Source organism: Plectropomus leopardus, chromosome 10, assembly GCF_008729295.1.
Source record: "Plectropomus leopardus isolate mb chromosome 10, YSFRI_Pleo_2.0, whole genome shotgun sequence".
Lineage (NCBI taxonomy): Eukaryota > Metazoa > Chordata > Actinopteri > Perciformes > Serranidae > Plectropomus > Plectropomus leopardus.
This window is the reverse complement of record NC_056472.1, coordinates 6422774-6494862: the sequence shown is the minus strand read 5'-3', so window position 1 is coordinate 6494862 and position 72089 is coordinate 6422774. Positions and strand designations below refer to the sequence as shown.

General features: G+C 38.7%; 1 protein-coding gene across 6 annotated transcripts; it reads left to right on the top strand.

The window, feature by feature from the left end:
- Positions 1-17566: 17566 nt before the first annotated feature.
- On the top strand, positions 17567-70771 carry LOC121948704 (poly(rC)-binding protein 3). Of its 6 annotated transcripts, XM_042494113.1 has the most exons (13): positions 17567-17643; positions 44726-44890; positions 49741-49764; positions 49848-49880; positions 50130-50246; positions 51782-51913; positions 54492-54620; positions 55869-55943; positions 58117-58158; positions 60802-60880; positions 62779-62831; positions 63414-63583; positions 64593-70771. In XM_042494113.1, the coding sequence occupies exons 2-13, from the start codon at positions 44816-44818 to the stop codon at positions 64645-64647; spliced, it is 984 nt and encodes a 327-aa protein (XP_042350047.1). In that variant the 5' UTR covers positions 17567-17643; positions 44726-44815; the 3' UTR covers positions 64648-70771. The 6 variants fall into 6 exon arrangements, with proteins under 6 accessions (XP_042350047.1, XP_042350044.1, XP_042350042.1 ...); XM_042494110.1 differs by lacking the exon at positions 17567-17643 and having other exon boundaries at positions 44732-44890; positions 60805-60880; positions 66842-70771; XM_042494108.1 differs by lacking the exon at positions 17567-17643 and having other exon boundaries at positions 44732-44890; positions 60805-60880.
- Positions 70772-72089: the final 1318 nt, after the last annotated feature.

Sequence of the window (72089 nt, the reverse complement as noted above, 5' to 3'; positions counted from 1 at the left end):
CACATACACAATAGTGCTGTCTTGTCATCACAGCAAATTATACCACTTTCTTGGCATGGCTATTAAACACTGAAAAATAATCTGTCATCTAAAGGATGTCTTTCACCATTCCCATTCTGTTGTCACTGCACAACAACCACATGCTCTCTGTTGGCATTGTAGTTTCCACTTCACTGTCCTTTTCTATTTACTGCATTCACACGCAAAAGGTTATTCTAATTTATGTCTATTCAAACTGTTTGTGTTTCCATTAAAATGTCATTCTGGGTTAGAGCAATGTTTCTGTAATGTTTACAATGAATTGCCACAGGGATATTTAGTATCTGTTGTGTGTTACAGTGCAGTGTAAGCTGCCGCGGTCTGTATGTGGGCTGTGTGCACTCTCAGCTTGCTGGCGAGGCGGGTGCTACTACCGCCGAGCCACACCTGACCAACAGATTGGCCCCAGCTGGAGGCTGAGGCAGGAACAGACACAGCAGACGCTTACCTAGTGATTCAGCTCACACTGTGGACATGCACAATGGAAGAGTGCATCAGATGTCACATCAGCTGCCTCTCACATATCTTTGGTCAACTGATTTGGTGGTTTGATTGTAGACAAAACACTTCAGAAGGATGAAACTCGTCATATTCTACAAATATATTTTTGTATTGTGGCCAAAACCCATTAAAAGTCCAAAACCAGCAATGCAGTTATCCATCAATCAGGGATGTCAATTCCAGTTAATTTTGCTTTCGATAGGTTAACCCAGAGTCGGCCCTCCCTATACGCCCATTACACAAGCTGCATAGGGCCCCACAAGATGAGCAAGGGCCCCACCTCCCCCTCTGGTGAAAGCCTGTGTCAGTGTTTCCAGCTGACAGATGATAGTATGAAGCATCACTATCCTTCTGATCAAGTGAAGAGATAAAAACAACATGAGAGTGATTTGCTTGAACAGCAGTCAGGTAAGCTTGACTCCGGCCTCCCAACAGGTCAAAACCCTTTTTCCCATTGTTAGCTGTGTTAGCACCAGTAGCCGTGCTGAAACTGCTAACAGTGGTAAGAGAGCTAACAGTGATAACACAGTTAACCATGTTGAAAGGGTTTACAGCTTAAAACTGAGCTGCCTACTCACCGGGGTGCCCATTTGTTACTACAGAGAAAGTACTCTATATTAACAGGCCAAAATCATATATGCCGCTTTTATACAGAGATTGCGCTATAGGGCCACAACAAAATCCCCCCCTTCATACCGCAGCTGCAATTTTATACAGAACCAAATGACAAAGGCATCATTCTGCTCTAGTCTCTGATTATATACTGCATCGCGGCATCTCGCTATCAAGAGAGGCATGGCGGGCTTGACATGTAATACAACAGCATTAACCTCAAGTGTGACATAAAATATATGTGTCAGCAGCCCTTTTTAACAATAACAATGCCATAATATGTCAGTGACAATCATTTCCTGTCTCTCTTACATGGCAGCTGATCTCGCCCGCTGCTTGGAGGGTAAGGAGCTCCTGAATCTCACTGTTTTCACAGTTTGTGGCCATTTACGACCGTTGTTCTGCTTCTTTGCATTAGCAGCTAATTGCCAACAGCTGCTGTTAGTCGTAGTGCAAGCTATTGCATAACTTGCACTACTTTTATTTCAAATGTAATGTTAACAGCTTTTTTTCTTCATTGCAGCTTTATTTATTGATTTTTATTTTGTTGTCTTTTAGGTCATTGCCATTATGTATAGTGTTTTACCTACAAATTGCCCCTCAGGGACGACTCAAGTGTTTTTGAATTGAACTGAATTGAATTGCTCTTAAATCTCTTATGGTGTAGTCGCCAACACAGTCAAAACATCACAGCTCCCCATCCATGGTCATTTGTTTCTGGCTTTACATTTTACACAGGCCTTTCCCAGCTCAGATGTGACACCACTCTGTCCTCCCTTTCCACAATCGGACGTTATATCCAGATTGGCGAGGGGGCATAACGGCGTCATCTTCCCACCTTGAACAGGCAGTGTAAATGTGGCTTTAGTGTCTCATTTTTTAAATGCTTAAAAAAAATCCCCAAACAGCTGCGCTTTTTTTGGCAAACACCATTCAAACAGAAATAAAGCAGTGTGTCTGTGGGGAACTATTTTCAGCCATGGATTTGTTTTGCTCGTCCCAGGTATTTAAGGCAGCAGGACAGTGAATGTGGGATTGACTCAAAATAAACTACATGTTCATGTTCGCAATTAAGTGATGCAATGATGTGGCACACTGATGTGTTTTTACACTCTGGACAAACATGGTGCTACTAAGGCACAAAGGAACAAAGCCATCGGGCTTTGACGACACAGATGAAACCTGTTGATCTATTCAGAGTTTGGTTTGCCACTGTGAAATCAGTCAAAGAAAAATACACAGTATCGACAGATGAAGCCTCTACTCTGTGAATTTGTTAAGAAAGTACTCTCTTTGTCTTGATTTAATGTTATTTAATTTTGGACTGAATCAAATCAGATCATAGTTGCATTACAAAGTGCCTTACAGGCAATAAAACAATATGAAAGTATCGATAAGATGAGACATGACGACATCAACATCAATGCAACCAATTTCAGGGGAGTATTACAGGCAAAAGCTAAACAAAGCAGAAAAATATTTAAGCAATTTCAGCAGGAAAGCAATGGAAAGGATTCACCAGATTACTAAATTAGGTTATAGATTTCATTTTTCCTGTTTATAGGTTATTAGGCTGAGGATTCACCACATGGGCAACAAGTCAGTTAACCCTGCAGTGAACTCCTAAGCAGCTATATTTCTCCATGTTCAATCTCTCTCATCTGTCTCCTCTCTCTAATTTCATCCAGCTATCTCAAAGGAAGACTGGCGTAGCTGTGCTTTCTGTTTCCATGACACACTTTTCCTCAACACTGTCTCTATTTTTTTTATTTTTTTATTTTTATACTTCTCTGTGCAGCTCCTGAAGCATCCGCAGAAGAGGCTGCTAAGTCAGCGAGAACTCAGCCGAGTGTGCTTAAGCAGATGTAGAAAAGGAGGCGAGCGCTTCAGGAGCTTGAGAAAACATTTCCCTGGGTTGCTGCCGCCGGCGTGTGCTCAGCGTCTTAGGTAGTGACGAGGAGGGGGAGCAGCCGTAATGAAATGGGGCAGGTCTGAAAAAGGAGAGCTTAAAATCCCATTAGCCCGAGCCGCGCTTTTCCACCTCCCCATATGTACAACCTAATTCATTAATCACTAAAAATTTCAGAGACCCCCCGAGGGGACATATTTAAGAATTCCATCATGTACTATTAGGAGTAACATTTGGATTGCACCAAAATAATGCTGAAAGTGTGTATTAACTTGTGTTCAACTAACTGTCAGGAGAGCGTCACCTTACAGCTCGCCTTGTTGTGTGCTCCTTTCTCTCCGTCTTTCTTTTCTTTCCACATTAGGAAAGAGGAAATGCTCTTAACCCTCCCTTCTTCCTCTATTATTCATTTAATGGAATACTGAAACTGTGTCAGTGCAACTGCTCAGATATTGTAGCAGACCTGGTGTGGAACATTGGCTCTCCCTCTCTCCTGCCTTGTAGTCTCTGCTTTCTTGTTTGCACGACATTACCCCGTCCTCTTATCTCCCCTCTGTTGTGTATTATCACCTGATGACATTACAGACATGACATTTTGCGGGCCTATTTGAGACACGCCATCTGTTTCAGATCAAACAATGGCGACAATATTTCCAATAGCTAAAACTGAGCATTGTCCTCTCCCTGAAAGCTGGAATCAGGTGTTATGAATTTAATTAGCAGACACAAAACTTTGACAATAATGCACAAACATGTTACCTCTCTGTACTGAAACTGTAACGCCACTGGAGGGCACTGACTTTAAGAACATCCTCTTGATTTTTTTGACATTTTGCAGAGCTCGTCGGAGCTGAGCCACAATCTGTTTCCCTGCAGGCGAATCAAAAGTGGGAGCAGATTATTTAACCAGCATGGTGTGATCTCCACGCACCGAGATTTGATGGAATTTGATCCATCGGCTAATTCGCTTTTGTCGTTCTGCGAGAGGGAGAGCCGTATGACATCATGATTACCCCCCGCGATTTCACCACACACAAGCATATTGCTGTCGTCATGTGCAAACCTTGTAACTAGGACTGTTGGGGAAATTTCCGTGTGTTTACTTGAAGAGTTAAAGTGATCTCTGCTGGCTGAGGGGAACTCTTTAAAATATGCACGAGATCATTCACAAATGCATGCATTTTAAGCTACAAATACACTATATATGTCTCTTTACGTGTCAAAAATATGTGTGTGCGTGTGTGCAGAGTAGAAAACTAAAAGAAACGACATTCAGATGTAGGAGGTTCTTAATTTTCCCCCTCTTTGGGATTAAGTGGTTAAAGACTCTGGAACATCAAAGAGTTTCAGTGTCGTCTCCGTGTTAAGGAAAGGCTCTGTGATGAAGGTGTGGAGATGTCAAATGCTGCTTAGCGATGCCGGATATTAGGCTTCCCCTGAAACACACACACACACACACATATACATATAAGATACAAACACATATTTTCAGCATGTACATTAAGCCAATACATGGCATATGATTGGCTCTTTTAGCTAACTGATTCACTCGTAGTTGTTATGACAATCACACAAACATTAACACACTGAAGTCTGCAGTATTTGTACATTTTCACATTAACCTTTCAATGTCTGTTCATTGGTGCAACGAGCAGCATGAAGGTTACGGGGATTTGGACAATTTTACCTTTGATGTGTAGCTCTATTCATTTGCATGTACATCAGAGCGCCAGCGCTGTTAAAAGGTCTTCTTAGCCGCTGACCTCATTAATGTGGTTAGATCAAACAGGCTTTTATCAACCTCTATCTACCATTTAGCAATGGGCTTTTATACTGTGGGGTCAGAACGCCACAGGGGGCTGCAAGGCTATTTTGCGGGCTGTGCCTTTATTTATGTTTCAGCAAGCGGGCTTTGAAATTTTGGGGTGAAATTAAGACAATGGAAAAATCTTTTTTTTTGAATAGATAAATAACACCACTATGAGCTTATCCCAGATGTACAGTTAAACATTATGGGTCGAGGGGGATCAATACAGCGTATTATCACAATATTTTTTTGAGTGGTAATATTGTATCCATTTTTTTCAAGTTATAAATATTACAAATACAAATAAAAGCTAATTATGGTCGAGAATAAATCAGCCAATTGCGTTTTCAATCCATTACTCACATTTTGCGACAATGAAAGTGACAGAAGTCAGAAAAATAGACATGCTTAAAATCACAGTAATACTATAATGTGACTTAAGTGTTATTATAGTATCATATTTTTAGGCCTCTGGTGATTTGCCATTTTTTAGTTGGAGAAGCAAAACATTTCTCATTGTGTTGACAGTGGAGGGCTGCATTCACATTGTGATCCTGCGGGACCCAACACAAATCTTGCTGGAACGGGTAGTTTTATCTTTTCCGCAAGTGGAAGCGGGCGGTTAAAAACAAAAAAAAACAACCCAATGTGCATGTCCAAGACAGTAATTATCAGGAAAGGGGCTGAAAAATGAAGCCAATGCGCTGGCCAGGAGCAAAAACTGTCCTCTTCTTGACTGTCTTCTTCAATGTCGACTTCTCAGTCAGATCCACCCCTCACTACTCCACAGCCCCACCGCTTTCCCAAACATAGTCAATTTTGGCTCCAATAAGCCAAGATGGAAACGGCCAAAATGCCAAACCAATGGGTGACATCACGATTACTAAGTCCATGATCTCTGCAGTCTATGATGAGGACGTACACAAGCATCACCAGTCCTATTTGTGGTTTTACACCAAAATACTGCTGAAGCTGCCAACATGGCAAGAAATGGAGGATTTTAAATATTTCTTAAAAAGGAAAAAAAGAACAACTTTGTTTGTTAACCCTCAAGGCTACATGTGGCGTATTTTGATGAGAAACATCTATAATTAACTTTTGTTTGTTTACAAAAAAAAAAAAAAAAAAAGATCTTCACATATATGTCAAAGATTTGAGATAGTTTAGAAATAGTGTTTCTGTTGCAAAGTTTGTCCAGCAGAGAGCACCAACAAGCCCTGTGCAAAACAGGCCTGGTCACATATCTTTAAAAACCTGATTTAAGGGCTGCTAATCAATGCTTTGTTATTGTTTCATGCTAATTTAAAAATTCTGCCCATAATTTCATCACATCCTTTAACTTTCAAATACCTGCAGTGGCCCTTGAAATTTCACTATACTGGGGAGGTGATTTTTTAATGGATCAAAAAATACATCACAGCCTGAACACAAGGCTGTTTTTCATAGTTTATAAAAATGTTACATTTCAGAATTTTTTTTTTTTAAATGGACGCAATGATACTGTATGCATCTCATGATGAGGGATCACATTGGTTTGTTTAAAGAGATGACAAGCCCCAGAAGATAACTTACTATGTAGAAATGTGTGCATTAACATGTCAGTCATTCTGTAACTGTAAGTCAAGCAAGTCCATGAACATGCAATTATTGCTTTTAATAAGACTGTTTTACAAATAACGGCTCCTCTGTGTGCACCTGTTTATGTGTGTGAGATTCAGAGAGGAAGTGAACGGAGCAAGCAGCTGTCTTCAAGTGAAAAAATTCACCAGAGAAACAAGAAAGCTGAGTTAGTTCAACATCATTAAATCTGTAACTCACCACCTTGGGGAGCAATCAAGCTCCATTTGCAATATGTCTTGATAAAAAAAAAAAAAAGTGGGGGAAAAAAATCAGGTAATACAGCCCGTCAGAAAAATTGACTGGTCAACAGTTTGCCACTGGTAATTTATCAGATGTATTAAAGCTGGCACTTTTTATCTGCAGAAAAATTGTACTAGTAAGGGGAAAAACAGCTGTGCAATTTCCATGCACATAAGGAGCGGCATGTCTTATGATGCATGAAACTCATTTGGCTGACTGTGTACATAGAACTGGGATATGTTAGACAAGGCATATTATAGAATTCTACTTCTCTTCAATCAAAAGATATGAAACCGATATATGAATTCTCGGGCTGGCCTCTTTCCTTCTGGAGATGTATGCTGGATTAATAAGGCTCATATCCTCTAATGCAGCCATTACATTAATGTTACTCATCTGGCAATGAAGAATAAGCTAAACTATAATTAGAGTGATATAATGGGGAAATAACATTGATAATGTCTTTTTAAGGATTAACATTAATATGTGCCTTCATCTTTATAGAGGACAAGAAAAACTCTTGGGCCTTACATATTCACATTAAACAGTTGGATTAGCATTATCTATTTGTTCTTGGATCAGAATTCATAAATGGATGCTAGTTGATTAATAACCACCACAAATGATAGAAATAGAACAAATTTAAGAACACATGTCAATAAGGAATCTGTCTACAAACGAAGCATCAGTTTGACTTGTTGTGACTGCAAAAGAAAAATGCTCATAAAACTGATTTGCAGGTCGTGTTTGGCTGCAATCTTGGAATAAATTGTACGTATTGAACGAGTTGTTTGTCACAGCTGATAGCAACAAATGCCTCTATGCAGCTTGCAGACAACAATAAGCTGTGGGTGACCCCCAACTGTTGGCGAGGGATACTGCACTCACAGCATTTAGCAGAGATGGGAAATATTAAGGTGTGATGATGAACTCAAAGCTAGCATTTCTGGCTCTTCAAGTGCTTTGATTAGAAATATTATTCATTTATATTACTTATGTACTCTCAGACAAAACACTCATGCGGTGTTGACATATTGAAAAACAAAGGCGTACTACAACAACATGTGGGTAATTGTCTTTGCGCTGACTGAGAAAAGTGATGAGAGGTGTCGGGAGAATACAAACAAAACAATATTCATCGTTTCTGAGAAATGTGCGATTTGTATTCAAGGCTCTGTGTCTCGATGTTCATTCACACAGATGTCACAAAGGATGAACTGATTTGAATAACCAGTGTGAAATGTAATTTATCACACAAAGCAACGTAACGGCCCAGAAAATCATCCTGACGGGCCTCAGTTTGCTCATATGTTTATCTCTGAATTTGTCCTTTTTTGTAGTTTGATTTGGGACTTTGTTTAGTGGACATTCAAGTCTCATTTGCACATCTCTCTTGGTTGAGCATCAACAGTGTCGGTTTTACTTAAGTAATAATATCTAATAGTTGCAATTGAATCCTGAAAAAGGAGCTCAACACCCTGATTTAGCTTGAACATGCCCCCAAACACATTTAAAATAGATTTACTGCCCTGCAGTTGCATGCCTCCACGCACCGTCGAAGCTGCACTCACAGTTTCCATCCATGTCTGTGAAAACATGAATGCTTCACACATAAAGGATCTAAACACTCCATACAGTTACAACGTGGACACCCACACAGTTAAAGCCAAAAACACAATGCATGATATCACTGTGACCTTGACCTTTGACCTTAAACCACCAGATTCAAATCAATTCATTCTCGAGTCCAAGTGGAAGTTTGTGCCAAAATTGAGGAAACTCCCTCAAGGCCATCTTCAGATATTCTGCTCACAAGAATGAGACAAACGCAAGGTCACAGTGACCTTGAACTTTAAACACTAAATTCTAATAGCCTCATCCCTGAGTCCAAATTAAGGTTTGTATTAAATTTAAAGAGGATTCCTCAAGGTGTTCTTGAGATAAAGCTTTTTACAAGAATGAGATGAATGTAAAGTCAGCATGACAGACTACATTTTTAAAAGAAGAGAAGAAAGAAGGTTTTTACAGTGTTGAGGGTTTGTGTGGTTTTCCTCATGCTGTTTACTGTAGCAATGTATGTGGGTTTTTTTTAAGTAAAAGGCAAGATAGCCAAAAACTATTTGGTGAATGAAGCATGGTGTAATGGAGAAAAGTTGCAAAATGCTGATTTCTCTGAAATGATTTCTTTGCATCTGTGAGTCGCAATGGCCAGGTTGTACTAACTCAGTCTATAAAGTCTTTCTCAGTTTATGGTTATTCACAGTGATCATCTACCACTTGTTTTGTCTGTTTGGGGTAAAAGGGCATTGAAATTTACTTTGTTGATGATGTCCAGTGATATTTTTATTCTTTGTGTCTGTGGACTAAATTGGATGGTGCACACTATCTGAGGGCAGTGCTGACTGAGAGAGGAGCTAAGAATCAGGATCAGCTGGCTGAGCACACTTTTCTCCATCTTCTTCTCCTGGCAGGTTAAGTATGGTGGGCAGACCAATAAAAAATGTTATGCCAGATAATTTCCTCCTTCCCTTGTAGTGTGTATCATAGTGCGCAAACCGTTTGCATCATTTACACCCTGCATTGGTGTACTGTAAACATGGTATGGCAATAAGATAGGATAAGATAAGATGATACTTTATAGTCTACTTTCACGGAAATTTATCTTGCATCCACAAGCTCTCAACAATCAATAGAATAGCATAAAAGACAATAAAAAAACATCTGGAGGGTTGCCCTCCAGCACTCCATACAATAAGCCACTAAATGCCCCTTTCAGAAAAACACTCACATCACAAACATCATACATCAATACTAGTTGTTGTCAAAATTATGCCAACAAAGCAAATTAGAATTTGTATGAAGTGTGCACTCTTTCTTAGTGACACACACATATAATACAACATGCAAAATGTAAGTGACGTGCACTACACACAGTGTGCACATGCACATGGTCTCGTATTATCGATACATGCATACAGCACAAACAAAGCCTGCACACACACACAGTTCACCAGCCAACAGTGGCTGTGATGAGCAGGCAGAAAGGAGAGCCTCTCCGAGCATAAATATGTCCACCGTCAAGATATACAACTGGCAATTCCATCTCCAGTTGAAGCCTCGCCGATTGCTTTTTGCCCCTTCCCCTGCAACTCATGCAGGCGTGTAATACACACAGACAAAAACATGGCCCTGCACCCGTGTATACACAGCACAGACACATAATGCAAACACAATGAGGGGGGGTCAAAGAAGGGATATCTGACAAAATGAAAATGACCTCTCAGTTTAATTGAAGATTATCCAAACACATCCATCAGTCATAAATTGATGCTAGTGCAGCACAGCAGCAACCTACAACCAAGGAAGCTATCCTCCTCATACCACGCAATGTGTCAGGACATTCACATCAAAACCAAGGTACCCTGGATAGACATTAATTATAAAATGCCTTAATTAAATGCTTTTTTCATTCATAAATGTGCCTCTGTAAATCTGATCTAATAGATTTTAATGTTGCCTAATATTTTTACAGTACAGCTTATAACAGCTTTATCACCAACTGCACAGTTTTTCTACATTTAAACTTTATGTAACCAAGTAGCCCTGCTGAGATACTAAATCACCTTTCCACATAAGTGCACTGGATGGCATGATGGATGTATGAATCATGCAATACTCGATTAAATAAAAAGGTCAGATACACACTTTGCAAATACCTGTATGTAGGTACCTTTACACTGAGTATCATAAAAATACTTTTTGTGTGCTCTATCAACACATGAAACCACAGCAAGCTGTTAACTGTAGTAAACCATAGGCATGTAAGATACACATTAATCTACAATAACTAATGTTATTTGTAAAGGATTTAAAATATAGTTTCAAAATTACAGAATTTTAGAGTATTATATTCTAAAATTGACAATTCACTAGTGAAACACTATTGTGTTGTTGTGTTTCTGTGTGTGTTGTGTTTCTATTTTTTCTGTGTGATGTGCTTTTTGTGTAGTTTTATGCTGCACTGTCTGAGTCTTCTTTGCATCAATTTATGTCAAGTGCTGTTATGCGTATTACTTGTCTTCTGTGGATTTTGTTTTCTTTTTTCTCTTTTTTGCACAGCTTAAATAAATAAAATAAATTAATTAATTAAATGGCAACATGTAGAGCTGAAGTGCAGGTGCATGGTTTAAAATGCCTACATGGTAATTACCTATTATATAGATATAGGGATGCATCAATGCCAAAACAGATGTTTGTTATCCAAACACGAGTATCGGCCGATATTTGCCTCTCAAAGACCTAATTACTAAAAAGCAGACTTGCACTCAGCCGGCAGACTGTTGTGATGAATCGGCATTTACTAAAATCTTGATTTTACACTATGCAAAGCTGCTTCTTCCTACAAAATAACTATCTTAAAAAAAAAAAAAAAAACAGCAGTTTTTCAGTCCTGGCCTACAACTGACTAGATCCTGCAGGTTTTCTTTTCTTTTTTCTCTTTTTTCTTTTTTTTTGTTTTTAATTTATCTCTACCAGGTTTATGCCTGGAGGGGATCATGTGTGCAAGCATGTGTGTGTGCGTGCGTGCGTGCGTGCGTGCGTGTGTATGTGTATGTGTATGTGTAAATTTCAGCTCTCCTCAGTCATACCATACCAGGAGCATTTCAGAAGAAGAAGAGTGTTTTGCCTGCTTGATTTTATAGACTCTCTTGTTGAGTCTTTTTTTGTCTTTGATATTTGTGCCTCTGCCATTAGTATGTCCAGTCAGGTAAACTGAGGTAAACTCAGTGTGCTTTAAAGTAAAACATGAGAAAACATACATGAGAAAACATATATAAAAAAACTCCACATAAACAAAAGTGAACGTGAATAGACTACATAGCTGACTGAAATTGTTCTACAAAATTCAAGTGTTATAAGAGAATAACATGGATCAAAGACTTGTGGCTGTGTTTTTGATATTAAAAACACATTACCCTCATAATTACATTGTATCTACATTTCTCATTCAGTGGCCACAGAAAAACGTCGCCTGCAACACGCCATCATTCAAATAAGACGAGGTGTGTATTTTTATTTGTTTCTGGGACACTTCTGAAACGTGCGTCTGCACGTCTGCTGAAATTAATAAAATCGTCCAAAGTGGTTGCCTGTCAGATATTTTCACTTTTGAGTGCACTTTTCTAATTTGCTTTATGATGTCTGGGAAAGCGGAACTGACTTCTTGATGTGACGGCAATTACAGATCAAAGTTTGAGAAACTTTAACTCTAATATACTGCATATTGCAACTTTACTATTGTGTGATAGTTGTAGAGTTTGCTTGATGCGGAAGTTTTTATATGTTATTCTCTCACAGTGTCAGTGTTCAGCAACTCTGACAAAAACACCTCAGAAGCAAAAATCCCTTAAACGCAGCAGTCAAGAAAGCTGATGCACACTCTCCAAAAAAACATAGCATGACTAATCCCTCCTCTCATATGACAAGGCCTAGTCATCTTACACACAATGAATGGTCTCCTTCTAAATGACTTCAAAGCAAAGCATTTGGCACAACACACACTTGAGTGATGGAAGTACATCTCTGTCAGTAGCACACAGGGTTAACTAAACAAGCAATTTCAGCGCGGCAGCATTTGCTAAAAAGCTTGATGGGGCCAGCTAAGCTCCTGTGATTGGCCTTTGTGTGTGAAAGTGACCACTTAAGTGCTGTGCAGCCCCTCCTGAGTGTGTTTGAAGGCATAAGCATTTCCTCTGACTTTTTGCCTGCTCGCACTGTCTGAGTGTGTATGTCCTTGAGGGTGTACTGCTGTGTGTGTACATGCTCACTGGTGCATTTGTGGTTGATTTGCTGTGTATGCATGTGTGCGAGAGAGTACATCTGTGTTTTTAAATGCCCCTGTTTCATTACGGCACCGCACAGTAAATTGTGTTTGTATCATTTCAAATAACATATTAATCCTCCACGTAAAACATTACTGCAGTAATGCAGCTTTGGAAAAAGATGCGCAAAACTTTTACCTGACCCAAATAGTGTCCACAGTGCCAACTCTCAGCTTTACAGGTGTATCAGGGGCTTCACATCCATATTGAGTCAACAGTTTCGGACTGTAGCCCTTTTAATACTTAGGACATGCACAAGGACAATGATCTTAAACATGCAGACAAGGTCTAGGAAGGTCTTCAGTTGTCACAAATATGATCTTAATCATAATCATACACACATATTCAGTGGTCTGCATAACCCAGATGTAAACCAAGCAGTTAGAAACTATTTTTGGTGCATCATCTCTTTGGACTAAATAGGCGCCATCTTGGGGTCTAACATCTAGTTGTTATTATATACATCTACAGTATAGACTTATAGAACTTTAAGTGTGCTTCATCTTGATAATCAGGTCATGACATGCAGTGTTGCACATTATGAGTGAGAAAGATACAAGCTGAATGTGTTATATGTTTGTCAACTGAAGAATTATTTCTTTAAACAGGATTTATAATGTCACACAAATAACTGGCCATTACCACTCATGATGTGACAAGGATAACCCTGGCTAATTACAATTTAGATCTCAATTCCTTGACTATGGCTATTGTTTTCATCAGTTATGATGCAAAGCAAGAGCTGATATCTAGGAAATTAGTCCAGCAGGACAAGAAACAAAAGTGGTCAGGTGATTGGACAGCCAACAGTCTACCTTATAGGGATGAAACCATCAAATACACTGACTGGATGGATGCTGACACTAGGGCTGGTTATCAGTACTCGATACCTTAAAGATATTGACCAAAATAATCCATTACCAAATTGTATTAAAACTTATCAATTCAAAGATACCTGCCTTCTATCCTTTTTGTACCCAGATCGAGAAAAAAACCTATTTGAATGCTTTTGCTTTCAGCCAATCACCTTAAGTCTTCTTTGATTAAATTTGACGTGTGATTTGCTTCACTACCACAACAGCTACATCCCATACAGTCCATGGTGTGATAAGGATGAACGCAGTGTATTTGACAGAGCTAGACTTAGCTGCTATCGTCTGCTTTTTAAATCTTCTGTGGTGGATCCAAACATATCACGTCGTTAAAATGTTGCAGCAGTATTGCTTATGGTCCCACCCTGCAGGCTGTCCTGGTTATACAGACACCATTTCAGCACTGTTATTACCTCCAAAGCCACCTTAAAGTCTGTCCTCTCATTCCAAAATCATACATTTTTAGACAGAAAAGGCGGCACGACGGCGTAAAATTCCCGCCTTGAAGAGGCAGCGTAAAAGGGGCTAGCCTTTGCTTAATGTGTGTGTTGTTCAGTTTTAGGTGTTTTTCCCATATCTGTTATTAATCCATGTGACAAAAAGCCTGTCTGGTTCTCTTACCTGTAGTTACAGTGAAACAGGCCTCATTAAGATCCAAGATGGTGTATGATTTCCTCCTCGCTCACAGACTTGAGCACCCGTTGCTCCCACTGGTGCCTGGGAGTGGAGTCCCACTGGTTGTCCATTATTATTTTATGAATCCGCTTGCTGAAACAAGACACAGCATAATAAACATGTGCATAGACTCAGAGTTATTTTATACATCTGGTATAAACTATAAATCAAATTCGCTGTGTGCACACAAAGTATTATTTTACATATCCATAGTCTGACATATGGTGCTTTGCTGCCTCTCCCCGAACACATCTTAAATGCTACATTAATCTGTTTGTGTGTGTGTGTGTGTGTGTGTGTGTGTGTGTGCGTGCGTGCGTGCGTGAGACAGAGAGAAATAGTAAGTGAAAGAGAGACATGCTCCCCATCAGTGAAGGGCGAGTCCTTCAGCAGACGGGGTCAGTGCTCTAATCTGAGGAGGTGACGATATTGTGAGGATATTTAATGAGAGGATAAAAGCAAAAGGGGGGGGGGTGAGTATTAGCCTTTTTAGATATCATTAAACATTAATACTGTCAGGGGGCTGGAGCACATTGGGGCCCTTTTCATTGACTTTCATGCTGCGTGCTAATAGAGTTTCACCTCTGGGGACCTGCACACCCCCACCCAGCCCACGGTGCAGCGCTGAAGCTAAGAGAAGATCAGATCGCCACCCCAGTCTGAGGATAAGCTTAGTCTGTGTGTGTGTGTGTGTGTGTGTGTGTGTGTGTGTGTGTGTGTGTGTGTGCGTGCGTGCGTGCGTGCGTGCGTGCGTGTGTGTGTGTAGATTATGTGAGGTCATGCACTCTCTCTTGCTCTCTGTCTGTCTTTTGCTCGTGATGTATGATATATTATAACTATTAAAAGGCCCTGATGAGCCTAGCATATATTAACACTTAATCCTGATTTCCAGCGTAATGACTTAAGTATTTAGGAAAATACTTTTCCAAGTTTTAGTTTTAGACTTTGGACTTGTAAGCAGTGTCTATCTCCTGCTCCTAGCGTTTTATTATTTATTGCTACATCATGAGCTAATTTGTCTGTGATTTTGTATGGATTGGCCAGTGTCTGTAAAATGACTTCTTAGTCATTATAGAAGCCTTTTTATGTTCTGTGAATAATGCAGTTCTGTAGGGCTGCAGCAATTATTTTATTATCAATAAGTCTGTTGATTCGTTTCTAAGTTTATCGTTCCATCTTTAAAATGCCACAAAATAGTAAAAAAAAAAGTGCATCTCACAGTCTTGTCATTAAATTATTTGTTTTCCTCAACCAACATGTAAGAGCTTAAAAATATTCAGTTTTCCGAAACTCCACAATAAAGAAGCTGATTGTTGGCATTATTGCTGGAGAAATTACTTAATTCACTGATAATCAAATGAGGTGCCAATTATTTTCTCTGTCCACCACTGAATGGACTAAAATAATATAAAAAATAAACTAATACTAACTAAAATAAACTAATATTTTTTACTCTTTACAGGTTGCTCATTTGCCATTGCACTTTATTGATCCAAGTACTGATTAATATAACAGTATTTGAAGCATTTATCAACCCTTTAATCAAAGCTGAAATGGCTGCCTTTCATGAATGAATTTAAATGTGTATTCATTTCTTACACTGAACTGTATATTTCGTTTTGTTGAACAAAAGTTTTATGACTATGATTAAACTTGAAACCATTTTCAAAAATGAGAGATAAAATAAATAGAGATTCCCTTTTTATTAAATGTTTAAACAAAGGTGATCAATACCATAGATGAGTAAATCTAAGTGGTACAATAACTATCAATTTTGTTATGATATCTCACAACTGGTATCCTGCTGCAACCCTACTTGTATTTATTTTCTATTCTTTAGCTCTTCAGTGATGTTTTTAGTTGTACTTAAATGTCCTTTTATAATGTATTTCTTTTGCACTTTGCTGCTGAAATGTGCAATATAAATAAAGTTGTCTTTCTTTGCATCCTTTCGGCATTCTTAAATCACCTTTTCTAAATGGTGTTGTTCTTATGTTAACTTGTGTAGAAGCAGCCAGTCATTTAATCAGAGTTCCTTTTAACTAAATTGTGAGTCCTACAAAGCACCGACAGAGGGCAGTGGTCCCCTTCTAAAGAGAAGAGGCTTAGCAGCGCACACAAACTCAAACACTGGGAGCATGTGTGTGTTTGTGTGTGTGTGTTTATTGTGGCTCTGGGTGTGGCTGGGAATGAATGAGACTCAGTGGGGTACGGGCAGATGGCGATGGAGGGAGCTGTTACTGTACATCCCTTAAGTCACACTGACAACAAAATTAATAAATGACTCTCATCCACAGGACTTCCTCTCCTCTCCTCCCCTGGAGTGCTGTCCATCAACAACTCAACTGCACAATGTAAGAAACATTAGCACAACCTGGACTGATTAATCATTCAGTAATTTTGCCTACACTCAAAATTCATGCATTTACTTCGCGCACCATGATAATGCAATAATAAATTTTAACAGCAGAGGAGTGCATGGTGTGCTTTCACATATTCATTATTGCCTTTAAAGCAGTATCTTCCTTTCTCCAACAGATACCCTGAATCCACTTCCACAGTTTATTTGATCCTTAATACGCTTCTGCTGGCCAGGCGCAGCAAAGTAAGTGCTTGTGTTGAATTTGATTCAGAGGATTCTGCTTTTTTTTTCTTTTTTTTCCTTTTTTGGAAATATACACAGCCTTGGCCACAGTACACCTGAATCACTTTATGCTCTAACCCTCTAAATGATCCAGCACATCATATAGAGGTTAAGCAAGCCTCAACCACAGATTCCCACAGGCAAATTATAAATCCCTTATTCACTAACAATTAAATTTCACTACATTTGTGAGCTAGTTGAGTGTTACATTCAGTTAAAAACAAGCAAAAAACCCTTTTACACCGAGGCGCAAGATTTTATCTCTTATATCAGTCTGTTTCAGCCGTGAAAAGTGCCTGTCATGCACCATGTTTTTATGTCTTGACCCTGTGATCTGTTTAGGTGCATCAGCCAGACGTCCAGTCTCCCCGTTCTGCTGGAAGGCTGCCAGCCACAGGTCACATGACCTGGAAGAAAAAACCTGGGAGACTTTTGGGATCCCTTTTCGGTCAGACAGACCTTTTTACTGTTATTGCTTACACTATATAAGCAACATGATTGATGGGTTGCTCTGTTCTGATTGAAAGCCGGTGGTCCGAGAGTCTCGGTTGCCTCAAAATGTATCGATCCTGTGCAGAAACACAGGCTTTACCGAGAAAAGTAACCCATCTGCTGATTTGAAGAAAAAATGGTCAAAATATCACAAAGCCTGATGACTTGATGTCTTGTAATCTGCTGCAACTTCTCTTTTCATGTCTGATATTTTTCTGTGGGCTTCAGCATGGGCTGGTTATCAACCTGAAGGGAAGTCCAAAGGCTGATGAACTGATCTGTGTCTGTGTGAGACCACATTGCTCTGGTGCCCTGTATGCCCTGGAAACACAACGCCCAGCGCAAATCTGGTGAGTAACGCCACTCGTTTGATCTTTCATTGGTAAATTGATGGGATTTACTTGCTGCCATTACAGAGAGGTTTAAGCAAACAGGTGCCCCCGCTTTGACGTTAAAGACTGGGTAATGGTTGATGGAGCTGTGCCACTGGTGTTGACATGCAGACGATTTTGGATTTACGATGCCTTACAATCATTTTCTTGGTTGGAAGGCAAGGCGAACTTTCAATACAATATTTGCTTATAAAAAGAAGTAGTGTTTGCTTACGACTACACATCAAGTACACAAATGACAGCTCATCATTTTTAATATAGTGCTTTAACTTCCTCTTTTATGCCCATTCCAGTCAGTCTATAAAGTTTTCTGTGCTGTTTGATCAAATAACTCGACATATACTTCTGTCATTCCAAACTCCATCTCTTTGCTTTCTGCTAACCTCGGTAACACAGTGTTGTTCCACAGAGAGGTTAAACAAAATCTCCCATGAGCTGTAGGGTTTTAGGGTTCTTTGAAACGGTTTCAAAAAACTTTTCTGGCCATTACTTAACATCATATCTCAGAGCAGGGGAGACATTTGGTCAGAAACTGAATTGGTGATGCTAATCTTGGGTGCCCGCCTTGAAACTATGCTGCTTGTACAAATCTTCTGTGCTGCCAGGGGAAAAATGTATGTGAAGCATCCATGTTTACATAGACGTAGATTTAAATATAAAGTGCAACTTGACCAATTCATGGAGGCAGTAATTCTAGTTCTTTAACTTTTCATGTGGGAAAATCATGCTTAATATTACTCATTCCAAGAGTCTTTACGTGGCCATAGTCAGGGTCATCCTGGACAGGATTATCAAGAGTTTCAACAGATCTCTAAGGGAAGAAATTTATCCATTTAATTTATGAGTTTCAAAATGAGTACAGTTTTCAATGTGTTAAAATACCATTTGAGCAGATATTGTTAATGAAAATAATGAAGACCCCAGAACGAGTGGCTACTGTTAAATACAGAAGCTAATTTAATAATAATAAAAAAAGCTTTCACTATTTCAAACTTTCAAGGTCACAGGAACATTTTGAGCAGAAATCCACTGCACTTCCTTGTTGTTATTCCCTTGTTATTCCCTGTTACGCGTCATAAGTACTATTAATACTAAAGGTCGCTGTGCCACAGACGGGCCAAAAACACCCAGTGTTTCTGCTAGTAACGCTCTGCTGATAGTAGTAGTACTTACTGGATAAAACTGTAGTTGTATAAGAACTGCAAGGAGAAGAGGAGAGAGTGAGATAGACACAATGATACAGACATTTCATACAACAGAAGTATATACCACAGACCTGCTGATGATCATTTCACCCATACAAACGGTATTTTAAGCCCGAGCTCCTATGCCCATTCAAAGAAGGTAGAAGGTAGATTTATTAGTCAGTTATTTATTAGTTATTAGTAGTTTTTTTAAACAAAGTTTAAAAGATGAAATTACATTTGTCCTTGATCCTGCTAAAACCTTTTCAGCTCACTCCAACACCAAAATATTCCAACCTCAGAAGGTTGAATTGATTGATTGATGATGATTGAATGCCAGTGGGGACATGCAAAATACTTCATGGACCTTAATTTTCATTACTTTAGGACATTTCGTTGTGACGTCTATAAACAGATTTGTTAAGTAAAAGTCCACTTTTCCATTTGAAAGTGTAAAGTGTGAAGAGACCCCTGGTCTGTGTAACAGCTTCTAAAATCTTACCAGGGTTCAGTGTTGTCCACCAAAGACTGTACTGTCGAGTTTTAAAAAAAGTACATCGATCAAGCCCTACTGGACACAAAGCTGTGAAGTCAAACCAAAGATGCGCATTTGTGCAGTTTCTTTCAAATCTTGCAGTCTGTTTTTTGTGCTGCCAGATAACGTCACTCAAACATCTTAAAAAATATGTATAAAAAATATATAAAATAGATTCACAGTGCTTAACTCCAGCAAGTTCACTGCTACCTTCGTTGGCAGTATGAAATGTGTGTATTACATCAACACATGACAAGCAAAAGTAATGTAAAGAAAACAGTAGGGCTGTCAAACGAAAAAAGTCGTGATTAATCACGTTTTCAATTTGATTATTTTGCATTAAAAAGGGTTATAAGGTCCATATTGACAGGGTAAAGCAATTCTTACTAAGATTGTCTTGATTAAGAATTAAATGACAGCAAAAAAGTGCATGGGACTAGCGTAAAGTGGGCGTGTCTGTAAAGGGTAGATTTACTGGTACCAATAGAACACATTTCCACTGTGAGATCTTGAGGTCAGAGATCAACGTACCCCTGTAAAATGACGATGCCATTTTTCCATCCCCAAAGTTTAGCCTAACTTTTGAACTATTTTTTACCATGCTCTCTGACAAGCTAGCATGACATAGATTCCTCAGGTCCTTCAGTTTCATATGATACCAGGATCATCACTTTAGCTTTAAAACTCAGCCTGGTACAGCCTCTTAAAGACAGAAAAGTTGGCCGACAGTTGATGTGATTTTAAAAAAATTAACGCATTATGTACATACCTTAATCACATCACAATGAACCTGTTAACGCTGACAGTCCTAATAAATAATGGAATTAATTTCCACAGTACTTATCATCTTGTTTTCTCAGTTTATGTAAGTTTATGTCCATTTTATGACTGATGACAAAGACCTCCTCGATATATGTCCACATCATATTTCCGAACTTCCAGGGTTGATTAGAAAGCCTGAGTTCTCAATAAAACAAACAACCAGCAGTAGTACGGATTGATACTGTACCATGAGCTGTCTAAGATACACCTTCATATTTGTGCAAAAGAAGGCAGCATGGAGCCCTTGGGACAGCACAGCCTTGTCGGCTGTAATGACATATTCAGCCTTGATATGTGGACTTTCAAAGAGGCTGCCTCTGAACTGCAACAAAGTTTATTTTTATCATCTCTAAGGGACTTTTCCATGTGACTCAAATGTTAAGTCAATTGAGAAATCAAAGAGCCATCGACAATAACAACAGAGACCTGCTCAGTTACTGCTCTGCACAAATCTGAACCAAAGTCTCACTTAGAAACCATTTTATTGTGCTGTTTTGTTGCCGGGTCAGACATAGAAAGCCTTTCTTACACCTTTGACACATTTATTAAAGGAGGGGAGTTAAGAATATAGTTGGAATGATGCCTGCAAGGGAATGAATTAAGGTACAAATAACCTCACAGAAGAGTCGCCCACTACAGTCAGGTTGGTCGCGTATTTCTATCAGTATTAGCTCATATTGCATTGCTCCCCATGACTTCCCACATCACAGTGGAGTCCATATGTGTAGCTGTGACTGATACCGCCTCGCTTTAAGTTCATACAAGCTTTCTGTTCACCATCATTGCTTCTTATGAGAGCAAAAACATCAAGACTGTGCGGGGGAAGAAAGGAAATAAAAATGCATGTTTCCTTTCAAGTTTCCCTGCGTGGATATGCTGGTCTGCCTGTCTACCTCTTTGTATTTAAATCCTTTGAGCATGTTTGTATGCGCCTGCGCATACACATGTATGTGTGTTCTGACTTTAAAATAGTTGCAGCAAAGCTTTATAGATTGATCCTCAGAAAAAATATCTAAGCTGGCTCTCTGTATAGAGCACTGCTTTGGACTGATAAGAACTATGTCAGCATGTATTGGCTTTTTTTCATAACCCTATAGGGGAAGAACATTGTGCCTCTGCTACCTCTGACCATACTATACAGTCTGCAGCATGCACCATACAGAAAGATTAACAAGGTACAAACACGTTGGAGATTTGATATACTTGCACATATGGTTCAGACAAATTTCTTTTGAAAACTTCCACTGAGGGAACTCTACAAGCCAAATTAAAGAGATGGCAGCACCGCAACACATTATAAGTTTTTGAATGCCTAAATAAAACCTGACACATAATTCATTAGGTTCGATTAGTGTATTCATCAATTCTACATTACATTTTAATAGTTTTTAATGAAGGAAGTTATTTTGCTTTTTCAAACTTAATCAGGTAGGCTGATATGATTTGTTTTTATGGATCCAAGTAAAATTTGGTTTTACCCTAATTACTCAGGCACAGCCGCTGATAGTTAATTATGACTGATTTTATGAGCGTGTTGCTTGTTGCTCTTTCAATTTCCAGACAAGTGAGGATAATAGAAAGACTAAGCACAGTAGCATCTCTGTTAGGGCTGACGGCTCATTGACTTAATTCTGAACAAGATTATATCAGATTAATAATAGGATTAGTATAAACCAATGCCACTAAGTGCAGTACATCAAACTGAAACAACGAGGCAAGATGCTGAGTTGTATAAAAACGACAGCACTGGACCACATTTATTCATGCTTCACTGGGCATATATGCTCTTTCTCAGCAATTTTTGGCCTTCACTTAGATACAGCTGCTCATACTGTGAAGGGATTGTACAGACTTTTTGAGGTGGGGTTGTACGAAGTACTCCTCAGAGATGGAAATCACCAGAGGCCCCACAATACAATATTACCACAATACTTGGGTCATAATACAATACTATAACAATTTTTAAATGTTTTTCAATTTGCTGAGTACTGTGATAATATATACTGCAATTTATTACCCTTTTTAAACTGCAAATTAAGTAAAAACATTGTCAATCTCTGCTTTTGATTAATAAGATAAAGTTTTCATTTTATTTTGATCATTGTTATTGCAGAAACATGTATATAGTGGACTAGAAAGCACTACCAAAAGTTTTATTTGCAGTATTTATATACATATTCAAAATAAAAAAAATCAATACTTTTCATCTCAGCATTGATACAATATTACAATTGATTCAGTTAAATAGTTATTATTTTAATTGTGTGACATTGCTGAATCCAAATGAACCCTTCTAAATGCTGAAGTCACGCAATAAGCAAAACTACTTAACTGACCGAGGCAGCAGCTCCTGTGTTCAGTGATGTTAAATCCCTGTTTTTCTCAATGGAGTTTGGCTTTACAGAGAGCCAATACCATGGCTTCTTTTTCATTTGGAAATTACTGTCTGACAGAAAGATATATATAAATCAGGCACGTGCATCCATTCAGTAAATAAGAAGGATGTACAATTTACCAACCAATGGGAACAATTAAAAAGTATATATACATACACACACGTTAACACACCTCACTGAGACCTGATGAATCTACTCTACAGTACTAGTAACAGTTCTTAAACAACTTTTTAGGCAACAGAATTTCACACAGCAGTTCTTCCTTCATTATGTTGCTATTAATTGGGCCCTCTTCAGCACTATCCGTAAACTCGCCAGGGAAGAGTAATAAAGCAATGCAATGAAGTCAAATATTAATGAGCTGGTTGGAATTTGCTTTCATGACATGATCCCTGAGACTCATTTAACTCTCAAATCTTGCAGGGGGTTTCCCATGCACCAAATACCAACTAAACAGCTTCCTGCTCCTCTCTGTCTTAATGGCTACTTCTGCAAATGAATCTCTCTCTTAAATTTGTTTTATTGCTTTTGGAGACATTAGTCCATGCACCATGAGGTAGTTTACAGCATAAACATGCTTTGTTTCTGCTTTTAAGAATCAACCATGCCACTACAGATGAGCCATGTCATTAAACTAACACTAAATTATTAATTAGAGACATTTAGATGGAATGTATTCACTTCATAAGATATGTAGGAACTCTGTCATTTACTTGAACTAAATCTAATATTGCAACAGCAAATTAACCTGGTGCCCTTTAACTACCATAATTTACAGAAAATTTACAGCAGTCTGACCACTCTATTAAATCGCATCTTGCACATCTGTTTTTTTTTTTTTTTTTTTTTCTTTCTTTCAATTAATTTATCTTGGAAGGGAGGTGAATAGAGAGGTGGGTTCAAAGTGGGAAAAAAACACATGTAATTCTGCACCTCTTCCTATGAATGGAACAAATCAAAATAAAGTTTTTATAGTATAAAAAATATAAAGTATTTTTAAGTTAAAATAAACTAATTTTGACCATCATGTTTATTTTATTCTTTATTTAAATACATATCTTTCTTTATGTCCTCATTTATATTGTGATATTGTTTTGTGTCTGATAATCTAGCAAACTCTAGCAAATATTTTAAAAAATCTAAATTTGATTTGTTTAGATCTACTTTAAGGCCACTTTTGTCTTTGATCAGACGAAAGTCCCACATCAGCCGCTTGACACATGTCAAATGACGCCCGTAACCCAGACTGAATGTGTCACGACGACAGAAGAAGTGGTCATGGTACAGTTGCTGGGATGTGCCAATTCATGCAGGGAATGAGATAAATTCGCTGCCGCTTTTCTGGAAAGCTGACAGATGTCATGAAACCTGACACTTTGATTGACATTGATATGTCAACGGTTTAGACTTCCATGGAAAGTGGTTGTTTTGAGGAAGATCATGCACTGGTATGTTTCCCTTAATTCTTGGCCAAAATATCTAACAAGGAGAGACATCAGGACAGTGATCAATGGTTTTGTGAGGACACAAATCATCTGTCCACACGGTTGCATCTCAGCTGCTTAACTATTTGTCTTTTGTCCTGACAAATTATATATATCAGCTTTGACCAATCAAAGTACAAAATCATCAGTTTGAGATGAACAGACTTCCTTATTTGTGGACAAGCTGCTTTTTGTTTGTTTTTTTTTTATTGTCCCATGCCGCTTTCTTTTTCTTTTTGGCTGTCTTAAACTGTGACATGCGTCATGTGTCATGTACATAACTGGACAAGACGCACTAAAAGGCTGGCCACAGTCTGGTATGCTGCTGACAGGGTGGTTTCAGTCATGTCATAACCACACAATTATCAAAATGAAATTCTGGCACCCATTTACGTACACTGGCGCAAAGTAATGAACTGGATATTTAACAACAAACTGTCGTCTTATCAGTTGCCAGGAAATACCTTCACTTTTTCTCTTCCTTCCTCCCTTAAGTTTTTCTTTCATATGAAGCATCACAGACCGGTTGGACCGGTAAATATGCTTTGACATGCCTGGATTTTGAAGTTAAAATTTTCAAACCTTTACCTTTTGCTGCTATTTGGAACTGCCAACATAGCTTCAAAATGGATGTTGAAAAGGGCAGAGGCTGTCACTTACTTGGTTTATTTGAGTGCTCTATCACCAAACGCAGCATTTTTTTTTCAAAGAAACATTAGAAAGAAAAAATATGAAAGCAGCATCTATAAATGCAAACAACCATTAATGTATTTTCCTGGGAGTATACCAGCCCACAGCCTGTATATTTACTCTTGTTAGGGCTTACTTAGGGAAAATTAATTATGCAATAAATTAAGCTACAGAGTGAGATATTATAATTCAGCATGCCTCTTAATGCCTACATTTGGAGATAATGATGACAGTAATGTGTATATTGTGTTAATGTGTGATGGGGTGGATATATGTGAAAACTGTTTGATTATCATCCTGTATTGTTAGCTGTTGGACACATAATAAGTGATTTTTTGTTATGATACAATCCAAATAGCAGAAAAATGTTTGCACTGTGCGTTTCATTGTACTCTGGGCACAGATGGAGCAGCAGACTGGCAGGGGCAGTGAAAGTGAAACCTAACCGTTCATTGTGCTGGGTCTAAGAGTTTGTTTTCACTTCTTCTGCAGCTGCTGCACCTCACATCTATCGATCTGATAGGCTGTGATCATAATCGACTGATCAGTTATACATCTCGCAACTCTAACTCCACAAACTGCTGCTGAATGAAAAACAGATCTCAGTTTCACCTGTGCTGCGTTCACTGACCCACAAAAACGTCCAAATTTAGAAACAGGACGGGGCACAGAATGAATTTGCTGAAAAGTTAGACAATCTTTTTAACGAATAGTCACATTAATGATTTGATAGCTTAATGGCTAAACTGAAACATGGCAGTTCCGTTTAACCTGAACACATCAGCCGAGTGAGGTAGGTTCTCTAAGTGTTTAAAGGTCCAAAATTTCTAAATTACTTTACAACAACATATTTTGTTCATACAAATATAGCAGAGATCTACAACAAGATCTAAATGTAACACTTAAGGTATTATTCTGAGTTTTATGTTGTTTTCTTGGTGTCACAATATGGTTTAATTTATCATATAAAGTCTCAATTTACAATTTACATGACTTCACCCTACACAAGGCATATGGGCATGGAAAGTATTTGTTTAAGAGCTCTGTCTAGCAGCCTACTATGTAAGGAAACTACTGGAAATGTTTTGAAAGAGAATTTAATACATTAGGTATTTGGCTTGAGGAGGTGGGATGTGATTAGAGTTCAGACAGTGCCGTAGGCACTTAAGCTAAGAAGGATGGTGCTCCTGGGGAAATTATTTTGTTTTGGGCTCAATACCTGCAATGTGTTTGTTCTTCCTGCTGATATTATCTATTATTTGTGAACTCACCATTTAATATCAGTGATTTATCTTTGAAAAAGCAGTTGTGAAAAAATTTATCATTGCGAATGAAATTAGATTCACTGCCTGAAGGCCATTTGTTATCCGCTGAACAAGCCTGTTGAGTGAATTGTCCCACTTAATTGTAAAGCCACATCTTATAAAACAACTCCTGTTCAGTTTGTAAAAGACTTTGATGGTGCTCCGCTCTTGATACAGATATGAACATTGATCCATGTGTGGACTTATTGTGTTTTTATTTGTGATTGGTCAATGTCTACTCAGCCACACTTCAGAAGCCTTAAGTTAAATAAGAATAAGCCTACATGCCCAGGAGAAAGTGATACATTTAAGAAAGAACTGACCTTTCTGCTCTTCCCTTTTTTTACCTGACCCTCTGCACTGGCTTTCAGATGAATACCTTGTTAAGATAGACTTTGTTTTTCTGCGCAGAAAAATCCCTGGACATATCTCAGTGTGATTATTACTGCATTTGACCTTTTCATTCTCTCTGAAAAGGTCAAGGTTCAGGTGGATACTGTATTAGCCCCATCTGAAAAGATAATAACTAACTTGAGAGGCCATTGGAGAGGAGACCATGTAACTTACATTAAGAACTATAGGAACCTGAAGCACAAACACATGGAAGTTGTCTATCGTCTGGTTACAGTAATATTATCCTGCTACAGGAATGTGAAAAACTGTTTTTCCTAACAGCACTGTGACAAAATCATTAATTGTCACTGACACCAAAACCAAGAAACAACAGTGTTAGCATACTCAAGTCATAAGAGCCATTGTAAAAGTAACACAAATACTTTAACTGTGCTACACTAAATACATGATCAGCTGTTGTAGTATCTAATTTCAGTAAATGATTCAGTGTTACATCAGGAGCCCTGACACGCTGTTGGACACTGGTGAATGTTGGGCCATTGGTGAGCGTCTGTTGGCCTAGCTTTTGTGATGTGTCTTGCATCAATGGCACTAATCCGCCCTTGTTGACCCTTGTCGGCTGTTTTTTGGCAGATTCTCAGTCAGCTCAGTGCACGAGAAGAGAAACCTAAGTGAGGAAGGCAAACAAACAACAAAAGTCAAGAGGGCGTGACTTGTTGTATTAGGTAAGATTAATTTTTTAGTCACTGAGCTCTTTGGTAGAAATGGTTTGTAATTGTTTGCGTCATGTTCGCTCAATAAATGTGTTTCTAATGTGCTGACTGGCTTACTAGTAATTGGAACAAATCCTGTCAGTTTGTCTTTTTGAATGACAATTACAGACTATTGCCACCTGCTGGTATGGAGTTGTTTCCTCTTATGCAGGCGCAGAACATACATGCTGGTTATGGCACAGTATAAGGTATAAAAAAACAAACACAACTCAGAAATCGGCAGAGGCTATGTCCTTGCCAAAGCCAGCCAGCTACTGATTAAGACACTGATAAGCTGCGGCTGGTGATTGGCAATCCACTAGATCGGCTTCTAGCTTGGCAAGCAATTAACTTCCAAGGCTATTAACTACCATAGTAAGGTGAAACCAATGATTTTTTTGAATGGAATTTTTAAAATCTGCCTGTGTAGAACTGAATGGGACATTATGATTTTAGCTCATAATCATTGAAAATATTGTATTAAAGAACAAGAAAGTAATGGCAGACATATGGATTTAATTAAAGGAAAAGAAGAAGAAAGAAACATTCCTGTTTTAAACAACCTTTGTGGCCATTCCAGGATAAATATCAGAGTTTATAAGATGCATCTGAATGCACCATTAAGCTCCTATCAGCATTGAGTCGCTAGTTGTTGCTAATGGCCAGCCACCCCAGACGCCATACCAGTGGGTTGCTCTCCTTAGGTTACCAGCCACAGAAGCTAATGATGAGGCTGCTCCAGAAGCCGCTCAGATAGGTTGCTGGCCTTGGCATGCTAGCTACCAGCCTCAGAACCAAAGGACCAACCAAGCGAGTAGCTGATCCAGTGAACTGCTAAGTTAGACACAAGTTACCACCTTTGTCTGATGGACTGCCAGCTTCTCTTTTGCCTCTCAGTCACCAGCACCAGCACCAGCTTATGACTGGCCAGATCAGTTACTGGCTTTGGCAAGAATACAGCCTCTGCCGGCTTTTCAGTCGTCATAAATTTGTCCCTTACACTGTGCCTTAGCTGGTTGCCTGTAAATTCTGTGGCTTGTACTAGTGGCAACAATCCTGCCACCAGTAGTTCTTTGATGTCTGTTTAGTGTGTCTGACCATTAAGATGCTGTTTCCCTAATTAACAGTTGCTGCTATTAATATGGTTATGCCTTTTTAATAAAACACCATTTTATATATATTTTTTCTCTCACTACTATATTTACAAAGAGACTGACAATTCGGTCCTAAAAGCACCAAACATTGCTAAAAATCCCATGAGCAGGAGCATAAAGGTGTAGAAAGACAAGCCACTTTCTGTGTCTGCATGTTATTTTATGACACACCCGCAGCAAATAGTTTTTCTAAGGAGTTGTAGATGATTAATCATGCTAACAAAACACCTAATGAACAATTTTGTGAGCTCAATTCCACATGTGGGATCAGGCACAGTTTCCCATTAGCGTGTTATGATAGACTTTTCTATGGATTTCTGGTTGTACAAGGTTCCAGGGGAAACTTAAAACACAAAGTGACCTCCTTTTCTTTGACAGATCACTTCAGCCCAAAGCATTACAAATTAAGTTTTTCAAACCATGACCCCTATGCTTTGAGATCTTAATAATTTTCTCAGTATTCTCAAACCCTAAAAGCGAATGTACTAATGCTGAAGGCAACTGTAGATAAAGTATATTGGTAATACTTAGGTATATTTAGTGTATAGTATATACATATATTCAACATACAGACACACAGTCACAGACCTTACCAAACACTACTTATTGTGCATGCAGGGTCTCTACCACATAGACAAAACACAAGACAAATCTATGACTTACAGACACTGACAGGAGCGAGCTCTATCAGAATGGATGTAAATTAATAAAACAAACATAAAACTGCCCGGTAAGATAAGAGTAAGGTTTGCAAGAGTCGTTATTGACCTGGAAAGTAATTGCAAATGTGTTATCAGTCAATCACAAAATCCGCTGGAGAGTGTCTGGGACTGGGTCCTTAGGCAGAAAAATGGAATCATTCAATTTCATAGTTCATTAGTAACCATTCTGTTTGCTTGTAGCAACACAGTGGCATAAGAATCACAGCTGCATGGTCATTTGTATGTAGCAAGAAAAGTCAGCATGATTGTTGTTTTCAAGGGTTTTATCAATAAAATATTTCAGTCTGTATAGGAATAACCATTACCTATTATCCAATTGCAAAAAGTTACTCTCTAGCCATTCAATATCGCCTGTAGGTGGCCCCCTGTGACCACTAACTTTTATCAGGTATCTCTTGAGAATGAGACTGGGTGGTTCAATTAGATTGCCTAGATAAAAAGTTACATACATCTAAAAAGTCCCCATACTGCCAGCCCTTGTTTATGTAAAGTTACAGTTTCACAAATATCCCGATTCATTTGCCCATTTTACCTCAACATTCCGAAAAAACAGCAAATAGTACTCGTCACAAGCTAGCCGGGGCTCAAGAATAACGGCATCCTCTCATCCTACTGATAACAGAACATCCTCTCTGGGAAACCTCTTCAACAAAAGCAATTTTTGTATGTTTAACTCTCGCATGGCAGATGACAAATAGGATCAAGCAAATACATGAAGCATGTCTTAATGCTGTTATTACTGAAGGGAGAGCCAGTTAGCAGCCAGTGGGCTGCAGAGTTCTGCTGACAGAGCTAATAGCTAATCGAGCTAAACACAGCAGGACTAAGAATTTCTGTTCAGAGGAACATTAAAGCTACTGTGGCTCAGTTGGTCGTCCTCTAATCAGAAGGCCGGGGGTTTGATCCCCAGCTCCTCCAGTCAACATATCAAAGTATCCCTGGTCAAGATACTGAACTCCTATTGGCTGTTCCATCAGTGTGTGACAGTGTATGAATGGTTAAAAACTGAGGAGCACGTGGCACCTTGTACAGTAGCTTGGCCACCAGTATGTGAATGTTTGTGTGAATGCATGAATGTGGCTCATATCTTTGAAGTGCTCTGAGTGTGCAAACGGCCAAAAAAGTACTGTGTGTTTCTGTTACAGGTCTGTTTCCGATTTAACAGTGGACTGCTGTTTAATATGACAACATGGCAAGTTTACAGTAAATAACTGTAATTTTACTGAAGTACAGTTTGGAGGTGAATTAAAAGTACATCAGTGTTTGAATTGAATTGAATTGAAATTCAATAATAGAAGATTCATTAAAAATTTGGTATGAAATTGTTAGAAAATATAATTTGGAAAGTGAAATTAAACTTCTGGTTTGGCCATCTCATACACCTCGGTTTGGTCCTGGAGTGCTGGACAATGCCTTTGCAAGCTGGACAGTAAAAGGGATGACAGCTATATGTACTCTCTTAGAGGGTAAGAGTTTTAAAACATTTCAACAATTTAAAGAGGAATTTAATTTGGAAAATGGAGACTTTTTTAGATATCTACAGTTAAGACATTTCTATGATACTGAGATTAAAAAAAGACTGTCAGCAGAAGACGCTGGAGTGGTTGAAGTGTTTACAAGTGCATATGAACTAACACCGACTAAGATTGTGACTAAACTGTACAGAGGACTACAGAAACGGAATGGTAGGAATTCTCTTTATGTGAAGTTGAAATGGGATTCAGAGCTGCATTGAGCTAACAGAGAGCGATTGGCGCTCTATCTGCAGAACTCAACAAACCTCCACTAGCTCTAAAAGATGGAGGGAATTCGGGTGGAAAAATTTAATCCGCTATTTCATCACACCTCATATTAAAAGTAAACAACTGGGTTTACCACAACAATGCTGGAGACAATGTGGGCAGATGAGTGCCAATCACTCGCATGTGTTCTGGTCCTGCTCAAACCTGCAACCATTTTGGGACGGAGTTACATTGATCCTGGAAGTGATTTTAAAGTACAAGGTGCCTAGAGACCCTCGAACCCTGTACCTGGGCCTGATGACAGAGGACATTATTCATAACAAGGACACTTATCTTTTTAAAATTCTAATACTGGCCAGTAAAAAGGCCATCATAAGAAACTGGTTGAAAGCTGACCCGCCTACCACAGGGCAGTGGCTGGACATCGTTAAGGAGTTATACTTTATGGAAAAACTGACTTTTTACTTAAGACTGGAAGCAAGGTCTCTGCATCAACGCTGGGAAAAATGGACCAGATTCATTGAAAACTCACAGCCTCAGCTATCATGATGGAGAAAAGTATAGGGCATCATGCCCCTCTCTCCCTTTTTGTTAGTTTATAATCTGTGTTAATGTTCCTTTCTCGTTACATACTCTGCACTTATCACTCTCTGTAATTTGAAGCTGTTTATTCTCATTGTAGAGCGATGGAGTATGTGTCTTACTTATGTTGTTTTCTTCTTTGAAAAAAGACAAATAAAAAGTTAAAAAAAAAAAAAAAAAAGTACATCAGTGTTTACATTTTAACAAACTTCTGCCAGAAATAAAAGCAAATAACCAGATACATTTACACCAGTCATGCAATGAAGCACGTTATATGGCCGAAGTGCTTGTACTTAGATAACAAAATGTATATGTAACTGTTATCACTTACATTACAAAGTGCTTTACATAAACTGAATACAAAACAATAAGAAACAACAGTTAACACAGATATGTTGCTGTTTAAAAATCAAATAAGCTAAGAGAGAGAAAAGAAATGAGAGAAAAATGTATATCTTTACAGAGATGCAGTGCTTAATTTGTAAAGTAGGGCGTTCCAAAACAAGGGGGATGTTCTGGGGGCTCAGAGCAGGAGGTAAAAATCACAAAATGCATCAAAATCCACAGTGTATGCAACATATTGGACTGCATGGGTGCTAGCTTTTGCAACTGTACAAACCTACACAACACTGTCTTCACAAAGAGAGCAATATTTGTTTAGATTCATTTATCAAGACTATTCTGTCCACTCAAAATCAGCAGGACGAGACCTATGGAAACAGCTGTTAACAGTTTGAAGCGCATACTTTCTCTCATAACTTCTTTGTCTTGTTCCTACAGCCAGGAAATTAAAATTAGGGACGATTTTTTATTTTAGAACCACGAAGAACAAGCAGGCTACATTACGTCTGTCTATCTGTACCTCCATCCTATTTCAGTACACTTCACACACCACCTTTAATACAGCCACAGGCGTGCGTCATCATTTCACCAGTGAGGAGCCAAAACGCCAAACATGGGCTTACAGTAATCATACACCAAAAACATGTAGACACCAAAATAACCTTAAGCCAGACAATAGCATATATTGCATTAATTATATTGCTACCCCCCAAATCAATAATCAGCACAGACACAGCAGAGAATATCAAAAAATCTCTTTCAGCCTTCATGCTTATTTGTCCAAAACAGCCCATAAAAGATCCATAGAGTCTTCGGCCTCCTTTCCCCTGTTTGTTTCTTTACTCCCTATGCCTCAGGCAGTTCTATATCCTATCTCTGGATATAGTTCTATATCGATCTGCCAAAATGACTTTGGCCTGCTTAGGGTCCGCCTGGGCGGCTAGTTAAAGGAAATTATATTATTATATTATAATTTTTGCCATTAAGCCAGTTTCCTCCTTGCTGCTATGGGCAGTCCATCTTAAATCAACCTGCAGTTTACCCAAAGTCAAAGTATTTTCTCTCTCGCTCTCCCTCTAACTTCCCCTCTCTCTCTCAAATCTGATTTAAAATTCTCATAAAATAGTCAAACAAGGGATTTTTGTGCAACTTCAATGTAAAATAAAGACTAGCAAGACAGACAACATTAAATATTAGACGAAAATGTATTTACATATTTTCATAGTGACACAGGAGGTGCCAGATCCAATTAAACAGGTTCTGGCCCAAAAGTGGGAGGTGCCAGATTTCGTTCCGACAATAACGGGCACAAATTAAGCCCTGCAGGGATGTTTTCAAGCTATTTATGTCTTTTCATTTATTGAAGTGTCACAGTTAAGCGGTATGAGGTTGCAGTAAACTGCCTCCTTTATGAGCTATTGTTTTTATAGAAGTTCACATTTGGGCTATCAAAAATGTAGTTTGGCCAACAACTTAGGGGCTTGGTAGTCCAGGTGGCCAGTCCTTATTAGTACATATCCCTGCTGTATTCTGCTCCACTGTGAACCAAACCTTTTTGGTACGATTCTGGGTTTACAGTGAGTAAAGCAGAGAAACCAGGTAGAATACAACAAGATGCACACAAAATCAGAGAGGCAGCACAGAAGCCGAATTTAGCAGCAAGCTGACAGCAACATTTAGCTACCATGTTTGATAGCTTTGCTGACATGTCAGTCAGAATATCCAGACACCCATTTCAATTGTTTGCCACCTCCAGCCCTCCCCCCACACACACCCTAAGGGGCATCCTAATCTGGGGCAAATCATGTCCTCTGCCCACCTCGCCGAGACCACTTGCCCATGCATTGGTCAAAGCATGACGAAACGGGTAGAACGGCTGCCGTGTTTGTCCTAAACCTCTTTTTTTCGGGTTACACGCCAAAGGTGACGTCACTAGTTATGATGTATCGCCCACATGATTCCATGTGTCGGCCAATGACTAGCCGGTATTTCATCTTGACTTCGTGATGGGGTGGGGGGTGGGGGGTGGGGGTATAATATTTCAATGCCATTTTGGCCATCTTTTGTTATCAGCTGAAGTGGTGGTCAACTGTTTGGAGCTGCATAAAGGTAAATATTTTCTGAATAATTACAAATTATGTCACAGATGAGCATTAAATATTTCTGTGTTCAAATGGTTTGATTCTAATGGTAAATATCTTATTTCCGGGCCTGTCTGCTTGGCGACTGTTTTTTAAGTCTATGCAGTGTGACACCTTGAGGGGGGAGCTAATCAGAGCGGATAAGAACCCTAAACTTTTCCAGCGAATCGCCCTGATTGGATGAGATGTTATGTCTTGGTGTGTTCATCATCTAATATGGATTCATCTTTTAATAGATTCAAAATCGAGACCTCCCTAGTTTGTTATTGCAGGATAATAACTGAAACTAATAGGGTGCTAATATGAAATCCCTTCAGTTACCATAAAACTACTAAATGACTTGCTTAAATTACTAGTCTCAAACAGGCAGTTATGTGTGTTGAGTTCTTAGGTGTGGGTGTGTGCTGCACAGTGGCAGATTTACTGTGAACAATAATCTTATATTGTCTGGAACATGGATTTTAGTTCATGATGCAACTGAAAAAACAGTTTTCTTTTTATATGGAAACAGGGAGGACAGTTTTACAGTTAGCTGCGCCTTCATTATTATGTTTTTAATCAGTTTTGGATAGATTTATGTTTTCCATCAGTGATTAATGATGGCATGAAAAAAAATATTTTAATTGGATTTTTTGGTGAGAATAAAGAAAAGAGAAGCTGTCAGCTTGCATGGCTTATTAGCAGACACGCACCATTAAACTATGTTAGCCCTCCAAGCTAATGCTAGGTGGCAGAGGGACAATGCAAGGGGCCGTCAGCCTTTTCGTGGAAGGCAGGCTGAGATCTCAACCTGGCTAACTGATCAGAGATGACAGTTTTACAGTCCACTGTTGGGGCAAATGGGTCTGGCAGGATGGCTGCTTGCAGACTGAAGTGCTGTAACAAAAGGCTTCTCTGCATGTGTAGCTGCGGATATATTCAACCTTCTCCTTCCGCTTCTCTACATGTCATTTTCTAACATTCGTCGAGTCTGTTTATGTCTGAGAGACCATTTTAAAATCTTGGACAGTGTTCTGCTATACAGGGAATGTGTTGGGACTCATAGCTAACATTTAATGATTAACCCAAACAAAGATGTTCCTGGTAAGCAATGGCACTCGCTTTGCCGTCTATTATATTTAGAAATGCAGCGGGATCTGATGATTTAAACTACAGGATGCAGGAAAGCCAAGCGATTGCTAAAATACTCAGTGTCAGCTCTTATGTCATTTTTTGCCAAAACCTCTGCTAGGAAAAGCACATTTTTAAGTATTTCCACTTGTAACTACTCATCTGTATTGGTTAAATGAGTAAGAGACAAGCTGCACTCTTGCATTCTGCGCAATATCAATATCACAAATAATTTCGGACAGGAAAAATGTAAAGTTGTTGATGAGAGACCAACATGATCAAAACTGGCGGGTTTAAAATGGACAGTTTTATTCAATATAGATGCTTTTCGACTGCTTTTTGACCTGAATTCAAAGACATCTGTGAATGACAGTGGCAATGCTTCCTTCATATGTGTAGTCATGTGCAGCATTTTAAGGCTCAGCATTTTAACTGTGTGTAAAAGGGAGTTTGACAGCTCGCATTTCATAGCTTTCCATAGTCTGGTTGTGTCTTTTATATCTAAATTTAACATTCATGACAGCTGTGCAGGAGGGATTGAATTTAAATAAAAAATAAAAATAAACCCCTTTACATTTTATTAAGGCCCAAATTTACCAATAATTAAGAGCAGTGAGCGACAGGGTGTCTGTGAGTCAGATCCACCCCTTGCTACTCCACATCTCCAGCCTCTCGCCAAAATATGGTAACTTATGGCTTCAAAAAAACAAGATGGCGACCAAATGCCAAACACAAGGCTTCAAAACAGCAGTCCACAAACCAATGAGTCAGTCAAGGTAGCTAGTACATCATTTATACAGTCCTACAGAGTTTTTTTTTGTTTTTTGTTTTTTTTACAAAACTTAGTCCCTATAAAACAGGCATATTCATTTAGTATAATTCAATTAATAAGAATGTATGCAGCTAATTCAGTTAGACAAAATTGTGTGGCTTTCAGTCATTTGAGTTTATCTTTGTTCCAATTCCTGTTCGACATCCCTGATTATGTTGCTGCTGTTGTAAATACGTTGTATGTCAAAGGCTAATTGCTTCCCTAAAGCACTGATTTTCCTTTAAAAAAACATGAATGGACAATGGGAATAATAATTTAGACATCCAATGCTCAAAAAAGCTTTCCAAAGATATTCAAGGGCACTCATTGAAATTGATTGTGATGGAAACTGCCATGAAAAGTGTAAGGTCGACTTAACATATAACATAAGAAAAAAGTAATATGAAATACAATCAAATAAAGGAACAGAAAATAACATGACCCTCCTCTCCCACCACTGACACAATGGGATTTACCTTGTTGCACATGTAAGATTTGACAAAGCAAAGCAACACTAAATTACAAAGACTAGAAAATCATTGTTGTGATCATTGTGCCCCAATGTGCCTTTGTGTAAACCGTCAGCTGACAAACAAAAACACCTGTTTCACATTACCGATTGGGGTATGGATATATTGATTTAGTAGCAATTTGCTCTTTAGAAGCAACAGTGATTACGCCTCTGTGTTAGTTTGCCATAGCAACTGCAGCAAAATAGGCTGAGAGGAAACAGATTCATTGTAATTGCAATGCCAATGCCTCAATGCACCAGTGCAATTGGTATGCTGTATAACAAAAGATGGTATATCAAACAGATTGATCACTAGATTTAATCAAGAGTAGTTTCACTAATTACTGCTTCACCTCTCAGCCATGGTGTTTATTTAAAGAAACAGTTCTATCTCCGGTCTGACCTCAAGTGCACAGCTGATAGGTTCTTGGTTTGTGTACATGATGCAACAGAATTGCATATTTCACGAGCTCAGTGTCGACAGAGAACAGTCAGACATAAAAGAGACACTGTCTCAGCACATCCCGCGCATTATAACATAGACCCAACTTACCAGTGATAAAATTCGTTGCTCACTATTCTTCAGATTTATTTTAAATAATTTTATCAATTACTTGCTGCCACACTGTAGCCCACCGTATAACATGCTATATCTTAAGCTACAAAAATCAGGGTGTAAACATCACAAGCTGTAGTTACATGCCATTGTAATTCTTGGCCAGGTTATACGGGTTTCAAGGCATACCATAATATCAAAATTAAAGATTATCATATGGTGTATATTGTCTTTTTACCGTATCTACCTGAGGAGATAAGACATGCAGAATCAGTGACATCTTTTAAATCACTGCTTAAAACGCAGACTTGCTTTTATTTGATGTCACCTTTATTTACTTATTTATTCATATTTTTTTATTTTATTGTAAATCTCTTTCTCTTTTCATTTAACTGCTCTCACTCTATTTATTTGTACTCCATCTTTCTTATGGCCTGCTCTTACCATCTTGTCACGTTTAATTTATCTACTTCTCTACTTATCTTTCTCTTCTTCATCGGTTTTTATCATCCTACCTTTATTTTAGCCCCACTGATGTGATGTCATCTCATCTTCTTGTCTTGTTAGATTTCCTCTTTTATTATTTGTTTGGCCTTTATTGCATTTATTTTTATATTTTCAAAAAAATTCTAAAAATGTGCTTTATTCTTTTTGACCTTTGTATATGTATTTTGTTCTGGCCTTTTTGACTATCCTATACCTTTCTCTGTTTGGCTCGATTGTTGATATCTATTTTTATTATTCCCTGAGTTCCTGCCTTTGCTTTGTCTGTCAAAGCACTTTGTAAAAAAAACTGTTTTTAAAGGTGCTACAAAAATAAAGTTACTATCATTAATATCATTATTATATTGAGAAAAAAATGCAATCAGGCAGAGATTGTGCATCGCATCTCCTTCTCCCCCACAGCCTGTCAGACTTTTTTTTTAAAAAATCCCAATAAAAAATGGTTTAAATCAATATAAAGCATTTTTTTTTAACAACTACTACTGGCAAACCCTGCCACTGCACTTCTTAATTTCAACACTAGATGTCTTTATTTCACCTACAATAATTGATTTCTAAGAAAAAAAAGTGCCTTAGTAAATACAGGGGAGGACCTGTAAAGATGGAGGATAGACAAATACTTCTTTTAATATGAGATTACACTTATACTGCGATGTCAACCATTAAAGTTTTTCGTAGATTTGTGTAGTATTTTTTTTATATATGAATTTTCTATGGCAGATGGGCTTTTCTGGTCAGGTGACACTGATTTTCTTGCCGAGGAACTGGTTGAAATCTTTAAAAAATGTATTTTCTTCTGTTTGGCCCACGTGACTACATTCTTCTGTATATGGTCCACAATCAAAAAATGTTTGGCCTCGCCTGCTTTAGCCTTTATATGCTGCATGCTGTAGATGGCTAACAGGGTATCATATATTCTCATTGTTCTCATGGTCTTCTAATAACATTTTCGCTTGGTTTTTGATCCATATACCGCACTTACCTAAATCTTACATTTTAAAGAGGTTTCTCCAAAAGTAAAACAACAACAAGTCAGGCTTTGCCCTTAAACACAGCCATAACAAGGACACATCTTTCAAACAGCAAGGACAAACGCACAAGTGCTGTTCTATTTGTTTGGTGCATCACAAGGGGCAGCAGCCAGAAGCAGATTGTGACAAATTAAATAAGAAAATCATAATGCAGCGATAAGATTCAGTAAACAATAATCAGCACACAGGATATGAGGCAAGCCTTCCCTGTACCGCAATACAAGGTGAACCCACAAAAAAAAAGAAAATGCTTCCAATAATGCCAACATAATATTTGAGCGGTTTTTCAGTTTTTTCTCTTGCAAAGTTTACCAAAGAGTGGACACATGAGCTTGTTAGCACCTGTGGCTGCTGCACACATTCTGCTGTCTGACACCTTTTACCAGACACACTGTGGTCATTAGAGCTTGAACAGGTAGGAGACACGTGAAAAGGTTTTTGGGGTGATGTGCTTTTTTTTTAAGCCAGCACATTATGATTTCACTGCTTTTCAGGTGTTGCTAGTTGGTTTGAAGAAAAAAGAAAAAAAACATCACCAGGAGGTGCAAAAAGCACTAAGCCTAACATGCACCAAGTTGGCAGATTTGTTTGCAAGTAATTTGTTTTGACACTGCATCTATCACTTTGCTGTAACCAAATTAATTGGACTAAAATGTAAATTAGGAGCATGTATGGAGCACTTTACCTTCAGACAAATACCAATTTTGCATTTTTTTCCAAATATATCATATAAATTAATGCCTTTGTTCATGCTAAGATTATGTCAGACACTTAGGCTGATTACATTTTTTTCCTCAAAACTCCTTTAAATTTGTAAATTTGTAATTTGTAACGACTAAGGCATTACAGGAGATCCTAAGACACTATTTTAATATAGGGAAGCCAAATATCAACCATGTAACATATGTGGTCAATATTCTCTGGACAGATGAAAAATGTAACACATGTACTGGTAAAAAAAAAAAAGGGGGGCCACAACTGTATCACCTGATCGCCCTGGCAATCTAAAGTACACAGCACAAGAAAAACATCTCTTAAGCATTTTCCCTCAAGAGAAATACAGTTTTATCTTATTTCCTTAATGCTGTATGCTGTGAGATGTAATGCAGCAATGGGAAATATTCCTAGTATTATGACCCAAAAGTGCTGATGTCATCAGACACTAGTTCTGGCCCATTTAAACCACAGAAGCAGGACTAGGAACAGTTGTTCTATTTGAGGGGGTGCTTAAATGAACGAATGAAACCAGAAGCCTGTGTCTTCATGTCTCGCTGTGTTTTTGAAAGGACTTGTCAGACCTTCAAACTAAAAACACTCATTTTAGTTTGAAGGTCTGACAAGTCCTTTCAAAAACACAGCGAGACATGAAGACACAGGCTTCTGGTTTCATTTTGCAAACAAAATCCCACAGCGATGGTGGAGTACAACCGTGTATTCACATGACATTTAAATCCTACACCATCACCTCAAAAAAGTGCATGTATCAAATATGTGACTTACACATCTAACTTATGCTTGGCATACAAAATAGCATGGACAGGCCTACAGCATTCCTTCTCTTATAACTCTACATTACAGGTCACACAGGATTTTAAAAGAGTGAATCAACTACTAGACCCTCCACATCGTCTGCAAAAAGTCACACACAGTGAAAACGTGGGCCTAGTCCATGGCGGTTGAAAAAAGTAAAACAAAATCACAAATTAAGAATCCTGTAGGAAAGCAGTGTTCCTTACTCTACATCCAAGCAATAATCTCCATAGAGTCAGGAACAGTGCAGACAAATTAACAAATAGAGACACGACTGCTGGACACATACTCACTAAGCTAGTACAATGGCACCCCTCAAAATCTTTTATAGTTGTGGCACAGCAAAATCAAAAATCATTTAACGATGATGGTTTAGTAGCCTGGTAATATAGGCTAGTTGAAGATGTGTCAATTTGGTTTTTCCATTTAAAGTTAATATTACTAATTTTCTGATGTACATAGACTATATGGTTTTAAAATGTTATGTAGGCCAATTTGTGCATGTGTCAGTGTTCTTCAAATTTGTGATTTCCTTTAAAATGATAAATATAGAGCTTTATTTTGAAGGAGTAGCCTACATTGATTAAGGAACAAAGCATTTTCAGGAGCACTCAAATTTAGGGGAAATTACTGGGTACCCATAAAACCCATTTTCATTCAGATAATTTGAGCTGAGATGTCAAGGGACCCAACTGTACTAAGGGGGGCATGGACCCCCAGGTTGCCCCCCTCGGGTGTGCCATTGAGCTAGAAGCATTAACAGCAGGAGACAGAGGGTTATTTACGGTTACTTTACTTACAATATTGAAATGAAGGTCTTTCTCCGTTCTTCGGGAAGGCTAACTGGTCAATACCCATGTCTATATTAAGAGTTCATTTCCCTCTGGAGGAGTTGCTGAAGTTTCGTGTCGTCGTTTTTTTTTTTTTTTTACCAGTAGTCAAGTAGTCCACCTTTCACCGTTGTTTTGTGCAGCACGGTCAGTGTTCGCGTTGTTCGCTTCAGCTAACGTTAGCTCCTGTCGTCATGACGGTTCACCTGTCAGCTCACTTCAATTTTTCTCTCCCAGTTTGCTGTGTAGTCTGGCTGGCTTCCTCCCACATTTTCGACAGTTTTCAAAGCCCGTTTACAGCTTTCAGGGCCCACTTACAGCTCCGCAGTGGCGTGACAGCGTCAACATTTCGTGACAATTAATCAGGAGCCGGCTTCACCTGGCGTCCTACTCATGGATCTACTACAAATCTGGATACAGCCGTGGGGGCGGGGCTTCGGTCATTCCTATGAGAGCTGCTCAATGGCGCATGAGCAGAGAAAACTCTTTTTCCGGGTTTAGAACAATACATCATGGATGTATTATATTATGCAATACTTCCATAAATGTATTATAAGGAAGGCATCCATGATCCATGGTTTAGAAACGTGTAAAATACCCGGATCTACTGGCCCATAGAGCGTGCGTAGTAGTGATTGATGACAGCCGAACGCAGCCGAGTGTACCCGAGCGCTGACTCCGACTCACTGGCTCCCTCACACTAATGACCCTATTGCTCGACGCAAGCAGGGCTCCTTGACGAGCATTTCCTCTTCCTTACATAATACATCAATGCATAGTAGCTTAGCTTATTGGCAATAGCCGCAAATCGACGGTATATTGGTTTTAATATTTATGTGATAATCAGATAATGGTATATCTATCTCTCTATACACAAACCAATATAGCCTACAAATCAGGGAATCATATTGTAATCACGACTGGAGAAATGAAATTAACAGAATCAAAAAGTGTTTGCCCACAAAAATGTAATAAAAGGTGGTGCCTTGTAACATTGCCTCGGGATTAATAACTGTCACTAATGCTCTGCACTGCTTACTGATTACCAGTAGTTTGAATACAGACCACAGACTGTATATTCAGTCTCTGATACAGACACAGTAAGACGTCCATATTACAGGCTTACAGCCAACAGTGTATGGATGTGTTGCAAAATTGTAAAAATGATGATTTATGATTAAAAAATATCCTTTACTAAAGCCGGCACAAAGTCTGTGTTGTGTCAGGTACTCCAAGAGTTGCATGCGCGTGAACAAGGTGGAGTCCGGATCCTATGCACCTTCATTTTATGTCTGGAGAAATACCTCTATCTTCGGAAAATGGTGCATTTTACATTTGTAGGACTTAATGTTTTAAATAATGACTATTTAAAAATGCACTCTGAAAAGTCAATGTGTCTAAAAAAAATTATCCAGTGATTTAAGGACGTCTCTTTCCCAATGTTAAGCAAATGGGGAAAAGTCTTTCTGGGCCAGTGTGCATCACATGACGCTGTAATTCTGCTTTCGGCCACTATGTAAATTTTGCTGATATATCCATGAAATTTTGCATCAGAGCATGGCGCACTTCCTGGGGGCTTGGTCCTACTACGGGCCTTTCCGACAGTATCGCGAGACTGCTGTCACTACTCAAACCAATACATCCATGACTCAAACCTATGCCACTGAGTCCATAGGAGCATTGTTCTACCTGAACTGATAAATTCATCTTTTACCCCCCTTTCAATGAGGATTCCTGTTTTTTTTTTGTTTCCTATAACTGAAAATTGCTAAACTTTACTTTTGAGTGATATTTCCCATTGTTCGTCAATTAAGAATTACAAGTACAAACAATATTGCCTGAAGTCTATATTTTGAGAAACAAAGGCAAGGACAGGAGGAAGGGGGGCATTGTCTTTTAGTATGAGCACAAAAACAACAATAGCCTAAGGTTGTGTCTGGCTGAAAATTGGAATTTGCTAAAATATCACAACTGTACAGAGCAGGCGAAGAGATTGGTGAGAATTCTCTGGAGCGTTTTGATATCTGCAGAAAATTAAATGATAACTTGTGTAGGTAATGATAACAGCAGAGAGCCAACAGGGTGGGTGTGGAAATTAACACTTGGATCATGCTGTTTGTGTGTAATGACAGTGGCCAAATGGTTAGAAAACACCACATGTGACCAAAGCCACATGCTTTTTTAAACTTTTCATCAACAGCGAATTCAGTTTCTATTTTACATAGCACAGCTGATATTTAAATTCAAAGTAGAAAAAAGATATACAGTAATTTGTTCCAGCAATTTAATCCAGTACTGGACCATGCACATTCTGCACCCTCAGCAAGGCCCCCTACAAAAATTTTGGGGAATAAAATGACCAATTTGGATAAATTTTGGGCAGATAATTTCCTGAGAATATTTCTCCATAGAGATTTCCTGATATTATAGATTTCAGTGTCTCTATTATTTATATAGGCTATTTTTTGTTTTGTTTTAACAATCATACATTTTCAATTGGTTTCCTTTTGACAAACTCAGTGTTTTCTTCTTCCTTTGGCTTGGCTGTTGTTCTATTAGCTCTTTGTTTCTTTTAATAGCAGAACGAGGCTGTTTAACAGAGTGAAGCCTCTGAGAATATTGCTTGTGGTCAGGTCTTAGCTGTACCCCCTCTGGGTGGCGCCCTAGGGAGCAACCTATGTCACCTGTAGGAAAATCTGTTTCTATTCTAAGACCAATTCAGTGCTGTAACTTAAGCGGAAGTGTCTCCTATTATTATGCTCACAATCACAAATCACAGTAACTGCATATATATGTTACTTAAAAATGAATTTGCTCACATGCAATACAATGGCATGTAATCTTCCTAATGAACTGTGAGCCCTATAGAGATCTTTACAGAGGCATTACACCATAAATTAATGTCAGCCCTTGGCAACCAAGCAGAAACTATTTCTTAAATTAGTATTACATGATTTATTCTGTAATATACGCCGTGTAGACATAGCAAGAGAACACAATGCGTGAACAGAACGAGTCATTTCTTAAAACTTAATCTACAAAAAAAGGTAACTTTCCCATTTTGACAGAGCCACCTTAGAGCCTCTATGCATATAGACTGTCTTGTTTGCCTTTGCCTTAGCAGCAAAGGCAAAGGGCAGCAAAGTAATTTGACTAACTGTAATGAGGGCACTGGAGTAAAACTTTAAAGTCTGACTCATGGGAAAGAGCCTTTTACCGGTGAAGACTTTTCCACTATGGATTCTGCAAGTCATCATGCTCCACCTTCTAGTGAACATTATTACACTGAGATATTCATTTTCAGGAATTTAGTCAATGCATTCATTATAATCATTTAGTTTCATCTCCAGCATAGTCCTTTGTGACTAATGACCCTTTAGTGGTTGATATTATGACTTGTAAACCACTGAGCATCCCCAATGTATTCTTATATTTACCATGTAAAAGGTTAGATGAGTTGCTCCCTCATGTGTTGTGAGCTGTCCAATTAAAATCAAAACAAGCTGGTTACTTTTTTATTTTTAATTTTTGAGACAGCTGGGGTAAACCTGGGGGAAACCTGGGGGAGCTGAATCTGATTATGCTGAGTTATCTGCGGGTCTTCTCTGCACAATTATGTATCATTCATGGAGGAAAAATTGTGTGGGGACTGCATAATAGTGATGCTTTGCCATGCTGTGTTTCCAGACTCCCCAGTACAGTGTTTTAATTTTAGCCCACATTTATGGGAAAATTATCAGCTGCAGCTTGAGATGTGGTGACGTGTAAGGTTCCTAAAATACAAGTGAGCACATGTTTTGGGGAGGATTTATGTCGAAGAATTTTCTATAAACAGGTATACAAAGTTATACAGTACTATATGCTTTGTCATGCACCCTTAAAAAACCACGACACAACAAATCAGAAATTTGTCACATTTGGTGCATATAGCATGTTTTTTTTGTGTTTGGCAGGTGACTGGCTGGCTGGAATACCACCCTACCCCTTCTCCTTCTGAGGACATCCCATTCCAGGACGGTGCTTCACTCTTACTTCCCCTCAGCATGGAGCCAACCAAAGTCCAGTCAGAGGGTGGCCTCAATGTCACCCTGACCATCCGCCTCCTCATGCACGGAAAAGTAAGGCGCAGGCTTTTAAACTGGCTGTAAAGTAAGACATTTAGCAAAGTTTTTTAAAACTTTTATTTTAATTGAAGAGACCTTTAAAATTATTTATTACATTTTAAGCAACCAATTGGACTTGGTTGAATTTAAAATCTCTTCATAGAGTCTAGACTTATTATTTGCTCCCAGTATAGCAGTAGCCTCAAAACTCAAAGGGTCACTTCACTGATTTTATTTTTTATACTAGTGATGGAGATTTCTGCTCTGCCTGTAAACGCAGCTGTTTGGTGTCTTCTGTGGCTCTGGAGGAGATTTGTCAAATCTAAATTATAGCTCTGATGATGTCATCAGCTGTTATCTCTGCTTGGACTTGGACCAACTGATTTTAGACAGAGATCCTGTGGCCCTACCTGGTACTCATGTGTCATGGGTGATCCGATCATAAGTGGACAGCACTAAATACAAGTGTAAATGACCACCAAGATGTATTGTGATCCAGAGGTAGTATGTTATTAATTTTACCATATATCTTTTGTAGTGTAAACCCTACTGCATCCTGCTTTGTCTGTCGACATGGACTACATCATCAATGCAGAACAGGGTGGCTGTTTTACTAATGTTCTATAACTTTCTCATTTTACGGCAAATCAAATGGGGTCTTGCGTGACCTTCCATCATTGTGCCGTGTGGAAGAAGACGTGTTGAATTCTGCAATACCCCCAGATCTACCAACACAACCACAACCTTGACTAGTGGGCAGCTAGCAAGAGTGTGAACATGATAACTGTGTGCGGGGCCCTTAGACCCTCTAGTATAAGTGATGTAGGCAGTATCGAAAGTGTCACATGGAGACCCATGACTCTCCACTTGTGTTCAGTAAAATATATGTTAATATGTGGTATAAACAGGCTGTATGGCTATATTCACATTACAGGAAAATGTGGTACAAATACTATTTTTTGCTTTCATGTGCCACTGACTTGATTTTTTTGAGAGTAGTGTGGACAAAGATTTTTTTTGTTTTATTTTTATTTTTTTTTAGATCTGGGTCACTTTCATTTGTGGTCCTACATCCAATACATATCCGATCACCAGATATATGGCCTGTTAGAGAACGGTAATATTGGAATTCATGCAGTGGTAGAGCTACAGTGCCTACATGCTGTGACAGCCTTGTCACAAGGCATGGACAGAGTTATTGGACGTTTTTGAGGAGATGTTCCCTTGTGAAACTCTTCACATCATGGCTCCACCACTCAAAATTCCTCATCTTATCTCCTCTGTATCATGGTGTTTCCTCCTGCCCCAGTCTCACCATGGCAGCAGGTTCTGTGCAGGGTGTTGCATCCACCTGGGAATAAAACCTGACCTTTGGTGTTAAGTATGAGGGTGCTGAGCTTTGATTTGACTGCACCTTCTTAAAGCTTTATGATGGGACTGATTCAGAGGTTGGACTTGTGCCACCCTCTGCTCTTCCACTGATTGTCGTTTCCCTGTATAAGAACATTTTGATGGCTGGACAGCAGTTGTGTTCATCTTCCAGTCCCACTGTCTATGTCTCTGCACTATTTTACCCAACGGAGACTCTGATTGAGATGGTTGAATAGCCCTTACAAGCAGACCTTCAGACTCAGAGAGTGACAGGCTTCTATCAGTGCTGCTCAGTGTGTTCTTGTCTGATTTTAGTGTTTTCAGGTTTTCCAGGACACAGTGTAAAAGTGGATTTATAGTTTAAAAATTTAACATGGGGCCTTAGTCCCAGAAATTCACAAACCTCGAAATAAAGTTGTTGTTTTTTTTCCCAAACTTGACATGTTCACACATCACTTGCAGAACAGACCTGCAACCCACTTTTGGACTGTAACCTACCAGTTGGGAACCACTGGCCTTCACCAATGTGAGCATACTTGTGCAGTGGTGCATCTCTGTCGCTCTGCAGTTACGAAGGGTTGTAAAGTTTGATTGATTCAAAACACACTTAAAACACACACTAAACATGTCTTCATAGCGACAATATCAAACACAAGTACAAGATTGTCTTCATTATAACTCACAAGGTTCACAGACAAAACACTTTAGCTCACAAATACAACATGTTAACAGCAGTAGCATGAGATTAAGGAATTTTACATTGTATAGATTAGCCCTTTTCTTTTACTCATATAAAGCCAGCAACAAAAACAACATTTAACAAAAGCAACATGACAAAATTTGGTACCACTATAACTCATAAGGTTCACTGACAAAACAATTCTCTTATCTTGGCAAGTTTTCCCCATATACACAACATGCTAATGTTTTTAGCATAAGCCCATGACATTTTACTTTGCATAAATTAGCCTAGCTGCAAGCAGAGTTTTTCTCGAATATAAAGCCAAGAAAAATCAAACACAAGACTTAAAATGCCATTGGAGCTTTTTTGTCCTCAGAATGTAACTGTCAAATAAAAGTAAATAAGATCTTTGTTTTCACTGCGGGAAATAATTTTCATCTTACAAAAACAAACAGAGGGTCTGTGTCGCCGAAACACTTTGTTACAGGAGACCTGTGCCGCAGTGACATGTAGTTAGGTGACCCAGAAATATAAATTCTGCTTAAGTGTGCACTAAGATGTCCTTTTTCAGGCATATAGTGCACATTCCCTCCCCTCTTTTTTCCTTCTATTTTTTAAGAGCGGCAGTACTTGGTCTCTGTGTGTGTTGGCCTGGTGGTTAAGATCCATCACGCTCAGTTAACATGGCCATTGCTCTCTTGCCCTCACTGCATTAAGGTTTTACAGCTGTGGCTCACAATTTTATGATAACCAATAGCTGCAAGAAACTGGCTACACTAATGTCAAGTCTGCGTAAAGAGTTTGTTAAAGGACAGTGAGTGAAATAGAACAAATGTTAAATGCTTCAGTCTCTAGGGAGGTCTGCTGAGTATTTGGAAAACCCACTCTACACATCTCCACTGAGCTGATCGTGTTGGTGAGGGTGTGCCAAACAAAGACTGGAGCCAAAGTCTTTCCCATTGTTTTCAGTGTAAAGCAGTCTGATGCCCAGTGAGTCACCTGAAGTACTGCATGGTTGCTCATTCAGGAGCTATAGACACCATTGAGCAGATGATTGTTTGAATCATCCTGAAGCCAGTCAGGCCTCAGAGCCTGCCAGCAGATGATGTTTTTGGTTGGAGGACTTTGGCAGCATGACCCTGGTCTGGCTCTTTTGCCTACAGCAGCAGAAAGGTCTTTCCCCTTAAACTGAGCTGCCATTTGGTTTAGCTCAGTGAGGTGCCGGCATGGTCTATCAGTTTCAGACTGCTTAGCTAGGACACTCCCATTCATCCGGAGGACTGTTGTGGACACATGGATACCTCTGGTTTGCATTTTATTATTTTCTCAGTTTTGGGTGGGTTCAAGTGTTTAAAGGGACAGTTAACCAAAATCAAAAATACACATTTTCCCTCCTATCTATAGTGCTATTTATCAGCCTAGATTGTTTGGTGTGAGTTGTAGAGTGTTGAAGATATTGGCTGTAGAGATGCCAGCCTTCTCTTTAAAATAATGGAACAAGATGGACAAAAAAAAACATTCCAAAACTCAATAGCAATGTCTCTTTCCAGAAATCATGACCCCATTACTCAAGATAATCCACAGAACAGCTTAATGTAGGAACTATTTTCTTTCTGCCAAACTACACCTGCCAGGTAGCATGCATGTACTCAATCTCATGGACAAGAGGCTCATGCTTGTGATAGCATGAGATGTAAAAATGAATGGCATTCTCCTCAGCTGAGCGATAATTTTAGCTTGCCTTGTGGTGCAAGAGGAGCAAGCAGTAGATGCAATCTTCTTTTTGCTTGGTGATGCGGGTGGTGGGGATGTCGCTCGGTAGAAAGAAAATAGTTCCTACAAAAACAGCTCTGTGGATTATCTTAAGTAACCAGGTCATGATTTCTGGAAAGAAACATTGCTGTTGAATTTTGCAGCTTACACCAAAACAGTCTAGACTGATAAATAGAAATAGGTACGAGGAAAAATATGGGTTTTTGACCTTGGGTTGAACTGTCCCATTAAGCATTACTTTAGCAGTTAAAAAGTGCATCTGATTGGATTTACTGTAGCTAAATGTTGGTCAGACTGGGTGAGAGATGCATCATTTTTCAACTCTGTTATAATTAAGTCGCTGAATGCACAGAGGGAGATAGCAATTGTAAGTCAAGGACAGTCATTTGTCATGATAGAATAAAATATAATGTGGACAATTAAATGGGTAAAAGAAAATAGAGGAGAATAGAACAGCAACATTTGGTACAGAAATTAATATGTTTTAGCATGTAACAATGGTATTGCTGGAAATTATTTTGGAGTAAAAGTGTCAGTTATTTTATCAAAATAGTGTAGCAAAGTTTGAGTAAAACAAAAAGAAAAGTCTTGATTGAAGGACAGATTTCTGAAAGAATATTTGAAGGCAACAGCAAAGTTTTTCTCCTGTATGACTTTTGCATAGTGCTTGATAAATATAAATGAATGCTTAAGGAAGAACCTGGCCCTGCACGCAGCTACTGGCCTGCAGCTTTAATGTCACAATGGATGTAACCCTGGCAGTCACCGAGGAGAGGTCAGGGAGTGTTGACGCTTGCAGCCAGCACTGCCCCTCTGCCCTTCCTCCACCGTGTCACACCAAGCTCATGAAGAGTGATTATATGCATATGGAGAGTGTGGCCCTCAACACTGCCATGCAGCTGTGAAACCTCTGCATGCCCCTGTGCTGTTTGCACCTTGTCCAGGAATAACAACAACAAAGCAGCTTTAGTACTGTACATTTAGCAATTTTAATCATGCTTAAAAATCTGTTTTTTTGTTTGTTTATTTTTTATTGCAGGAGGTTGGAAGTATAATTGGAAAGGTATGTTATTTTATTAGATCACACATACTTTTTTTTATATTGAATTATATTTTAATTTGAAATTTTAATTAATTTTTTTACAGAAAGGGGAAACGGTAAAAAAGATGCGAGAAGAGGTGAGTCTCAAATAGAGCACCATTTAAATGATAAAACAATAATAATGTCCATTTTTCCAAGCAGGTCACAATGTGAGTTACTATTATCACTACAATTTGCTTGAAATGACTGACCATCTATGTAACTTTGCTATTTGACAGCATATTTAATTAATCACTGATGAGTCGATTATTCAGATGTGGTATGGATCCACTCCTGGATCTCACATCAACTATATTGACCTCGTTGACAATATGTTGTTTTTCCAGAGCGGAGCACGAATCAATATTTCTGAGGGGAACTGTCCGGAGAGAATTGTCACCATCACTGGACCAACAGACACCATCTTTAAGGCTTTTGCTATGATTGCCTACAAATTTGAGGAGGTATGATAAGACTGTGGCAGCAGTGTTTGTATGTACAATTAAATATTCACAGATCACTGAGCACATGTACGGATGAAGTCCTGTGGGAGTAAAAGTCTTTTTGTTCTCTTTATGTACACACAAAGTAGCATTGTGCCTGGAGCTTATTGGTTTCATTTTAGGTTAGAGCTGTATCTCATTATTAGAGGTATTATGGAGGTTGTTCAGGTTGTCCGTCTAACTATCAGTATGAACATACTTATGTTCCATTCTCATGAAGAAGATATCTCAAGAACGCCTGGAGGGAATTTCTTTAAATTTGCCGCAAACATACAGTTGGACTCAACAAATAATGGATTAGAGTTTGGTGGTCATAGGTCAAAGGTCAAGGTCATCATGGCCTTGTCTGTCCCCTTCCCGTGAACGGGATATCTCAAGGAACTGCTTGAGGGAATCATTTTAGATTTGCCACAAACCTTCACACAGATTTAAGAATAACGTAATTAGGTTTTGGTGGACATCAGTTAAAGGTCGAAGTCACTGTGACCTCTTCTTTTTCATTCTTGTGAATGTGATTGCTCAAAAACAGCTCTTCTTTCAAATTTGGCATACATTTACAAATAAACTGATTAAAATTTGGTCATATTTCAAAGGTCAAGGTCACTTTGACTTATCAAAACATTTTTTGGGGGACCAAAACTGAAGAATGTATATGCTAATTAATGCAAAATTTCACATAGAATGTCTAATAGGATAAAATGATGAGATGATGACATTTTATATCCAAAAGGTCAACTTTACTCTGACATCATAATGTAATGGAAAACCTTTTTGGCCATTACTCAGTGTCATAGCTCACAAACATAAGCGGAGACGTTTGGCCAGACACTGAATTGGTGACACTCTTGGTGGGCATTAACCTTGAAACCGTGCTGTTCTTTGGAAGTAAACTGTAAGAGCAACTGGAGTGGTTTATTTCCAGCAATCTTTAAGGTCACACAGTTGTTGTATCTCAATTCCAACAGCTGTCAGATCTGTGTGTCTTCACTGACCACAACTGCACACTGTTCTCATTTTACACATACAAAATCAGTCTTCAGTTGTTGCAGTAAATAAAAAAATAACACGGACTTTTCTGATAGGGCACAGGCATACAATAGATGCATGTAAAGCACATAATCATTCATCGTGGTGGTGAATTTAAACTGTGTCCTGTCAGCGACCTTTTCTTCTGATCCTGCCTTTGAAGCCATCATCTGATTGATATACTGAAGTACTGTGACTGGAACTTGTAAGAGAGACCCTCTGCTGTGTCCTCAGTGACCTGTGTAAAATCTGGCAGACCAAGGCGCTTGTTATTTACTGACAAAGCCAAAGAGAGGTACTCTTTCAAAATATATGAAAGAATGATTTAAACGTGTTTTGCAGCACAGTTGTACTGACCTTTAAGTTTGTAAGCTGACATATATATGGACAGCCATAACCAACACAAGCATCATTGATTTGTTTGGGTCACACTGACACACAAAATGAAATGTATGTTTTTTGCTTTCTAGGACATAATCAATTCCATGAGCAACAGCCCAGCAACCAGCAAGCCCCCAGTCACCTTAAGGCTTGTCGTGCCAGCCAGCCAGTGTGGCTCCCTCATAGGTAAAGGAGGCTCCAAAATAAAAGAAATGAGAGAGGTATGATATGAAAAATGTTTGTGTGGATAACATAAAAAAATGCTGTGGACCTTCTCTTTTTTGCCTTGTTTCTTTGCAAAAGAAACAAAACATGTAGCCAAATTGTGTCATCTCTCCACTTTTGCTGGTTACATTTTAAGAATTTACATTCACCAAAATTATTTAAAAACATGGGAAAAAATATTAAATGTATTTTTTGTTTAATGAAAGTGTTATATTTTTTTTTACCAGTTGTCTTTAATGTTTTTTATTTGACTTGTAGGAATTTAAAGGGAAAATTTGCCATCTTTTATGTATTATCTTGTGCACACAAGATAAAAAATATCATCTTTTTAGGGGCTCTGTAGGGTGAGATGACAGTGCTTCCTTGGTTTTATCTTATTACCTGCATAAGCAATCGACACACACTTTTTGGCTAGGCATCAGTAGCTCAGGTGCAATGCATCCTGATTCATGTAGGCACTGCCTGCACAGCTGCTTGAGCAGAAGAACTTTTTTTGTCTATATAGCTGAGGATTTTAATGCTTCACTTGAATTTAATGTTTCAATTGACTACATTTACCATTAACACTGATTGGACACCCACATACGAGGTGGCAAATGTTCTCTTTAACAACATAATGACTATACTTTAAGCACAAAATTCTGACCTTACAGCAGCACTGCAACTCCAGTTTAATGAGCACAGGCAGAGCCCTGTAACAGGCTTTTTCCATTCAAATCTTGATGGCAGTACATTAAGCTTTTTACATACCTGTTCACAAATTCAGGACAGACTCAGGGATGGCCAAACTATGGCCCGCAGGCCAACTTCAGCCCACTACTTGATTATACTATACAGAATATACCTTGAGAATATTCCCAACAATTTGCACAGTATGTTGATTGTACAGCCTAGTTTTAACACAGTGTTTCTGTCATTTTGAACAACTACTACTAGCAAGCCCTGCCACTGCATTTATTCATTTGAACACTAGATGTCACTATTTTATCTACATCATGCATGTTCAAATGCCGGTCTGGGGGTCAGTTATGGATAGCTGACAGAATTTAAATGGTCCAAGGCTTGTTTTTTCAAAATACACCATATATGGCCTGCCATACTATATTGGTTAATTGAGCAAGTTCACCATTTATTTTTTTTTCTTGAACCTTTTGATGGTGGGATTTTCATACAATTGTTCTTTTTAATTTTTTTTTTAAGTAATCGATATGAGATGTAAGAGGCAGCTGGCCCCCAAGCATTTTCAAATTATTTAATGTGGCCCCCATTAAAAAGTGTGGACACCCCTGACCTGCAATGATTAATTTCCAGTCAATAAAAACATTCACCTCAATAAACATGTCAGCAGTCTGAAATGATAAAGGATAGAGCAATACTTTTTGTAATACATGGGCACAGCAATAAACGACTGTAATGTCAAACATTCAAGTTTTTATTGGTGTTTTAGTTTGTCCACCCCTGCTATAGGACATGTAAATGACTGTTGTCAGTTGCTTAAGGGGTGACAGATGACATGACTCGACAGCTCCATCTGTACTCATAAAGCACATAGATGCACATAGAGCAACAACGTGTAACCTTTGCTCTATTTCACACAGTCATCGTCCTCTGATGGGTTCTACAAGCATAAGTAGGCAAAGTTTGATGATTGCTTCAGTTGTGGGAGGTTTGGAGGGAAGAAGGAACATAAAATATGCTGGGAATTAATAAGCATAAACAAAAATAAACAAGCATATTGATAATCAATTGACAGTTTTAAAAAGTTAGTGCCCTCAGTTTAATAATCAAGCCCCTCCTCATTCTCAAGTTGTCAAATACTGCAATTTTGTGCTGATTTTGGCGTAAGATTGCAATGCCAAAAGCCACTTTTCATGGTGTTATGATATGCCCGCAGATGGCTGGACAGCACCTGCTGTGGCAGCATGATGCGTGAATGGGCGGAGCCAGTTAAGAATGCTAACAGAGAAAACCTGGTGCATCTGCATGATAGACTGTTGGATGGCGTGAAGTTGAAATGCTGCTGGTAAATATGTAATAAAAGGAGCACAAGTCCTTACATGGCAGGCAGGAGGGGTGGTGGATGGATTGAACAAACCTCAGACTTGAATGGGTCAGTCTGGTCTTTGCTATTTGTCTGAATGTGATGTTTTTGTTCTTCACCTTCCCATTTGCCTTTTTTGCCTAATCCATGTGCTTTTGTTGACGTTCTGGCATTGTTAGCAACATCCTGTTAACGGCAGACGCAAAAGGATACCTAGGGCGTAATATTTAGAACGTGTTGAATAATCCTATTCTCACCGCCAACTAGTGTGAACACACTTTTATGACACCATGAGCACTGGTGATGTAATGTGGCACTATAGTACGACACGAAAACACAGCTGGTTCCTAGTACAACAGGCCACATCACACCTAGCTTTGAAACTAGATGTTGTTCAAGAAACTTGCTCCTTTTCAATATGTAAGTGCGACTGCAGCTATATTTGTACTCACCAGAATTTTTAGGCGCAACTTGTTTGACTTAGACACGTATCCTGTCTACATTGTCCCTCAAAGTCCTTTACTCTACTCCAGTCCACAGGGGCCCAGGTTCAGGTGGCAGGAGACATGCTGCCCAACTCCACAGAACGTGCAGTGACAATCTCTGGAACCCCAGAAGCCATCATCCAGTGTGTCAAACAGATCTGTGTGGTCATGCTGGAGGTAAAGTTTGTCTAGAAGTGTTCATTTTCTTTCAGAAAGAAGTTGTGTGTTCTCAGATTTGACGCCAATATTGAACTGTTTATGGCTACCAGAGTTGTGTTGTATTTCTGTCAAGACACTCATGAAACAATGTCTCCATATGTACTTCTATTTGCTGTTTGTCTTGTTGAAACATATTTTCTCAGAATTGATTTGCTTCACAGGAAGAGAAATAAGACGAAATACAAGTTAGGCAATGTCTGAGTCAGGAACACCTGGTTATTGTTGTCCATAAATGTCAACTTGACAAGCCATCTGCCGCCATAATTGAGGCCCAGAAAGGGCACGTTGCATCTAGCAACAGACTGTCCATTTTATTGCAGATCTGGATAAGTATAACAATTATTTCTGGGGTAATATTTAAGAATATGATATAAATGATCTCATCACAGTTTACAGGAAGCATTTTGTAATTAACACTTGGCCATTTTTGCATTTAACTTTCCAGGTGAACTGTCAGGAAAAACCTGTTATTAGGAACACAGTTGCTGTTTTACTGATACTGTATGTAAAGCACATACCTAAGTGGATGGTCCTTCCTCAACAGCGCAGCATCTGCAGAGGAAATCTGATTAAGCCCTCTCCACCATCTCAAGCAGCCTTGTTGCTGCAGCATAGCGTGAATCAATACCTCTGTCATTATAGTAAGTTCGCAAACTGGAACTCCCCTGTCTTCTCACTGAAATCACCTCCCTGCTGTCTTACAAAAAAAAGCACACTTCAGAGATAAAATTGACATGTGGTGATGCATTTAATGAATTAAGTTTGACATGTGGCAGGTCTTTGTGTTGGTCTAATCTCTATACAGAGACTAGTCATACCTCTGTGCCCCATGACTCCTTTTTGTTTTCATTAACAACATAATTCAGCTTTTAAAAAACTGTCAACCGCGTTGTCTGTGATTTTTCTGCTTTTATTCTGATGTAGCTTTATGCAATATAGACATATAGCACCTGGGAAAATGTGATGAGTATGAATACATGTTAATCACCAAGTGAAGGATAAGTTTAACTTTTGCTGGAAGGTGGGTTTTTATGCTAAGCTAAGATAATATGGCCTATTTGGCAAACAGATGTAAGAGTGTTATTGATCATCTTATCTAATTCACGGCGAGAATGTGAATAAGCACATTGCCCAAAATGTTGAATGAGCATTTGTTGTTTTATAGGAAGAACATGCTGACTCTCCGCTCTGTTCTCTTTCTCTTAGTCTCCACCAAAAGGTGCCACCATCCCTTATCGCCCAAAGCCCGCCTCCACGCCGGTCATTTTTTCCGGTGGCCAGGTAAGAGCTGAGGTAGCTCCTGCTTGTTTGTGCCCACAGCCAACCTGATACTTTTACTGCAGCATCAGCCATTGCCTGTTCCTGCAAGCCTTTTTACTTTCAATGTGCACACCTGCATGCTACCACAGCTCTTTTACAAATGAGCCATCCTATTTAGAACAATTGCAGCATTGGTTGTTCAACCACTAAAATGGACTGTGTTTACATTTTTGTGCAAATCTGCCAGTGCCCTCTCAGTAGCAAAGGCAGAGGTAGTGTGACATTATTAACCCTTAGAAACCTGCGGCTGCAGGTTCAATTCCAACTCGCGGCTCTTTGCTGAATGTCGTCCCCTCTCTCTCCCTGTTACATGCTATCAAACTTCTGTCCTATCTAATAAGGGAAAAAAAAATGCCCAAAAAAATTTAGAGATAGAAAAAAAGAAAAAACCCTTTGAAACCTGGATGGACATCAATTTCTTTAGGTGCTTCACAAGAGTATTTCACAAGAGTATAAACCTTTGAAACCTGAGCAAAAAGGTTTAATTATATTTAAAAACATGGGAGTAAATTGTAAGAAATTGGTAAAAGGTGACAAGTAAACAACACAAAAATGAATCTTTAAAAAAAGAAGATGAAGAGAGAGAAATCAGAATATTAGAACCCCCCCCCCCCCCAAAAAAAGTCCAGAAACTATATTGATACTATTTATGATAACTAGAATGATATTTTACATATATTATATTTTTTTAAATTTTGAGCAATGTTTTCAGGTCATTTTGTTTTTAGTGTTTTCATTCCTTTATTTGTGCTAATTTTCAGTTCATTATCTCGTAAGTTTTTATGAATTTGTTGCTAAGTATTGGGTCATTTCTTGTTAAGTTACTAATTGCCTTTCTGTTTTCCCGTTTTTGAAAGAAATCAAGCACATTTGCTCATGTCTGTGGTTTGATGTGTGTAACAAACATGACTTGGATACTACAGTTGGCAGTTCATGTGCTGTCTCCTATCAGCCGTCATCTTTGCTTGGGTGGGTTGCGGACACAAGAAAATAAGGGACGGAGGGTGGGAGCTGTAAGTTGCACCATAATGTTTGATTCAGCAACTATGACATTATTGTCAGCAAAAATGCACAGCAAACACTGATGTCCGTCCAGCTAATGTAGATAATTTAGTTGCATGTCTGGGCTAAAAGCCGTTGGATACATTTGAAAATGTAGCAAACAAAAGAGATACATTTGAGAGACACTTAGCATAACTACTTGTGATGACTCCAATTTGATGGCTTTTCTTTTTGATGGGAAATTACACCCAGTGGATGTTCAATGGAACATAAGATACAATTGAAGCTAACATAATATACAGGCCTGTTTTGGGAAATTTTGAAGTGAGAACACATACACACGGCTATGCAGAAACACACATACAGCTGTGCACAACCCAATACAAAATGCTTGCATAAATACAGCCTTTCTGAAGCTTTGAACATTTAGTTCTGTTGAGACAGTGTGTTTATACAACATAATGGTTATCTCGGAAGCTGCAATTGCAGTAGGATCATTTTGGATTGCATCAGTTTGTGCAGATGTTCCTGTTATTATGTCCAATCCAGTGATTTAGAACCTAGATGTGTCTAGATATATGTCTAGATGTGTCTGTATCTGCTTTATTTTACTCTAAACAAGTCTAATCTATAGATATTAGAAGTCATGTGAGACGTTTTCTTTGCAGAACTGAACATATGAATAAAAAATGAAACTGGACAGCCGGAAATGAAGAATGATAAAGCAGCACTTCCTGGGGCTGTTCTGTAGACGACTGGTGGCAAATCATTTTTGTCACTAGTCAATAGATTTATTATGAAATATTTGCTCTTGTTTTCAGTTAATGATGTGTCCACAGTGAACATATTACAATGCATGTTGTATTAAATTATTACATTAATTTCTAAGACTTGCATGTACAAGGTCTTCACACTCATCTACCTACAGATGTTACTGCTTTGAATGTGGTGATGATGAGTATGATTAAACAGATCATTCAGTGTAATGTCACTGACTGTTTTTGAAAATTAAATACATATTGCAATAGAAGTGTTATTATGGTAATTTGAGCTTCAAGTGTAAAGAGGGTTTGTATGATCTGTATTATATGTGAGGTGGTAAAACATGCTGTTATGTTTGTTATCTTTCCAGGCCTATACAATTCAGGGACAGTACGCCATACCACACCCAGATGTGAGTAACTAAAACAATCAAGGATTCTATTTGCATATTAGTTCTATTTAATTAAAGAATAATAGCAGCCATTTTATTACATGGATACAGAAGCCAAGAATGGCTGTGCTTGCAATTGTTTTTAAAAAATAGTTGTTATCTGGAGATCACAATTATTTTATTACCTTGAGAAAACAAACTTTGTTACCTTGAGAATTTCAGAGAATCAACCCATAATCAAGAAAAGACAAAAGATTGTTTCCTCTTATAACTTAACTTGTTTCCTCTGTTAATCAGAAATCAGAAGTGCCATGCCAGCATGCATAGATGGTGTCTAGACAAATGTAGCAGCTGGTTTAAACTAAATAAAACTATGCATTTATGCCTTGACTTAAAGCTTGGGCATACTTTCTAAATCAAAATGTCCGCAGACAGCTGCAGTATCACAGACATGCACGTGGTTCTATTCATAGAACAATTGAGGGTCCTTGCCCCCTGGCAGTAAAAGGGGGGCCCTTAGCTCTGTGCTCTTAGTACCAATATCAAGTGAAAGTGAATGAAAAAGACACTATAACTGGAGAGAATATCCAACAGGCTCTCTTCCCAAGTCATCACAGATTACTTCTTTGCAGTCGACTATCATTAAATATAGTCATATTGATATGTTACGTTCTAGGTATCCTTCTGTGTCTGCCATTAATATATTGGGATGTCGCTACTGTGATGTCAACGAATGCACATGGTGGGATTATGCTGCATGTGGTTATGTTTAGACCACACAAGCACATGACAACAAATGCCAGGACCTTGACAAAAGCACATGCTGACACAGATGGTAAGAATAAGGGGAAGAGACACATGGTAAGGTGTAGGTGGATAGCGAACACTGGACTCCTGCATAAAAGTCCGGGGTTTGTTTGACTCTCACATCGCCCCTCCCTCCCATCCTATAGGGACTTTGTGCTCCTTACATTAGGATGTACCAGCAGTATTTCAATCTAATGCTGTCCAGTGGCGTATCATGCTGCCACGGCAGTAACCATCTGGTGACGTAAAATGACACTGGCAGTAGTTCTGTCTAGCTGCGTTCTCAAATGCCATCCAGCATTATATCATGGAGACTTAATAGTTTTCTGGTGTTGTTGCACCAAATTCAATGCAAAAGCCACAATATTTGATGACTTTGGAATGGGCCAGAATATCAAACTTAAAACTAACTTCCCTGTTGTGAGGTGGCTGCAGCTGGGATAACTGCAGTGATTTGGACTGAACTGGAGTGTTAAAAGGAGACTGGAATTTGCGCAGCTGGTTTACTATGCATATAGTTACACGGTCACAAAAAAAAAAAAAAAAATGTTCTGCATGCGGACGTAGGCTTTGGGGTCAGTGTGGACCCTCATGTATATACAGACGCAGAAACTACTAATTGGTCTTTAAAGTTCAGTCTTGACAGTGATCTCATAGGCTGAAATCAGTTATGATCAAATGATCCAGGCACTCATAATCAGTTGTCAATAAATATCCCATTATCTCAAGAAAACAGAAGTTGTTTTCTGATGATACATTCTTTTATTAGCTAAAAAAATAAGTTTTGTTTTCTCAAGAATCGATATGGTAAATTAAGTGCTTATAACAAGCAAAAAAGCTTTGTTGTAGATATATATAATTAACTCGTGAAATTGAGACAACAGTATTGAAAAGGATTACTGCAAGCACAGCCATTTTTGTCTTCCATACATGGATGCACCAGCTTCTAAAGTTATTTAGAGGCAAGTCATAAATCACAACTTCCAATTCTGTCCTTGTGGTTTAAGGGTGGACTGCAGCTCATTCACCGGAAAGAACCAGATGTGGTTGATAACGAAACGGTGACTTGGTGATAACGATAAAGGCAAAGACAGTAATGGCAGTTTTGATGTAGACACCCCTTTAATTCCGGTGGACCATCTAGTCTCCATTAATAATCTGCCTTCATCTGTCCTTGTCGTAAGAGCATCTCATGAGCTACCTTGTGTCAGATCCACTAATTCAAAGTTGGGCAATGATTGATGCCGCTCGAGGTGGTGGTTGATGGTACAATCGCTCAAGTGCAGGCTTGACACCCTCTTCCACCCTCATTAAAACTCCTCTTAAAAGGAGAAGAAGGCTCGAAAGCATCCGTCTTCCCCCGTTCCCGATGGAAATGATCCACAGCAGGAGATGAACATCCTATAACCATGTCAGGAGGGGGGAGAGCAGCTGCTCTGACAGGCATGTAAAACTAAAGGTTCTTAGTTCTGAGTCAAAAGTGCCAGTTAGAAGGACACATGGTAATTGAAGGGGCAAATAGGAATGGAATGGTTCCCTGCATTTGGTTAATGTTCTCATGAGCCGAGTTGTTTGTCTCATTTTGTAAGTTAAAAATATCACATTGATGTACAAGAACATTACAAGGACACTGGTAGAAAAGGAAAAAGACTCAAATTACACACCAATTTATAACTTCATGACAGACAATCTTTCTCTCTCTGTATCTCTTTTTCTTACTTTTTCGTCCTCCACCACCCTGTGTCATGGCCTCCTTCTCCTCACCGTTTCTTCACTCTAGTTTTGGTTGGTTTCATTTCTTGGTGTGTCCTGTGTATCAGTAACCTCTTAGTTCTACTTTCCCTCCTAACCCTTCAGCAGTTGACCAAGCTCCACCAGTTGGCTATGCAGCAAACCCCCTTTACCCCTCTCGGACAGACCACCCCTGCTTTCCCTGGTACGTACCCACAAGACCCCCATTTCCTTCTCTTTGCATCCAGAGAAACATTATTCTCTTTCCCTACCTTCCACCTTATCTCTCTTTTGGCACTGCATGACTTGACCCCTGTGGTTTCTCTCCTTCTTTGATTTTTTTCATAAAGTTCTCTCTTGACTCTGTCAGATATTTTGCTGGTGAAATGCAAAAGAAGAAATGACGAATTGACACTGGGCTTCACTTTAAAACAATGTATTCAGAATTCACTTGGCAATTGGATTCATCCCTAATTGACACTTTTTTAGGTTGTTTAGGTTGTTTCCATTAAAGATAAAAACCTCCAGTGAAAGAGGTTGACCACATTGTACTGTAATAACAAACTGAAACTGCCCTAACATCAGAACTGAACTGGTTTCAGTGGACCTTGGTACAAATCCATGTATTATTCTTCTTGTATGATGTCCTGCATGTGTACTTGCAAAAGACCAACTTAACACATAAAGAATAAATATTTTGATATTTTCAACACTTTCATCCTTTAAGGATGTGGCAATTCCATTATACATGAAATTATTTATTTAATCACCAAGAGTTCCTAATTTTTTCCCCTCATTTAAATGTGTTTAAGCTGACTTTTCTCACATCTTGTCAAATAACACACATATGGTTTAATAAGGAAATACAGTGTAAAACACTTTAGCCTTCTCCACTGATAAATTGGCTTAAAAATTTAAGCACCGATTTGATGTTTTGAAAAACTTGTTAAGTCATTCACTTGACAATAGTAAAAAATATAACATTTATCTAATGCTACAGCTGATATTAGGAACATTAGAACATTAATGTGGCAGGAAAAAAATTGCAATCTAATGGTGTGGGTTCACATAGCATTTTAGTTTAGAAGAAAAGCAGAACCAGGGTGCTAGGGAATCCTTTATTCCAGCACTTCCTAACAAAACCCTCCCTAGCATAAAAAAAGTTTATTATGTACTAATTAGAAATTAATTAGAAATCAGAAATTAATGAAAAAGACAGCGCTGTTCAAAAAAAAAAAAAAAACAAAAAAAAAACAATCCTTATGTAGACACAGGCCCTGTGGACAAATGGCATCCTGTGCAGGGAATGAAGTCTTGCTACCCATCTGTGTGTTTTACTAATCTGAGCTTCTCTGTTCTTTGTTGTGGTAGACGGTTCGGCCATGCGTGCACGTTAGTGCATGTAAGTCTGAGTGTGTGTCCTGCTTGCTAGCTTATCACTGCGACTCTGCCCTGTGCTCATATGTCAGTTACTGCTGATAACAGTGTCCTGACCCACAGTGGCAGAACGGTATTGGGGGAAAAGCAAAACAGACACTGCCACTTAAAACAATTAGCTCTGTTAGCACTGTTGCTGTTGTGAGTACTGTTAAAGCTGTTAGCATTGTTCACTCTGTTATCACTGTTAGCTACTAGCAGCTGAGAAGCCATCTCCACATTGAGAGTCATGTGCAAGCAATCCCAGGTCAGACTCTAAATCACAGATGTGCTCTGACTGTTGTAGACAGCTTCCCTACAAGCTAATAATTAGCTGAGAAGATGGACACAGACACTTTTATTTATGTGTTAAATGTAAATCTGGGGCCAGGAGAGTGTTAGCTTAGCTTAGCTCTGCTTTCTTACTTACTACAGGCAGATTTTGTTGCCTTCAGACAGAGCCGGGCTGGCTGTTTCCACTCTTAAGTTTAGCTAACCATTTGCTCGCTGTAGCTTCATTTTTAACATACACACATAAGAGTGGTGTCAATGATCTCATCCAATTCTTGACAAAAAAATCAATAGGCCTAAGCATATTTTCCTAAAAGGTCAGATTAGTCCTTTACAGGGTTTAAATGACTTTTTAAAGTCAAATCTCTTTTCTTATCCTGTTGCTCCCCAATTCAGGTTTGGATGCCAGTCCACCAGCCAGCACCCATGAACTCACCATTCCCAATGATGTGAGTAGTGTTTCCTTGAGACAGCTGACTGAGGGATGGGCTTTATGTTTCAGAATTCTGTTCTTTGATTTGATGTTGGCATATCATGTTGTAAAGATTTCAATTTTGTAAAAAGGCTGTAGTTTATGTCAGGGGTACCTAAAATTAAACAGAGTTTTGTCTTAGAGTACGCTGATCGAATGAATTTAAATTTTAAGAGGGTATAAGGCAGCTTCAATTGTTAGGCCTAATTAACTGATAAGGACAAAATTTTCAAATGGTAGAGTACACCGAGGTAATCCTGTTCTTTCAAACATAAATATTAAAAGAACAAATGACTGACATCATTACCAACAATGATCCTGCAAATTTCTTTTCTTATCTTTTGCACAGCAGAATACCCCCAGTCAGCTGATCTATTGGCCATGCTATCATTAATCAAAGTTAACTTACCGAATGATGGGATTTAAATGAAACCCAGACCATTTCATAACCCATTAGACTTCCTTTTGACGTCAAATGTTAAGGCACAAGTATAAATTAATTAAGACAACAGAGAGGTTTGCTTGCTTCATGTTCAAAGACTTCTGCCTTTTCCCCCAGCTAATAGGCTGCATCATTGGACGCCAGGGAACCAAAATAAATGAGATTCGACAGATGTCTGGGGCGCAGATCAAAATTGCGAACGCCATGGAGGGCTCGTCGGAGCGCCAGATCACCATAACAGGGACTCCTGCTAACATCAGCCTGGCCCAGTATCTCATCAATGCCAGGTAACCTTTTAACTTTAACTGCTGGGCTCCAGCACAATCTAAAGGATAAAAGCAACACCTGAGTGTCCGTCCTTATAGTAAAGATCTAAGAAATAGGGTATCTGTGACTATGTTTAAAATGAATAAAAAATAGCGTGGTAGTTTGGTTTGACATATATGACACTGATACTTTGATGAGTTGCCACAAAAAGCACATTATCTGTCAGCTTTTGACAAGCGGCAGATACATCCATGAATAATGTGGCTTTTCATGTTATATTCTTGGGTTTTTCTTTCTACTTTGGTTCCTTCTTTCCACCCAAGTGTAGACATTAATATGCATTAAGTTTCACTCAGTACTCTCTTTGTGAGTAAGTGGCTCATGGGAGCAATGCCAACTACAGAGACAAGTAAGTTGTGTCTTTGAACAGAACCTGCAGATTAGTAAATTGGATGTTCAATAAATGAATCATCAAATGCTCAATACCAACCTCAGTCTGGAGAGTTCACGGACAAAACCTTCATGATTAATTGGTAAATCAACACAAAAAGGTATTCAGTCTCAACAAGCCTAATATAGCAGATAAACCTAGGATAACCCTTGTGTATTTGCACATAAGCCATTGATGATATTAAATCAAAAGTGACTAAGACGAAATCTGTTGAACCCCAGGACTAAGATAAACAGAGTCTGAATAGTTAAGATACTGCATATACCAGTGAAATACTGAAAAACATATCTTTTTGTTTGAATTTTCGTGCAATGCTCCACTACCCCCCCAATTCACTGACACCACTAATTCATTATCAGCAGTGAAAATATATGTGTTATCCAGAACTCTGAGAAAGTGGAACCTCACTGATGTCCACAGGCTACCTACACCTCAAAGTTAAATGTTATCAGCGTCAGAGCAGGAAAACCCACACACTCAACAAACAGGACTTTATGTCTTTGACTTCTAAAGGGGATTTTAGACAACGGTCCACTGAGAAACTAATGGCTATTGCTTTCCCACAATTCCAATGGCAGGTTCAGGGACGTGGCTGCCATGTGGAATGACCCCTCATCCATGACTACATCCTGAAGTCACAACCAAATCTGCTTCTGTTTGCAGAAGTTAACATCAAAACCGTCGCTTCACAATAAACCTCTATGTGTTGTCCCACTGCACTTCCCTAAGACTCCCATGGTTCTGCAAAACACTTTAGCATTAGCCTGTGGGAGACCTATAGTAAGAGTCAGACTAACAGCACAGGGATTTGTTTTAAATGGATGTAGCCAGTGTATTGTTAAAAATAGTTTGACATTTTGGGATATTCAGTTATTATTATTATCATGATAAGTATTGCTTGGAGTTCGATAAGAAGGTTCCATTCTCATCTCTGTCAGTTAGCCTACATATAAAGGTAGATTCAAGAGATGATTAGCTTCGCCTGGTAAAGGCTGGAAATTGCTAACCTGGCTCTGTTCAAAAGTTACAAAATCTGCATACCAGCACCCTCTAAAGGCCACCAAAGCCTTGTTTACAGTGTATAGTTTATCTTAACCTTTCCTAGATTTGGTACAGGACTGGGTGGAGAAAAAAATGCATTGGTTGCAATCACTTGGTTAGGGTTAGGGTTGGGCTTGGGCTTGGGGTTAGGGTGAGATGCGACATGGGACTTCTTGCACAAACCCGCTTGAAGTCCTGTATTGCGCAAGTGACAAGTCTGTGACAATACATTTGTTTGAACTTCTAGTATCAACCTTGCTTGCTTGGAATCATGACCAAAGTGGTACCAAAAAAATTATCAGGGACAAGGTGCTATCTACAACTTTTGCTGATGGAAAACCAAGAAAAAGCAAGTTGAGTTGAGCAGAGCCATGTTTCATTTAGTTCTGAAAATACAGCAGACCTAAGCATGGTGATTGGTATTCACATGGATAACAGTACTCCCAAAGGTCACTGCTCCTATCAAAGACATAGTTTGGCCAGAATAACAAAGAAATAATGTACATAGTTAAGGTGACATCATCCATTGGTTTGTGGGCTCCCATTCTGACACTTCAAGTTCAGAGTTACAGCCAATGCTGTCTTAGATTTTTGGAGCCGGAAGTGACCATATTTGGGTGAAAGGCTGGCACTGTAGAGGAGTGAGGGGTGGATCTGACTGCGAAGCCTATGACACTATGCAGCCTTCCAACCAAAGTGGCCCTACCTTAATTATGCATAACTTAAAACCTTCATAAAATGTAAATAGGTGACTGATAGAGAAATCGACCACCAAACAGATGTCATGAAGAGGAAAATTAGCCCAATTTTTTTGCATCAGACTGTACACACACAGTATTTCTGTTGTAAAGCTGGACATCTGGGTTCTGTGGCCTCTAGTGGCCATTAGAGGAACTGCATTTTTTGGCTTGTTTTTGTGTGTGTCTGCTTCAGCTTTCAGTCCTGGAGGCTGTTGCTTGAGTTTGTCACATAATTTAATTTTTTGCACATCAGTTTTTCTAAGAATTAAAAACAAACACACTCACAAAGTAAGTTTTACATGTTTTACAAGTTTTACTCTGCTACCTAAAAACAGAGCCAGAGCCAGGCTAACTGTTTGCAGTATTTATTCTAAGCTAAGCTTACCATCTCCTGGTTTTAACATGAGAATAGTACAGATCTTGTCTTAGTGCAACAAGTTTATAAGCATATTTCCCAAAATGTCGCACTATATATCTACAAGTATTTATTTAGCATGCCTCATTCCTACAAATATATTGTGTTTTTTTGTCATTACTACAGTATAGTAGCTACTTTTGCCAATTTAGTCCTATTGTGTCTTGAAAGAGTAAAATGCATAAAAACTGTAAAATAAACAAAAAAGCTAAGAAAAAAAGGACAAAACACATGACTGCCACTTGAGCAATGCTGTTAGAAAGAAGAGTGATGTGATGCCTCTGTCAGGGAATCAGCAATTTCTACACTGAACGTTTTTCATGACACCACCATTCTTTTCTGCCCACTGCATGGCTTCATGAGGGGGTTCGAATTGCATGGTTATGTTACCATATTTTTCTTTTAAAAAGTTACAATGTTTTATGTGAAAAGGTACAATAAAAATATGGTATCAAATCTGTGTAAAACCACAAAACAAATATTTGAGCTCAAAGCCAGCCATTGCAGCATAACTTTCACTCTCAAGCGAAAGTTCTTCTTTCACAGCTGTTTTATTTTTTCTCTGTCTGCCTCCCTACCCTTCCCTCCTCCCTGCTCCTCCTCCTCCCCCACCTCCCCTGAACTGTTCTAGGCTGACGACTGAAGTCACTGGAATGGGCACACTCTAATTTCTACCCATCTTCCCTCAGTGCATCACATGACCTTTGAGCAAATGGCATTGCACCTATAAATTCATTATTTCTCTGTATTTTGACTGTCCTGATATTTAAGTGACTTTAACCTTTATGATTTCTAGTATTTACTGTAAACACATGTATCTGCACTGTCACTAGGATTTCTCACACCTCTCCGAAACCCTGTTGTTTCTGTTTCTGAAAGGTCGCTTTACTTTTTTGACACTCTAGTACCTTTCATGGCATCTCACGCACTGCTCGTCTTTGTTTTTTCCTCATGTTTTAGCACCTCACTGTACTTTCTTTCTTGCACTGCAGACACCTGAAAGTAAATGCAAATTAAACCTAAAAAATGGTATAGAAATTCAAACCAAGGTTGCCCCTTTCTCCACCCCTCATTCTAATGTGTAGAACATTTTTATTTCATATTCAAACAACCTGTGTCAATAAGCAACCCTAAATCAGGTATTTTATTCCAGTTTAGCACATATACACTGTGCTTTATTGTGTGCCTGTAGACTTTTGCCTGCGTCTCTGAGTGTTGTATGCACACTATAGATTGATCTGCATGACACACAAAACCGACTGCATTTCCAATTTATTTCAAAATCAAACAGCTAGAAACAAAATCTGAATGGTGAAAGGGAACACGCTATGAACAGTCTATTCTAATGTGTCACTCTGACTCCGATCTGAAATGACCTCATCGGCGCAGGTCAATAAACATCCACTGTAATACACAGATATCCGTCTTTCCGAGTTCTTATGTAAGACCTGACACAAAGGTTGGTTGGGAAAAAAAATGGAAATTAGCCAAGTACATGACAGCAGTGAAGAGAGAAATCCAAATGCATGCTAGAAATAAAGCCTTCTTTATTCGCCCATACTCCACCAACATCATATAATCATGTTATTCATGCTGCCATCATAACAGCTATGTATAAGAGGCATGGGCTGTATAGAAAGAGCTGAGAACTGAAGTATATATTTACACTTAATTAAAGGTTGGGCTGTTTTTCACACCTGTTGGCCAACATCAAGCCATTCCAGACTGTGTATCTGGTTAGCATGTATGACTCATTTTGTTGCATATGTATCTAAAATGAAGTACCTTTTGGTTTTGCAGGTTATGTCAGTCCATCAAGCTACCTACGTGCAAGGTTACATATACATTTACGTATGAGTCTCTGCAGTTGCCATGTAATACAGAATCTCCTAGGTTACACCACATTGTATGTGTTTCAGCTTGCCTCACTAACAAATGCACACACCCCAACCTGCATCAATGTTCAAACTGAAGCTGAATGTATTTCAAAATCTTTTTTTAATACTTTTAATTCATTCTCATACTGGATTTAAACATCTTCAATGGTGTATTTTCAACCATACACTTAAATGAATACGCAAGAATATAATGCAGAACGATGAATATAGTAGAGTAGAAATACTTATTTATCGAAAATTAAACATTTTTAAGTTAGGGCAGTTTACTCTGAAATTGATGTCTGTTACAGATGACCGAATTTATCATGCTAGATACATCCGATGTTATTTCATCTGATTATTTTGTGTTTTGTTACATATCAAATATAAACCAAGACTTTAACGTATGTTCTGCAAACATTTGAATGTACACCAAGTTCTCACCCCCAACTCGTCAAATACAGCAGCTCGGTCAGTGTCCCTAAGCTTCATTTTTTGACACTCTAGGTACCCCTCTAACATCAGTTTTGGACGTTGAGGGATGGTGTGTCAAAATAAACTTCCTTGTTCACAGAAAACATTACAGGAGTCAAGGTGATGTCACAACATCACCGCCAGTTTTTGTTTGGCGTAAGGGGGGTTTACTCTGTTCTATACACTGCAAAATCACGATGAGGACTTAATTTTTTTTTTTTTTTTTTATTTTCTTTTGTGGTTAGTTTCACAATCTTGAGTAACAATTTGTTTGAAGAGGCCAGCATGGCAAAATGGCCAACATGGTAAAATGACCAACATGGAGTTTGATATCTTGAAGCCCTTTCTGGTGATACAAAGGCAAGATATGGCCCCGATCAGTCTTCAATCATGCCGAGGTTGTTTCAGTAGATACCACTACCTTTGTGCAAGCTTAAAAAATGAGTGAAAAACTTCATATCATTATTATATGGATTATCTGTATGAAATTTGTGTAGTAGGAGATTGTGTAGAACAGACATAAGTGTGATTTGCCTTGGGGGGGCACGGCCTGTTTTAGTTGTCCCCATCTCTATTTATGTGAGCTATTGCTATGTCCATCACTCACTTTTTTCCTTACAATTCCTCATAGCTTTATCTAGTCTGGTTGGATGTCAGGCCAGTCAACCCCCAGCTCTTCAGCATGTTAACTCTGTTGTTATGAAGACAATGGTCTTCATTTGCTGCATGTCTGAGCAATTCTCTGCACTGCTACAAACAATGCTGTAAATTATCTTTTCCCATGCCATAGTTGTGTAGCAACAACAGGTCAAAGTTGACTTTAAGAATAGGTTTTGTCATCAAAACTACTTTAGGTTCAGGCAGCCAAACTCCTTGGTTATAATTAGGATAAACATCATGGCTTGGGTTCAAATAAGTATCTTGATGGTTTTTTTTTTTTTTTTACATGACTTAAAGTAATTTAAGGAGTCTGTCATGTGATGAATGTTAAGCAACGTATATGACACTTATGTCAGGTGATGGTAAAAACATTATGTAATAGGAAAAAGTCAAAACTTGCTTTTGGTTTCACACAGAATTTGAACAGTTTCCTGGGTGACATTCCTGTGTTTGTTTGACCCATCCCTCAATGGCACTCTATGTGGACTCTCAGTCTTCATTTTCAGCAGTTAGTTAAGATGCTGTATTTGACGCCCTGGCAATGAGAACAGGCTAAAATCGATGGTTTTCCCAGCATCTGCGGCTCTCATTTCAAATTATAAGCTACAAGATTGTTTTAAAAAAAAAAAAAATATCAATCACTTGACAGTCAAACATGACACTACAACAAGTAATATGATGTTAATCTGATGGCTGTGTGTTACTGATTGCAGGTAGCTACAATTCTGAATCCACCTTATCGTCATACAATTACACATTTTTCTCCCAAAGCCTGGATATGCATTACTCACCATGATAACTATAAAAACAGTATTTGGGGAATATTATTTGCAGCATTGCAGTTTAGGCTCAGGAACTTGGCCTTTGGTTAGAATTGAATATACGTCAGTTGTGAGTCTGATACGTTGTATTTGTTTGAAACAAGGCTGCTTTACATTACTACATTTACATTTTACATTTACACATTGCTTCACATTTACATATGAATGTAAAATCTGTACATTAGCGATCATCTGGCTGCATCCAGATGATGAAACAAGAATTGCTGAGTGAGGGCTAGCAGATTTTTAATGTGTCATATAAAAATGTTCCGTCATCTACAGAATCAGATCTTTAAAGCAGTTTGATGTCTTCTGTAAAGTTCACATTGATGGTTGTGTTTGTAGGCTAAAGGTGTCTGCTGGTTGTGTGCAGGCAGGCAGGCCAGCCAAGACACAGTCATGCTACTTCACAGTTTGATTGATTTGCAAACTTCTCAGTTGCCTTTTGATTGTCATATCTTTCACAATCATGGCATGTGCTCATCATTCTACAATGCCGTACGAGTCAAACACCTCTTGTTAAGTTGCTTTTGTCATTTTACCTTTACATTAACACTTTTTTTGTTACTGTGCTAGAGCAGCAAAAAATTAAAGGCTAGCACTACATGATGCTGTTTTAAGAAAAGTGTCTGATCATGTTTAGGTTTTATCATTTGCTTCTTAAAGGTCTGTATTGGTTTTATTATTATTTATTGAGGTTGAGTCTGAAATGTTTTGTAAAAAGAAGAGAATAAAGTTTGTGTTTTTTCCCTTCCCTTGGATCTTTGTTATCATTTTCAAGTCTATGTGAATTGGGTTGGATGTGTGTTTTCAAAAAGAGCCATACATTAACTTGTTGTCTTTTAACTGGCTGGATTGGCTGCCCAATCCCGAGAAGAAAATGTTGGTATTGCACATCTCTGCAAACCAATGTTACATTTGTACATTTTGTTCAGTTCAGATTGCAGGTATATGAGCTGATGGGAGGAAGAGGGGATGGTGGCTGGCCTGACAACTTGGCGAGATGGCTGCCAAGCTGCAGACCAACAAACAATGAAACTAGTTCTTTTTAAGTGGGATATTGGTGGTATTTCCAGCTAAACATACCCACACATTAATCACTGTGTTGTTGAAACAAAACTTTTCAACACATTCTTTACATGATAACATACTAATGTTACATTTCCAGGATCTGCATAAACGTACAATGCCAATGCTTATTTTGGTGATTGGATTGATAGTGAAACACTGAAAACTCTTGGCTGATGAAGTAAGTTGCAGACTATTCTTGAAATATTGAAGGTGCTGAAAGTGTCAGCTTTGCTTCACTTTATTTTTCAAAGAAATAATAATAAACAAAATCTATCAATACACACGATGTAGTGTTTCTTCCTTTAAATAACGCTGTTTCATTTTAGGGAATCAATCTTAAGGAATATTGCTTCTCTTTTTCTACCAAGTACAGGGCAAGCTGAGTCACCTTCAATTTATTGAGGTGCAACGTCACCCAGGGAGTCTCTATAGGTCCTCCAATCAGACACAAACATGTGGGCACTCACATGGATGCATGCACACCGAAATTGCAGGATTGAACAAAGGGGGAACTTGTGAGCAAAGGCTCTACCCCCAAAAGACTTTTTGTCGAGCAGCTTAAGTCCCCCTCCATTCAAATATGACTCTTATTTTGACTTCGCTGTGATGTTTGACCTTCACTCTGCAGAATGATGAATGTGCAGAGTTTGACGCAGGGAGGCTGTTTTCACATTCATTTGCTAAAGGTGCAAAGTTCCTCTGCACTCACCTTAAAATTTTAGTTCAACACGTATATATACAAGATGATTTTTGCCAATCTTGGTCCAAATGCAATGTACACAAATCTCCAGAGCATCTCTCCAAATGGATTTTGCAATGAGGGAGAAGATGAGAGGTTATTGAATGTCTTTGTTGAAAGACTTAAACAGAAACAAATTTTTATCAGAAATAGCAGAGTATTTTATGTCCCTAAACCATCAACAAAAATGCACACTATAGTTCACCATAAATTATTGCACCATGAATAAAGTCACAT

Excerpts from the sequence above, each read along its gene's own strand:
- LOC121948704 (XM_042494113.1), top strand. The coding sequence starts at position 44,816 with ATGGAGCCAACCAAAGTCCAGTCAGAGGGTGGCCTCAATGTCACCCTG. Across the intron at positions 49,765-49,847 it reads TTGGAAGTATAATTGGAAAG|AAAGGGGAAACGGTAAAAAA; the intron begins GTATGTTATTTT and ends ATTTTTTTACAG. Across the intron at positions 50,247-51,781 it reads TTGCCTACAAATTTGAGGAG|GACATAATCAATTCCATGAG; the intron begins GTATGATAAGAC and ends TTTGCTTTCTAG.